The sequence below is a fragment of the Palaemon carinicauda genome, chromosome 9, assembly GCF_036898095.1.
Source record: "Palaemon carinicauda isolate YSFRI2023 chromosome 9, ASM3689809v2, whole genome shotgun sequence".
In the NCBI taxonomy this organism is placed as follows: domain Eukaryota; kingdom Metazoa; phylum Arthropoda; class Malacostraca; order Decapoda; family Palaemonidae; genus Palaemon; species Palaemon carinicauda.
Window position 1 is genome coordinate 114,727,907 of NC_090733.1, and position 72,089 is coordinate 114,799,995.

Here is a 72,089-nt window from a genome sequence, read left to right on the forward strand (position 1 = left end):
TCATCAGTTTTGGCAACCTATTGTGGTAATCAGATTGGACTACTTAAACTCTTCTTTTATATGCATTGCCCTACCTATAAATGCAGCCAGATCCTGCTAGGATTTTTCAGCGTCCTAAACTTGTTACACATACTGTTCAGGTTTAGGTTCTGGGGTGAGGGCGTGAGGCATCGTAGCCTTTCCAACGGCGCCTCCAAAGTTTATCTTATACTGTTTTGTCTTTTCCTCCACATCAGGTTTAATACTTCTTTTTTCTTTTATACATTTATTTCACCAAATAAAAATAATCTGACTATTTTATTCTGTTATCATTGTTAACTAAAAAAAATGCTAGCAAATTTTCATTTTTATACCAATATCAGATTCCAAGCTTTATACTGATAATTTATTTGTTCATTGCTTTTCTTTATTTAAAAATCTTATAATGAGATTTACAATGAAATATGTTACATATACTGTTATCACTGTTAACTAAAACGAGTATATTTCAGGACATGAATAGATAAACATTTATACTGACCATCCCTTAGAATTATTTCCTGCAATCTTATTGGTCAGTTTCGTAATCCTTCCCCACGATTGGTCGAAATGTATAAGTCACATGCACCCATGAAAGTTTTCGTACGAACTTCTTCAGTTGTACTACGATAATTTGTCCATAGTATAAAAACATGGCCAAATTGAGATGTTTAGAGCTCGATTTAAGTAAAGAGCGATTCAACGATGCCGGTCACCCAACCGTAACCTCAGACGAGCAGGTATATTTTAATCTTATTAACAAATTGGGGTAGTAGTCTTGGCCTAACCATAATGCAGGCGTTTTAGAGGCTAGGGTTTACATTATTTCAGGAGAGATTAAACCTAATTCTGGGACAATCATGTCTAATAGATTTGGTGTACGTGTTGCTTTTAGCCTTTTGATGCAGTATCTGTAAAACTTGATTTTTAGGAGGGTTAGTCTCGTAAGTGGTTCTGAAGAAATCATGAATTTTCATCAGAAACCCTATTTTTTTTATGCACCGCAAGACCCAGTCCTGCAACAGTAACAGACCACATTATTCAAAAGCCAATGTAGGTTAAAATGGAAACTGGGTAAAATTAGTTTCGGCCAAGCTCTGGTATCCAATTTGGTATTTGTTCACAAGAGCACGCTCTCCATTTACACCCAAATTATGCAGTCCTGCAGCTCTCTTCTTCGTGTATAGTAATTAGAAGGTACTTTGAATGCTTGGAAAGCCAAAAATGGCAAAATATGTTGAAGGGGGGAGGGGTGAAATCTGGGAGTGACAAGGTAATAACAAAATGTTTAAAAGTAATATATGAAGATAAAATGGAATTTATGATAAATAATATTTGATGAGTATATAAAATGAGGTGATTTTATAAGGTATCGTATAATAAAACGAGTAATACTGGGGTCAAACGTAATATGTATACAAGGGTGTTACCTAACTAATCAAGTAATAGACTTGAACAGAGCTGGTGGAGAGACGAATTGTTACATTTCACGATTAGAGAAGAAGAAATCCTATTGGTGGAGGAAAAGTCTCAGCGCAGGGAGGCGGGGTTTTTGCGCAGAAGGTCGAAACCTGCTATGTACAAACGCACAAATGGGAGCGACTACAACTGGAAAGTAGAATGAGAAAAATTAAATGAAAAACACTGCTAATGTTAGCATGTTACGCTAACATTTGATCTACATCACACGTTGGCAGCTCTGGTTACTGTATATTTTCATGAGACATAGCCTTTGCAACGGCACCTCCAAAGTTTATTCTGTTATATTTTTTGTCTTTTCCTCCATTTATTGTACATCCAAGAAGGTAATGTATAGAGAAGAAAAGGCTTGTTTTACGTTTATATATCGTTTTCCCCACCCAAAACCCCGAGTTCCCACTGGGGGTCCCCCATTATCGTAGGATATAGATATACAGTATATATACAGTTATTTCTGAAACTTCATTTGCGACGGGAACGAGTGTCATTTTCAAAGAGAGCGTAATTTTTTTCTATAAGAAAAAATAGTTTTTTTCCTAGGTTACAGTAAAATAAAACCATTATAAAAAATCTAGCTCAGTTTCCTTGCTAAACGACCTGGAACTGACATGTCAGCATAGTCAACCAAACAGAATTCGTGATGCCAGTATACATAAACAGAAGTTCGTGATGCCAGCATACATAAACAGAAGTTCGTGATGCCAGCGTACATTTGATATACTGTACTGTATATTCAAAATATATTAGATTAAACATTGAGGGATTACTCAAAAGTGTCACTATTTGTAAATTGCATATTTTATGGACACTTTTGAGTAATTAATCCATTTTTAATGTATATATTTAGAATATACAGTATATCAAATGTATGCTGGCATCACGAACTTCTGTTTATGTACGCTGGTATCACGAGTTCTGTTTGGTTGCCTATGTTGACGATGTTAGCTCTAGCCCGTTTAGTGAGGAAACCAAGCTAGATTTTTCATAACCCCTCTCCCCTTGCTCAACATATCTTGCCATTTTTTGTTTTCCTAGCATTTAAAGAACCTCCTAATTACTGTGCAAGATGAGGAGAGCTGCAGGATTGTATTAATTTGGGAGTAAATGGAGAGCGTGGTCCTGTAAACAAATACCTCCAATTTGAAAATTTATTTTTCCAGCTTAAATAGTGTGTTTTCAACGAATTTGACCTTTATTTCTGCCGTAAATAATCAAATTAAATACAGGTCCCCCGGAATATCCACAATAATCGGGTTCCACATTGGGAAATCAGGGTTTCGGGATGATAAATACCGAAAATGGGTAAAATAAGAGAAGCTGTCAAGGGTGTCTAACCTAAACATACCAGTCATTGTATTAAAAAAAAAAAGACTTACTGAAATCAAAATCAAGTAATAGTAATGAAACAATCGTACTACTGGAGCTTTTGTTTGCAAGACTTCCGAATGCATAGAAAAAGTAATTTTACATCCCATTGTCTGTGGAGTCGAGTCATTTGTAGTAGTCTGCATCATATAACAAACACCTTGTTACTTAAGTAAGCTAACGATTTATTGGTTTTTGCTCTACTGTATGCTCGCTTTGCTTGTTTTTAAACATTATCTCATTGCTCCTATATTTTGGCAAGCAGACTATGTTTCGCTTTGTGCTTTAGCCCCATGGGCTAGTAGTTTGGTGTAATAATACCGCTACGGCACTTATTCTGGGACACTTTAACACTTTTTGGTAGCACTGAATGTTCATGCAGAAACCTATTCACTTGTCATGGAGTTCCATTGTACTGTAATGTCCATGAAACCATCCAATAACCTCAAAATATGTGAAGTAACAACTGCTGCACACTTGAACAAGGAATCCATGGTAGTCAACTGACACACTATTTTTAGAATGATGTATGAATTCCAAAATCACAGTTAATTGGAAAATCCTGAAACAAAGCAACCAATCAGGTTTCATAATTTTTATTGTACCCATAATTCATAACCAAAAACAAAGGACGATCAGGCATTTTTTACCAAAGATGCACTGACATAAAATACCATCAGGAGAAAAACTAACAGGGACAATGGCAGTGTAAATTCATCAGCAAATATTTCTGTAACCCTTAATTTTCCGGAAGATTCAAGTAATTTTATTTTTTATTTTGTTTTTATTTTTTATTTTTTTTTGTTTTTACAAATCTTGAAAATATATAAGTAAAAAAATAATAGATACCCGAATTTGGCCGAAACTGTAATAATACCCAAAAGTGTTCTCCAGTATCATTGGGTTGCTCTGAAATGTCTAGATATACGACAAGTCGTGTAAGCTTATTAATTGCATGCATGATTGCACTCACTTGCATCATACATATATATATAACATCTATACACATTATTGTATATAGCATCATTCCACTTAGAATAAACTAGATTTGTTTCAACACGAATGCAAATCCTCATTTTTCAATATTAATCTTACCCGATAATCATGTAGCTGTCAACTCCGTTGCCCGACAGAATTCTACGGACGGGATACGCCAGCGATCGCTATACAAGAGGGGGGTGTACTCACCAGCGCCACCTGTGGCCAGGTACTGCAGTACTTCTTGTTGACACCACCTCAATTTTTTCCTCTGTCGTGCTTCCGGCAAGACCTACATGGATACGCTTATAATTTTGGAGTCTTTGTTCACGGTTTTGGTGAAGTATTGCTCTGAGATTTCAGCTTTCGCTATACAGGAAGCTTTTCCCTTAGCTTAGATAGCTTTTGGATTAATTTTGATTTATGGTTTAACGATCTTTAGCTTTAATTTGGAATCCCCCTTGACTGTTCTCTGTTTCAAGATGTCCGACCATTCTCAAGCTCCTCCCCAAAGACGATGTAGGACTTGTATTAGGCGGCTTCCGAAGGCCTCGGTTGATCCTCACACCGTTTGTTCCGACTGTAGGGGAAAATCCTGTCAGTTGGAAGATCGATGTGAGGAATGTGCCGGACTTTCGGAACTTGATTTTATTCGATTCCTCAAATATACCACTAAGTTAGAGAGAGAGAGAGTTAGGAGGAGTTCGGCTCGCTCTTTACTTTATTCCTCCCCCCATGATCCTCAACCTTTTCCTCCCCCTGTAGTGGCTACCCCCGAACCTACTATTAGTGCTCAGCCTGATATGTCAGATGTTTTACGTGCCATTCAGGCTTTAGGTGATAAAGTGGAGTCGGTAGTGAGTGACCACAAGTTCCTTTTGGCAGACGTCAAGGAACTTAAAGTGAAAAGTGCAGTGGGAAGTGGTAGTGCCAGTGCTGTGCCTAGTGCTAGTGTCAGTGTCAGTGTTGCGCGTGATTGATTGATTGATTGAAAGTTTTCTGGCATCCTGACATCTAAGGTCATTGACGCCGATACCATTTACTGTATATGAAAATTAAAAGCAAATTCAATTAAAACCATAAAAATTAAGAAGTCATTACAATGGTTAAATAGTTTTCAGAAGACCTGCTTCTGAAATAAATCTAAAAATTCCGCTCGCATAGTAAGACACATCATGTCCAAGAATCTTGGCAAGGATAAACCTGCCATCCTCACCTCGAGCCTCAAACAGATATCTATTTCTTAAGTTAGTAAAATTAGGGCATTCGGTCAACAAATGCCTCACTGTTAAAGGTACTAAGCAGTCCTCGCAATACGGTTGGTGTTGGCCCTTCAGCAAAAACTCGTGTGTCAACCGTGTGTGACCAATACGGAGACGACAAAGAGTCTTCTCCCATTTTCGGGGAATCATGTTATACCTCCAAGGTGATATGATATTTGTTACTTCCCTCATTTTATTGCCATCTTGACTATCCCAGTGCTGTTGCCATTTATCACATACCAATTTCTTGATGTAAGGTAGGAAATCGTTACATGGAATGGGATACCTCCTTGGTAGCAATTCGGATGCCGCATTCTTCGCCAGTAAATCTGCCTTCTCATTCCCAGACACACCTACATGTGCTGGAACCCAACAAAATCGAACAGTTATACCTTTCCGTCCAATAATAAAAAGCCATTCTAAAATCTTTAAAACTAGAGGGTTAAGAGAATTAAAAACTTCTAAAGCCTGAAGAACACTCCTTGCATCACTAAAAATTGTAAAATTACCCTCCTTTTCCAAAGCTATTTTCTCAATAGCGGTTAATATGCCATACAGTTCGGCAGTAAATATGGAAGCTGTTAGAGGAAGTGCACCTCTACAGTTAAAATCATTACTATGTACTCCAAATCCAACGCCAGCATCAGATTTGGAGCCATCAGTATATATAAAAGTCGATCCTCTATGTTCTTCAACATGTTCCATAAAAAGAGACCTGGATTCTAAGTCAGTCAAATTCTTTTTAACTCCAATAAAGTATCTACAAAAAGATATGTCAGGTAATTTCCATGGAGGCGTTGATGATACCTTGAATGGAAGCACCTTATTTCTAATTATATCCAGATTGTTTAATAATTGGTTAACCCGAAACCCAAAAGGTTGAGGAGATTTTGGGTGCAACTCAAAGTAGGTTGAGTGCCTTACAAGGCTTGCAGTTTGAAAGGCTGAAGAATTGGGGAGTCTTTGCAATCTAAACCAATACCGAATAATAGAGGACATTCGGTAAAGGTCCAGAGGCAACTCCCCAGCATCAACAAGGAGACTTGTGATAGGGGAGGTTCTAAAGGCTCCTGTGGACAATCTAATGCTAGCATGATGTATTGAATCTAGTATTTTTAACCGGCTTGGGGTTGCTGAGGAGTATATTTCGCATCCATAACTAATTTTGGAAAATATCAAGGCCTTGTATAATTTTAAAATTGTATTGCGGTCTGCCCCCCATGATGTATGGGACAGGACTTTTAAAAGATTCATAGCTTCAACACATTTAGCTTTTAATGTTTTTAAGTGAGAAACCCATGTAAGCCTACAATCAAATATCAACCCTAAAAATTTTGCTTCACTTGCACATGGGATCCGTTGACCTTTGATGTATATATCCGGGTCTGCATGTACTCCCCGTATACGACAGAAATGGACAATTGTAGTTTTACTTGTTGAGAACTTAAATCCATTCATATCGGCCCAATGGATAATTTTATCAATAGAGAGTTGGATTTTTCTCTCAACCATTGCCATTCTGGCTCCAGCAAATGATATGGAGAGATCATCCACAAATAATGTTGCAAGAACATCCCGGGGAATGACTGAGGATATCCCATTAATTGCTAGTGCAAAAAGGGTTACACTCAGCACACTCCCCTGAGGAACTCCTTCTTCCTGGCATTTACTCTGTGATAGAGCTTCCCCAACTCTCACTTGGAAAACTCTATGTGAAAGAAATGACTGGATGAATAGTGGTAGCTCACCTCTCAATCCGCACTCATGGATTCTTTTAAGTATACCGTATCTCCATGTGGTATCATATGCCTTTTCAAGATAAAAAAAAACTGTCACATGGTGCTGTTTGGAAGCAAAGGCTTCACAAATGGAGGACTCAAGTTGTATCAGCACATCAGTCGTTGAGTGCATTTTCCTGAATCCACATTGAATGGGTGATAAAATATTCTTCTTTTCAAGGTACCAAATCAGTCTTGCATTGACCATCTTCTCCATGATTTTACATAAACAAGATGTCAATGCAATAGGTCGGTAGTTTGCTGCTAAAAACTTGTCCTTACCGGGTTTTAAAAAGGCTAAAATAATTGCTAGTTCCCAAACACTTGGATAACTAGTATCATGCCATATTCTATTAAAAATGCTTAAAATAAATAACTTTGTATTAAAAGGTACATGTTTAATCATTGCATATGGAATTCCATCGGGTCCAGGGGCTGTATCGTTACAAGTAGCAAGAGCAGAATCAAATTCTCTTTCAGTAAAAGGAGAATTGTATGACTCTTGCTTTCTTGTTGCGAAGTTTAAAACTTTCTTTTCTTCATTGCTCCTATACTGGTGACCAGGAGCTGCTTGACACTTGCGCGATACATTTGAGAAATGGTCAGCCAGGGCATTGCTAACTTCGGTTGCTCCAGTCATATACTGGCCATTTATCTTTAACACTGGTGGTGGGTTTGGGGTGAATTTTCCTGCTATCTTTTTGACTTTCCTCCACACAGATGATGTTGGTGTTCTACTGTTGATGGAGGAAACAAAGGACATCCAAGACTGGCGCCTAGCTTCTTTCATGGCACGGCGGAACTGTGCTCTACATTTCTTGTATATGACTAAATTCTCCTCATTACGGTGCATGCGCAATCGAGTTAAAGACTTTCTTGTGGCTCTGTGCAGGGCAGTTAGTTCTGACGACCACCAGGGGACTGGTCGTCGTCTGAATATCCCAGTTGTTTTGGGAATGGAATTCACTCCTGCTGTGTGAAGAGTTCCATTAAGTAAGTCTATGGCATCATCAACTCTTTCAAACTGTTCTGCATTTCCTTCAATTTCACTTAACTCCCGAAATCTATTCCAGTCCGCCTTATCAAGATTCCATCGAGGTGATCTTTGTAAAGGTGGACCATTGTTGGTGTTTATAATGATTGGTGCATGATCACTAGTATGCCAATCATCTAATGTTCTCCAATTAAAATCGAGAAGACAGTTAGAGCTTGCAACCAATAAGTCAATGCAGGACAAGGTACCTGTCTGTACATGAAAATGTGTGGGCTCTCCTGTATTGAGGAGTCCGACATCTTCATTCTCCAAAATTGACGATATAATATTACCCCTTGCATTTGCTAAAACATCACCCCATAAAGGATGTCTACTATTAAGGTCTCCTAGTAAGAGAAAGGGTTGTGGGAGTTGTTTAATCACCTCTACTATATTATCATATGAGATGTTATCATTTGGAGGCAAGTAAAGAGAACAGATTGTGTATTTTCTCCCTATATCAATCTGTACAGCCACTGCCTGCAGAGGGGTACAGATAGACAAAGATATTTGGGGAACATCTCGACGAACGTATATAAGACTTCCCCCATGGCTCCCTGCTCGTTGATCATATGGTGTCCTATAGCTAACATACTCTCGAGGACAAGGAGTATTAGCATCGAGCTTGCTTTCTTGTAGACATACTGTTATAGGGGAGTGCTCACGTATGAGGAGCTTAAGTTGTTCATATTTCGCCCTTAAACCCTGGCAATTCCATTGCAGAATGGTGGAAAAAACTATGTTTTATTTTTTGGAAGACACCTTAGATGAAGTCTTCCCATTGGCAATATTTGATCTAACAATGTTTCCCGGAGGTAACTCTAGAGAGGATCTTGATATAGTGGGTTTTGTGTTTCTCTTTTTCTTTGTGTCCTTTTGATCTAATTGTTGAGGAGAATGGTGGACCTCAACTTGAATTTCTGATTGGTTCAATTTACCTTCTAGTTGTTCAGAAACATCAGCAGACAAGATATCATATTTATTGGAAGTCGTGACTTTAATGTTTCTTATGGTAGGAGGAGAGAGGGAGGGAGGTCTCTCTCTTTTTCGATTAAAAGGTTGTGATCTGTCAGGTTTTTGCGACTTCCCCACTACGGGTTCACCAGGTAAATTGGTTTCGAGTGCAACCTCCATCAGATCAGGCAAGGAAACGGCCTGTGAGAGGTTTGTACTATTGTTTAAAATCGGAGTAGTTGGCTTTTGAATAATTTTCTGATCTTTAAGTGTCCGTTTTGATTTTTCCACAATTTCTGGATATAGATTTTCGATGGGACTTTCAACCTCTTTAACTACTTTCATTTGTTTCTTTATCTTAGAAGTAGAGATATAATTTTCGTCTGTGTGGTTTGACAAGTTTTTCTTCAGAACCATTGAAAAAGGTTCCCCTGGTCTTATTTGCTTTTCAAGAGCTCTTTTACGAGCCTCTTTAAAAGTAACCCTTTCCATGGTCCTAATGGCCTGGATTTCTTTTTCAAAAATAAACTTTACACAGCTTTTAGATGTAGCTGGGTGTGCTTCCCCACAATGTATGCAATTAGGGTTTTCTATGCATACTCCATGACTACTTTTTCCACAGTTGGCACAAACAGCTGGCTTATTGTTTAGTTTTTCTTTACATTTCTGGCTTAAATGGCCATACATTTGGCAATGATAACATCGCAATGGTGACGGGATATATGGTTTTACCTTCAAAGATAGCCATCCAGCTTTTATAACATTTGGTAATCGGCATTGATCAAATGTTATAATCAGAGTAGCAAGAGGGATACGTTGTTCTCCAACTCTCTTTCTCATTCTGACTACTTTAACTACTCCTTGACTTCTCAGTTCATCCTCTATTTCTTTCTCCTCTATATCCAACAATTCTGGAGCATATATCACACCTCTACTCTGGTTGAAAGTAGGGTGTGAAACGCATTTTACGCTATGACCATTCAATGTTGTAAGTGTTTTTAACCTTTCACCTTGTAATGGGGAGAGTGTCTCTATCAAGAGACTTCCATTTCCCTGGGGTAAAATTTTTGGCTGCCCTCCACATAAGGTAACTATTTCTCTATTAGCTTTAAAAACATTTATACGCTCATTTCTTCCGTTTTCAAATTCCAAGATAAAAAATTTTTCATAATTCACTACTTCATAGTGACCAGGTAATACTTCTACTTTTCTATATCTTTCTGTACTGTCATAATTTTTCACTCTCTCTCTCTTCTTCTCTAGCATTTTATTATTCACATGACGTGAATAAGGTTCTAACGTTACAATGTTAGAACCCGAGTTGGAGCTGTCTGTGCCAAGGTCCATGTTTGTATTTTCCAGGTCGTCAACAGAGGTGTTGGGTTTTTTTGAAAAAGCAAGCCGGGTTATCCACCTCGTGTTGCGCGTGAGGATACTTCTGTGCGTGCCAGTCGTCCTCCCAGTCCGGGACCTCTTGCAAGCTCCCAAGCCCAGGGGAGAAGCAATGTCGAAGGGCAAAAGGGTTCGGCAGGCCTTGATCGGCGCACAGTAGTATCCTCAGTGGTTGCGGGCGTATCTTATAGAGATCGTCACTTCCACTCTCAGACGATTGAGCCCTTTAGATCCTCGTCTGCAGAAGACTTTTCGGGGAGAAAACGCTGGACTCAGGCCTCAAGACCTCTTAAGCGTAAAGTCCAGACCGCGCGAGTCCAACAGCCAGGGTGTAGCCATTGGGCTAGCTCGGACTCGCCGCAGTCATCAGGTGACTGCACGCCTCCTAAGAGAGGTAAGGCGCAGCCTCAACAGACCTCAACTTCTGTTGATCCTAAGATGGCTATGCTGCAGACTATGCAGTCGCAGCTTGCGGTGTTGATGCGGGAGTTTCAGGCAGAGAAGGTTAATACACCTCCTCCTGCGAACGCTCCTCCTCCTCTGCGCAGTACAATCTGCCAGACGTATGAGGTTGAGGTTCCTCAAGCTACCTCCATGCGTGAGCTGCCGCGTTGGGAGTTGCCAGATACCAGCGCTGTGCAGCAACCTCCACTTTCCTTGAGGCAGGAGCCTCTTACCACGCAGCAACCTCCTCAACAATGGGGGCAGGAGCCTTATGCCTTACAACCTCCTCTACCCTTGAGGCAGGAGTATCTTGCATTACAACCACCCTCGAGGCAGCAACCTCTTGAGGTACGACAACCTCTACCATCCTTGAGGCAGCCACCTCAACTCTCGCAGCAACCACCTCCACTTTCCTCGAGGCGAGAACCTCAACTCTCGAGGCAAGCACCTCAAGAACCTCAACTCGTGAGTCAAGAGCCTCTCTCTGCGCAGCCACCTCAACCCTTGAGGCAAGCGCAACTCTTGAGGCAGGAACCTCATGCTATGAGTCAGCCACCTCAACGCATGCATCTGCCACTTTCTCCTCAGCTTGAGCCTCTTCCCATTCAACTTGAACCGCAGTCTATGCAGCATGAGCCTCATGCTTTACTACAGTCGCCTCTCACCACGCTTGCTCCTCAGACCTCCGCAGAACCTCCTTCATCCCAGCCTCAGGACTTTGTCATTACTAGCCCTCATCCTCTTCAACAGAGACTTGAGGATGAATCCGCAAGTGCGCATGCACCCGCTCTTCAGGATTCAGCCATTCAGCAGACCGCTTTAACTTTACCTCTCGCTTCTCAACCCTCAGGTGATGAGGTTTCTGAGGATGAAGCTGCTCACCTGGATGATCCTTCATCTGACGTGGAGGAACCCAAGTCATTGCCACCCTCCATCGACTTTCGCAAGGTTCTGGCTCTGTTCAGAGAACTTTACCCGGATCACTTTGTTTCTGCTACCCCTCGCTCTCCTCCATCCGAGTTCTCTCTAGGCATGCAACCTGTTAAGTCTGCCTACACTAAGCTCGTCTTCGCTAGATCTTCTAAGAGAGCTTTGAGAATGTTAGGGGATTGGTTGCAGTCCAAGCAGCAACTGGGAAAGACGTCTTTTATGTTTCCACCTCCTAAGCTGACGTCTAAGGCGGGCGTCTGGTATGCCACAGGAGAGGAACCAGGCTTGGGGGTCCCTGCCTCTGCCCAGGCTGACTTCTCAAGTTTGGTTGACTCTCCACGAAGGTCGGCTATGAGACGCTCTAAGGTCTGCTGGACCTTTTCTGACCTAGACCACTTCTTGAAGGGAGTCTTTCGCGCCTTTGAGATTTTTAATTTTCTCGACTGGTGCCTGGGGGCCTTGAGCAAGAAGACTGCCCCATCTGACAAAGACTCGGCCATGCTGATCATGTCCTGTATGGACAAAGCAATTCGCGATGGTTCCGGCGAACTGGCCTCTATGTTTGTATCGGGAGTCCTCAAGAAAAGGGAACAGCTTTGCTCCTTCCTTTCCACTGGTATCACCTCTTGCCAAAGGTCACAGTTACTTTTTGCTCCTCTTTCTAAGTTCCTGTTTCCTGAGGATCTTATCAAGGAATTGTCTGCGGCTCTCATTCAGAAGGACACGCATGATCTTGTGGCCTCTTCAGCACGGAAGGCTAAGGTTGCTCCTTCAGTTCCTAGAACTTACCGCACCCCAGTGGCTGATACTCCTGCTACTAGATTTATTCCGCCCTTTCGTGGCAGAGCCCCCAACCGAGGAGGTACCCGCCCAGACGGTCACAGGGGCAGGTCCAAGAAAGGTATCAAGTCTTCGAAAGGCAAACACTGACTCTCCTCCTCTCCAGACAGCTGTAGGAGCCAGACTCAAGATCTTCTGGCAAGCTTGGGAAAGAAGAGGTGCAGACGCCCAGTCTGTCAAGTGGCTAAGGGAGGGTTACAAGATACCATTCTGCCGCAATCCCCCTCTGACCACTTCTCCCATCAACCTCTCTCCCAACTACAAGGAAAAGGACAAGAGGCTAGCGTTACATCAAGAGGTGTCGCTCCTGTTACAGAAGGAGGCAGTGGTGATAGTCCGGGATCATCAATCCCCGGGCTTCTACAACCGTCTCTTTCTGGTGGCCAAGAAGACAGGAGGTTGGAGACCGGTGCTGGACGTCAGTGCGCTCAATGCTTATGTCACCAAGCAGACGTTCACTATGGAGACGACGAAGTCGGTCCTAGCAGCGGTCAGGCAGGAGGACTGGATGGTCTCGTTGGATCTGAAAGACGCTTACTTTCACGTCCCCATTCATCCAGACTCCCAACCTTTTCTGAGATTCGTTTTTGGAAAGGTTGTGTACCAATTCCAAGCCCTGTGTTTTGGCCTAAGCACGGCACCTATGGTGTTTACGCGACTGATGAGGAATCTTGCGAAATTCCTCCACTTGGCGGACATCAGAGCCTCCCTTTATTTAGACGACTGGCTGTTAAGAGCCCCCACAAGTCGTCGCTGTCTGGAGAGTCTCAATTGGACTTTGGACTTGACCAAGGAACTAGGTCTTTTGGTCAACTTAGAAAAGTCCCAGCTTATTCCTTCCCAAACCATCGTTTACCTGGGAATGGAGATTCGGAGTCAAGCTTTTCGGGCTTTTCCGTCGGCCCCAAGAATCAACCAAGCCCTAGAGTGCATTCTGAGCATGCTGAAGAGGAACAGATGCTCGGTGAGACAGTGGATGAGTCTAACAGGGACCCTGTCATCGTTAGCCCTGTTCACCGAGTTAGGGAGACTCCACCTCCGCCCCCTTCAATTCCATCTAGCAGCTCACTGGGACAAGAATATGACGCTCGAAGCGGTCTCTATTCCTGTTACCAAAGAGATGAAGACTACTCTCATGTGGTGGAAGAGCAACATCCTTCTCAAGGAGGGTCTCTCGTTAGCTGTTCAGACCCCCAATCTTCATCTCTATTCGGACGCATCAGACTCGGGCTGGGGCGCGACCTTGGACGGACAGGAATGCTCGGGGACATGGAACAAGGAACAGGAAACGCTTCACATCAATTGCAAGGAGTTGTTGGCAGTACATCTGGCCTTAATGAACTTCAAGTCCCTCCTGCTAAACAAGGTGGTGGAGGTGAACTCCGACAACACCACAGCCTTGGCATACATCTCCAAGCAGGGAGGGACTCATTCGAGGAGGCTATACGAGATCGCAAGGGACCTCCTCATTTGGTCAAGAAGTCTAAACCTCAAGCTGGTAACGAGATTCATTCAGGGCAATATGAATGTCTCGGCAGATCGCCTCAGCAGGAAGGGTCAAGTCATCCCCACAGAATGGACCCTTCACAAGGACGTGTGCAACAGACTTTGGACCTTGTGGGGTCAACCAACGATAGATCTGTTCGCCACCTCCATGACCAAGAGGCTCCCATTGTACTGTTCCCCAATTCCAGACCCGGCAGCAGTTCACGTGGATGCTTTTCTGCTGGATTGGTCCCATCTCGATCTTTATGCATTCCCGCCGTTCAAGATCATCAACAGAGTTATTCAGAAGTTCGTCTCCCACGAAGGGACACGGCTGACGTTGGTTGCTCCCCTTTGGCCTGCAAGAGAATGGTTCACAGAGGTACTGCAATGGCTGGTCGACGTTCCCAGGACTCTCCCTCTAAGAGTGGACCTTCTACGTCAACCTCACGTAAAGAAGGTACACCCAAGCCTCCACGCTCTTCGTCTGACTGCCTTCAGACTATCGAAAGACTCTAGAGCTAGAGGCTTTTCGAAGGAGGCAGCCAGAGCGATTGCCAGAGCAAGGAGGATTTCCACTCGTAGAGTCTATCAATCCAAGTGGGAAGTCTTCCGAAGCTGGTGCAGAGCCAATGCAGTTTCCTCTACCAATACCTCTGTAACCCAAGTTGCTGACTTCCTGTTACATCTTAGGAATGTTAGATCTCTTTCGGCTCCTACGATCAAAGGGTACAGAAGTATGTTGGCATCAGTTTTCCGCCACAGAGGCTTGGATCTTTCTTCCAACAGGGATCTACAAGACATCCTTAAGTCTTTCGAGACCTCTAAAGAACGTCGCTTGTCCACTCCAGGCTGGAATCTAGACGTAGTCTTAAGGTTCCTGATGTCTTCTAGATTTGAACCTCTCCAGTCAGCCTCTTTCAAAGACCTTACTCTCAAAACTCTTTTCCTCGTCTGCCTTGCAACAGCCAAAAGAGTTAGTGAGGTTCACGCCTTCAGCAGGAACATAGGATTCACATCCGAAACAGCAACATGTTCCTTACAGCTCGGGTTTTTGGCAAAAAATGAACTTCCTTCACGTCCTTGGCCTAGATCGTTCGAAATTCCTAGCCTCTCCAACATGGTGGGTAACGAGCTAGAGAGAGTTCTTTGCCCTGTCAGAGCTCTAAAGTATTATCTTAAAAGGTCAAAACCTATACGAGGACAATCAGAAGCCTTATGGTGTGCCATCAAGAAACCTTCGATGCCTATGTCCAAAAACGCAGTTTCGTATTACATAAGGCTTCTGATTAGAGAAGCTCATTCTCACATGAAGGATGAAGACCTTGCTTTGCTGAAGGTAAGGACCCACGAAGTGAGAGCTGTAGCTACTTCGATGGCCTTCAAACAGAACCGTTCTCTGCAGAGTATTATGGATGCAACCTATTGGAGGAGCAAGTCAGTGTTTGCATCTTTTTATCTCAAAGATGTCCAGTCTCTTTACGAGAACTGCTACACCCTGGGACCATTCGTAGCAGCGAGTGCAGTAGTAGGTGAGGGCTCAGCCACTACATTCCCTTAATCCCATAACCTTTTTTAACCTTTCTCTTGAATGCTTTTATTGTTGTTTTTGGGTTGTTACGGTAGGCTAAGAAGCCTTCCGCATCCTAGTTGATTTGGCGGGTGGTCAATTCGTTCTTGAGAAGCGCCTAGGTTAGAGGTTGTGTAGAGGTCCTTTAGTATGGGTTGCAGCCCTTTATACTTCAGCACCTTAGAGTTGTTCAGCCTCCTAAGAGGAACGCTGCGCTCAGTAAGGAAGACGAACTTTTTAAAGGCAGAGTAATGGTTCAAGTCGACTTCCTTACCAGGTACTTATAATTTCATTGTTATTTTGAATAACTGATAATATGAAATACGGGATACTTAGCTTCTTGATATACATGTACACTGGTTTTCACCCACCTCCCTGGGTGTGAATCAGCTACATGATTATCGGGTAAGATTAATATTGAAAAATGTTATTTTCATTAGTAAAATAAATTTTTGAATATACTTACCCGATAATCATGATTTAATTGACCCACCCTTCCTCCCCATAGAGAACCAGTGGACCGAGGAAAAATTGAGGTGGTGTCAACAAGAAGTACTGCAGTACCTGGCCACAGGTGGCGCTGGTGAGTACACCCCCCTCTTGTATAGCGATCGCTGGCGTATCCCGTCCGTAGAATTCTGTCGGGCAACGGAGTTGACAGCTACATGATTATCGGGTAAGTATATTCAAAAATTTATTTTACTAATGAAAATAACATTTTAAGGGTCATGATTTCAGTGTAGCTGGAACTCTGTTGTTAAAATTTATAACAAGGTGTCAGTAGGTACTGGCTGGTAGTGAGGAACCCCTGACCCTTTCCAACACACTTGAGTAGCCACTTTGATTTTAGCTGAAGAGCAGTACAGACATACTTTTTGATAAACAAAGGTTTGCTGCTTTTTCTAATTCTTCTTTTACTCTTTTCAGTTTGACTTGTTCTTGTGATGGAAAATTCATATGTAGGCTTGCAGGGTTGCCCGTGTAAATCTGGCTTCAGTTGCATCAGGTTTCTGAGCCAGCAGGACGTGGATCTCCATTCTTAGTGGCCTTTATGTGGGTGCTATGACGGTTCACAATCTCCCTGTGACAAGTACAGTTTGTGGCTGCTTTCACAGTGGTCTCAGTACGGCAGGGGGAGGAAAAATAAGGCAGAGAGGGACGATTCTTTGGTGTCTTGAGTTTTTCCACAATCCATAGAAGGCTTCTTCATTCTGTTTCTTGGCCTCTGGTGCTTGAACTGCTGTGCTTTCGTGACATTCCTCTAGAGTCATCTGGGGGAAAATCAAAGGAAGGTAATTCCAATCTGCCCTCGGGGCAAGCTTCAGGTGAGGCAGTTTTATCATCTTGCCCCCAGAAAAGGTGATACTGTATTCCTACCCTTGTCCTCAAAGTGAGTCCTCTGCTGTATTATCTGACTATGTTTTTAGGGACCTGGACCTAAAGCTCTTGATGAAATTCTGTCTGTAGAGAAGCTGCTGAAGGCCTTAGCAGATGCTAGGACCCTAGGACTTCAGCTGCTGTGCCTTCCTCATCTGCCACCCCACCTGCATAGGGAGAAGGATAGAATCATCGATCTTCCACTTCTGTGGTGTCATTGCTGCCAGCTGAGAAATCCTGGACATTGATCTCTGGGAAGGATAAGTAACAACCTTGCTTTCCTCCTCCCCCCAGTTCTGTATAGTACCTTGGACCTTGTCCTCTGTTGCTGAGCCTTCAGATGCTGCCTGACCTCCAAAGACGAAGAAGACCATCTGTACCAAGTCTTACCAGATTTCTTCCAACCCTCCTTCATGTGAGCATGACAAGGGTGGCGCAACAACTCTCACCAACCTACGAGATGAAGTAGTTAAAGTATCTGGCACTTCTGCTCTTGTTGCAGTACAGTATACTTCATTCTCTTCCTTTATCTGACAGTGAGATACCAAGGTTAACTCAATGCAGAGGATAAGACCTTCTTAATGAGACCTACAACATGATTAGAGACTTTAAGGTCAGCAAGATCCATGCGCACCATCACCTCTACGCATATGAAGGTTCTCCTCGTGCACGATTATCCTCATGGGTACGATCCCCAGGTGATAGTTCTTTGTGCTTACTGTAACCTTCCTCATCTACTTTCATCAAGGTCTTTTCTCTCATCTGAAAGTTTGATAACTTTGGGGAGTAAAGTAGAGCACCATACATTGTTCAGTCTCCTAAAGAGCCCCTGGTTCTTCAAATGGAACGCCAGGTACGCATTCAATGTAGGAAGGCTAAGTTTTCCTTTAGACCGCAGCTGGGAGCGCTAGCTGGTTCTTCCTCTTTTGTACTACCTTTCAGACTTGGTCCAAAAAGGGAAGCAAGGGGAAAAAGAATGGAGTAGGATGCTGAGGTAAGCAGTATTCCTCTTCAAGTTATTATGAGTTGAGTGTGATAGCAGAAGGGGCAGTAGCCCTGGCTAGTTAAGATCCTTGAAGATGGGTACATGCCACCCTTTAAAGGGTCATCACCTTCCTTTTTCTCATCTACTGTTCCTGTTTTGGACTTATCTTCCAGGTTCTTTAAAATTCCATCCTTGTCAGACAATGGAGAAACAATTTTGGAGAGTCAAGTGCTAGAAGTTGCAAATGACACCTCTTTAGGATTTTTAAGTTGGCTGTACCTGGTAGAGGAATTTACTGGCATCTGGAGACTGGTGATTTTAATAAAATATTGTTGCTTGGCTTAATGGCTTTCTGCAAGCAAGTGTATTGAATGAAGGCAGCTATGGTACTTATATAATGGCAAAAAGGCAAACTTTTCAGTTGTCAGAAATCAGCAAGGAGATTGGCCAGAAATTATTGCAATCAGAAATTTTATAATAATTCCTTTGGATATTGGTTTTTAAAAGGAAAAGTGTATCAAAGTGACTGGGTATGGATCAAATGACCCAGGTTTTGATTCTAATACAGTACTGGGCAAAAATCCAATTTGGATCTTAATTCAATAAATCAGTCGATCAAAAATTCAATTCAGATCTTTCCTTCCTAACCCTAAATTTCCAATGAAGTGCCTCAACTTACCCTTGTTGGTAAACTTGGACAACAGTTAAAGTATTCAAATAATTATGGTTTCCAGTGATTATTAAAAATGGTTAAGATGGTGTGTCATATAGAAATCTTTTACAATTAGTAAAGGTCCATAGTAATTATCTATGAAATGAAATGGCTTGAAGAAAGAGGCTGTATTGAAAGAAAATCCATATTCAAGATAGGACAAAAGTTATGGCGTATGAACAGGTTTACTCGCATCTTTCCATATCTGAATAAGTAATCATGTTGATGGTTTTTTAGAGTGTGTATCGTACTTAGAGTTCTTTAGGTGGTTCATTGAAATATGGTAACAAATAATTTTTGGTGGTTCTGAAACTAACAATGAGGAAACAACCTAACCAGGAATCTTAGAATATCATGACCAGAGTGACTGACAAGGTCTTCTGGTAAAAAGTAATGAGAGAGAGTCTTATCTTAAAGTACAAATTGTATTATATTTGCTGTATAGTACAGGTTAAATAACATTTATTTGTGAAAAGTATAAAATATTTCGTAGGGAAGGATTTTAAATTTCACTCCAGCACAGCTCTTGTTTTCTCATAAATTTAAACTATTTTCAGATAAAAGTGGAATGCTCTATTGCTGCATTATACAACTGGGTTAAAACTACAAATGATACTACCAAAGGTCCTATTTTACACCGAGATCGACATGTGGCTTACTTAAAGAAAGGCTTGGCCAATCTTCCAGAAGGATGCACAGTAAGTTTAATTATCATAAATACTTTTTTGTATCAGAACTGGATTCTGTAAAATACGAAAATTTGCAAAATTATGTATTCATTTGTTAGTGGGGACAAAATTATATAATAATTTGTTTGGTGTGAGGCTTTTGATTTTAGATTTGGGATTATGTAATTAATGGTCTTTATGGTACTTTTGTGTTACAGAATTTGCAAGTTCTTGATCTTTATTTTATGATTGTAAGGCCTTTAGTTCAGCCATTCCTCATACTGTATTTGCTTTAGAATCAACATGTATACAATTTGATGCATATTGAAATTTTTATTGTTTACTAAGCTAAGTCAGGTGCTTGACAGTTTTATGTGACCATTAGCAACTTTCTGTTTTGAAAATCTGTGGTAACTCAATTTTCTATTTCTAGGTTTTAGATGCTAGTCGACCTTGGTTTGTATATTGGGCTATCCATGCATTGGAACTCTTAGATGTGAGACTGGATGAGGAAGAGGCCAAAAAGGTTATAGATTTTTTGCGCCATTGCCAAAGTCCTAATGGTGGCTTCGGTGGTGGTCCTGGGCAATATCCTCATTTGGCTCCAACATATGCTGCAGTTAATGCCTTAGTTATTATAGGTACAAAGGAAGCTTATGATGCAATTAACAGGTGATTGAATATAGTTTCATATTATAGCTGTGACTGCTCAGATCATGCATGATAGGACTGCTTGAGTATTGTCTGTGGTTCAGCTTAGGTTAAAATAAGAGTAGAAGAGTAATTCTTGTGCCAATCATCTGTAATTTAGGTTACTTTTATAGTGGTGCATGACTAAGTTGTTATTTTTACTCTCCTAGTAGAGTACAGTATTGTAATAAAGGCAATATTTATGCCTTAGAAATGGTGCTATGAGGAGCATTTCATGGAGTGACACAGGTCGAGTCCAGAAAAGAGATTATGATAACTGGTAAATAAAATTAATCAAAGCTATTGGATTGTTAAAAGTGGTTCTGTTTTTGCTAAAGGTGCTTAGAATTAACAGATGTTTCATATATAAAGTTCATTTAGATGGAAAATTTCATGTTCAAACTACGTGTAATAGAGTGATACTTCCTATGATCCCAGGGGAAACTCATATTGTTGAACTTTAATTCTTTCAATGTGTCATAGACAAAAGTCTGCGAGTCTTGGAACAGTTGAGATCATGAATGTTGACATATATTGTATGTGATTGATGGGTTTTGGAGAAAAGTATCTAGTTATGTCACAACAAATCAATATCTGATGATCTTTGTAGGGAAAAATTGCAAGAGTTCTTATGGAGTATGCGGACTCCAGAAGCAGCTTTCCGTATGCATGAAGGAGGAGAAATTGACATCCGTGGCGTATACTGTGCTGTGTCTGTAGCACGCCTGACAAATATTTGTACTAGCCAGCTTTTTGAAAATACTCCTCACTGGATTATGAGGTAAGGGCTTAAAGATGTATTTAGAAATGCTGGTAACCATTCATTTAGCTTGTGTAATTTCTCTGCTACAAGTGTATGGGCTCCTCATTCATCACTATAGAACTTATCTTTTGTAAGAGTATGGGCTTGTCATTCATTGCTGTAGAATTATAAAAAGGAAAAAAATAATAATCTCATATACCACTTTACTTGCTGTTGAATTGAAACTATTTCAGGTGTCAGTCATATGAAGGGGGCTTCAGTGGTGCCCCTGGAATGGAAGCTCATGGTGGCTATACTTTTTGTGGATTAGCAGCTCTAACACTTCTGAATTCCCACCATCTGTGCCATACTCCAGCTCTTTTGGTAAGTTTTATAGTTATTATTACATTGTAAATTCAACATTTGAAAGGATACTATATTTGGGTTTATGTACTCGAGAATATAGCACATTTGATTATAACAGTACAGTATTAACCCACGAAGGACGACCCGTCCATATAATGGATGCATTAATTGCCATCAACATGCGAGCGTCTACATTGTAGATGCATTTTTTCATCCTTTCTCCCTCATACGTATGACTTTAACTCCGCCTTCTATTGAAGTCACAGGCTACTTTAACCAATCAGTGATCGTTTACAAAGCAAAGTTGCCAGAAATCTTATACTTTGAGGTTATAGGAGTGTACTAAGCATGCACTGTTGGCAGTGGGGGTAGATGCTGTTTGGCTTATCGATCGAGATTTTGTTATCTGGTGGCACGATAAAAGATAACTTTTATTAAGCAAAATTAAGAGTTAATTTGTTTTATAATGGCTAATATTGATTATCTTTATGATTCAGAAACAAGTGCTGATGATTTGGACAGCCATAGTGAGCATGATAGTGATGATTATATTACTGATAGCGATGTTTATGACGACGATCTTGACATTGAACTTGTTGCCTCATCCTGGGCACGTGTTTATCTGCCTGAAGGTATTGACTGTGGGAGTGATTTTGTTTTTACCCAAAGAAATGTAGGTTCTTTTGGGATTCCTAACTGTAATTCACAGCCTATTGAATACTTTTCTTTATTTATAACCGATGATATTATAGATATTCTTGTTCGTGAGACTAACATATATGCCAACAGATTTTTAGCTAGTAAGGAAGAGTGGATTAGAGAACATCCACGATTCAAATACAGAAGCTGGAAACCAGTGACTCATGAAAGACCGAAAAAGTTTTTAGCTCTTAGTTTGCTCATGGGATTGATCAAAGTGCAGGATATAAAAGATTTATGGAGTACGTTTTGTTCAACTAGAATTCGTTTTTTTTGAGAAACCATGCCACGAGATGAATATCTTCTAATTAGTCGATTTCTTCATTTGAATGATAATACCTTGAATAAGCCCAGAGGTGACCCACAGTATGACCCATGGTTTCGAGTATGCCCTCTTTTAGATTCCTGCAATAAGTTATTCAAGGATCATTACAATCTTCAGCAGACTATTTCCCTTGGTGAAAGTATGATTGGTATGCGTAATATGTGTGCATTTACAGTATACAATATATGCCCAATAAACGGCACTGTAGATATGGGATAAAAAAGTTTGAACTTTGTGAAGCTTCCACTGAATGTGTTTATCATAATAGATTTATATTCAGGGCATGATTTTATGCTACTGGAAGTCAGCAAGGCTTTACTCATACAGTAGTAATGAATATAATGGAGAAAAGCAAGGTTCTCAATAAAGGTTATCACCTGATTACCGACAACTTTTATACAAAGATTCCTCTAGCAGAAGCCCTACTAACACAAAAGACAATACTCACAGGAACAATAAAGATTAATTCTAGATTTTTGCCTCAAATTTTGGTCAGGCAGAATCTCAGCACAGGTGACACTGCCTTTGTAAAAAAAGGAAAGTTACTTACCTGTGGTTTAAAAATGAAAGCAACTCGAAAGCCAGTTTACCTTTTGACAACATATGCTCATGCTGAAAATGTCACATTGCAGACAAGACATGGAGAAAAAATCAAGCCTAAGTCTTAAATGACTATAATGTTGGTATGGGAGGTGTTGACCTTTTGGATAAAAAACTTTATCATTATGCTGTACAAAGGTCAACCAGGAGATACTGGAAGAAAATTTATAGTAATCTTATAGATGTATCAGTTCTAAATGCTTATATTATCTATCAGCAAAATACTGATAGTCTATCCAAGAGAGATGATTTTCTTTGTGACATTATTGAATGTCTGTCGATCCCAGATGCTGCATCTTACCCTCTCATTCCACAGTCGCCAGGTCGTAGTCTTATTCCCGTCAGTTCACCTGGTTCATGCCATGTTTATGCTAGGTTAGATGGTTGCAAGCAAAGATTATGTGCAGGTTGTCCCAAGCGCTCGAAGCACTGGCGTCCTGGATGCAATGCTGGCATTCATGAGCAATGCTGGCCAAAGCTGCAACATTACTTCAGGGTGAAAGGTCGTCCTAAGAGGAAACATGAGGACGATGATGACCATGAAGATTGTCAGTAAATTCAACTCAATAATTGAGGCTACTTTTGTGAACTCACTTGATAATTATGTATGCTGTAATATTTTTGTAAATCCGCATTACCAAATAGTGAAAAATTGTCACTTGATATGTTGATATATAATTTTTTTTACCACGTATTACTGGATAGAATATTCTGTTTTTTTAAGGACATTTTCAAAATTACATTCTTTACAAAATTAGTACTGTTATAACAAATAGGAATAATAAGTTTTGTAATAATCCAGCTTCAAAGTGACTTTGATTTTTTTGCAACTGTGGTTTCTAAAGACATTTTTTTATATCCAAAGTAATTAAATATGTATTAAACAATAAATGCTTTAATCAAAAAGCTCATCTTCTTGCGGTTTCAATGATACCAAATACTTATATATTAGAGTGAAAAATAATATATTTACAGTTTTTTTCTTTTTTCTATAAATATCAAATAGTTTTTTCTTTTTTCTATAAATATCAATAAACAGTCGTCATCCTTTGGCGGCGCCGCCATTCGTCCTTTGTGGGTTAAGCATATACAGAGGGTAACATGAATATAAAAGAAGAAAGTAGAATTTGAAGTACCATATGGGGAGTGAGCAAGATACTTGCATAAGTCCTAAGTTACAGTAAAAAGTTTTGAAAGATAAAATGAAGTAGCCCAAAGCTGCAAGTGATTGATATGCAATCTATTATGGAACTTATTAAAAATCTGACCTTTACAGAGATGGGCGGTTAATCGTCAGATGGCCTTTGAAGGAGGCTTCCAAGGACGCACCAACAAATTAGTAGATGGTTGTTATTCCTTCTGGCAGGGAGGTCTGTTCCCCATCCTTCATTCAATACTTGCAGAGGAAGGTACTGTATGAAAGTTTATATTTTTAGTTCTGTTTCACCCATAAAAAATCCATATATTTTTAGTTCTGTTTCACCCATAAAAAATCCAAATAATTTTTTTACTGTCTCCTTTTGTAGAATATTTAGTAAATTTTTCTTCTGGCTTTCTCACATGGACTTTCAACTTTTTATTGTAAGATTGGTCTGGGCTCTTTTTTTTCATATTACTTTGTATGCAAAAACATGAGATATTGTTTTTACAATCATAGTAAAGAAATGATTAGTTTTTACAATTACAGTATAGTAAAGAAATTAGAACAACTTGCGTCCCATTGCCCGTACATATCTTGAAAATGAAACGCACACATGCAGCACATGATTTGATGAAGCTACTCTACATCTTGTGCCAATGTTAAAGAAAGTATTAGATCTTACCATTAATTTTACTTCATAATACATTACCTAGTGATGTGTCACTCTCACAGCAACATTAGTTTTTATTAAATTGTTAACAACCATTTTGTATGCATTTGGGGAATACTTGATACAATACTGTAGTGTAGAACATGCCAAGTTGCTAAAGGCCAGCCATAGTACTTTTAGTTGTGTTTTAAATGAATTGTCTTTTATAACTTTACTAAGCATTATGTTTTAGGAAATTTACTTTACGCAAGGTTTTCACGGATATTTTGTACCACTTCTATTTTCAAAACTACGTCCTGTGATGTACGAGTTGGGAAACACACAATGCTCAATGCTTCAGGTGTATCAGAGGAAATTAGAGTGCAGTATGTGTAGATAGTTAAGTGTATAGGAAAATAATTCTAATGTGTGAAAGAATATATAATTATTGTCATACAATACTGTACTTCATTTAAACCAGTATCACATTTCTATACTTCTAATATAATGAAAGATTCTGAGAACCTACAGACTGAGCAGTCTCAAAAATAATCAGTTGGTAACATTGATGAGCAGGATTCTTAAATCTGTTTCTGTGTGAAGATGCTGCTGCTATGGCGGTCACTTGCAACATATTTTGCACCTCTACCCTCAGCATAATGAAGATATGATTTGTAAACAGCAATCAGAGAGGGCATGAATGAGCCTCATATATGGTCAGGATTGTATTGACAGTTGTGCTGAAACATACTGACATTCGTACTATAGTGTGGTTTGGACACTGTGGACCTGAATCCAGCATGTTTCTGCAGTACTTATTTTAAATATTTAACTTAGCCGGTGAATATATAGCTGCAACTCTGTTGCTCGACAGACAAAAAAAACTGTACAAAAAACTCGCCAGCGATCGCTATACAGGTTGCGGGTGTGCCCATCAGCGCCAACTGTCGGCCAGATACCATACTCCATGTAAACAAAGACTCAATTTTCTCTCTGTCGACAAGACGTACTTTACTCGCTGTTGAAACCTGGAGTTTTTCCCATCATCTTTGGTGAAGTACTATATTCTGGTTTTGAGCTTGCGCTGTGCAGGGTTTTTCTTCAAATAAATCCTTGAACTCTTTTTTGTATCGGATTCATTGTTGATGACTTAGATCGTTTTTTGGAATTTTCCCTTGACCAATTCAAAATGGCTGACCTTTCACAAGTTCCCAAGTTTAGAAAATGCAATGCTAGGGACTGTTCTAGGCGTCTTCCGAAGGCTTCTCTCGACCCTCACACTGTTTGTTCCAATTGTCGGGGTAAAACCTGTCAATTGGAAGATCGGTGTGAGGAATGCGTGGGCCTTTCGGAATTCGATTTTATCGAATTTGAGAAGTAGACACGCAGGCTAGAGAGAGATAGAATTAGGAGAAGTTCTTCTAGGTCGATAGATTTTTCCTCTCCTCATGCCCCACAACCTATTCCTTCCCCTGTAGTGGTTGTTCCTAACCCCCCTCCTGGCACTCAGGAACCATCGATGGCTGACATGATGCGTGCTATCCATGCCCTGGGGGAGAGAGTTGAGTCCCTTGCAAGTGACCGCAATCAACTCTTGGCGGATGTTAAGGAGCTAAAGTGCCAAAGTGCCGCGGGAAGTGATAAAGTGCCTAGTGAAAGTGTTGTGAACAGTGTTGCGCTTGAGGGTTCGTCTGTTCGTGCCTGTCGTCCTCCTAGTCCGGGACCTCTTGCAAGCTCCCAAGCCCAGGGAAGAAGCAATGTCGTACGACGCATGGGTTCGAGAGGCCTTGATCAGCGAACAGACGTTCCCTCCATGGTATCAGGCGTATCTCCCCAAGATCGCCCCTACCTACGTAAGACGAGAGAGCCCGTTTTTACCTCGTCGTCTGAAGGTGTTTCTCGTAAGAAACTTTGGACCAAGGTCTCACGACCTTTAAAGCGTAAGTCGGTCCCTTCAGGACAAGTCCAACGTCCCGGTTGTAGCCACTGGGTCAGTTCGGACTCGTTGCCGTCATCTGATAACTGCTCACCGCCTAAGAGAGGCAAAGCGGTACCGCTTCAGTCGCTAACCCCGTCTGTTGCCGCACCTGCTCCCGTAGACCCTAAATGGGCTTTGCTGCAAGACATGCAGTCCAAGCTTACGTCCTTGATGCAGGACTTTCATGCGGAGAAGGTTGCTGCTGAACCTTCTGGCCAACAACCTTCCAAGCGATCGGTTGTGCGTCCTGTTGACGCTGAGGTCTCCTTCTCGCGTCTACCAGTTGAGGTGGTTCCTCCACCGATGCGACCCAGTGTGGGTTGCCAGCCGCACGTTGACGTTAAGCGACGCTCGGAGGTGGTTGTTGACGTTCAGGACGTTCAACAACCATCAGAGGTGACTTGTTTTGACGTGGTGCGTCAACCTCCGCAACCCGGTGTGGTTTCGACTGCACAACCCAGACGGTCTAGACAGTCTCGGGTGGACGCTGTGCGTCCTCGCGCTCCCATGGTTGTTGACAGTTCACAGACTGTGCAGCAGTTCCATGACGTTGCGTCCGGCTCCGTCACGCATGCACCAGTGCGACCGGACTCAGCGAACCAGACGTTGCCCACTCCGTTGCCGTTTCCTCATCAGTTTTCGGATGAGGAACTATCTGATGAGGATGTTGCTGAACAACAAGACGATCAACAGTCAGAACTGGCCATTTTATTTCTGTGGCTCCTCGTTCTCCGCCGTCAGAGTTTGTATTAGGCATGCCTTCTACCGCACCTGCCTTTACTAAACTCGTCCTCTCACGCTCATCCAAGAGAGCTTTGCGGCTGTTAGGAGACTGGTTAGAGTCCAAGAAGAGTTTAGTGAAGACAGCATTTGCCTTTCCCCCATCTAAACTCTCTTCTAGATCGAGCGTCTGGTATGCCACGGGAGAAGTTCTCGGCTTGGGAGTTCCTGCCTCTGCCCAGGGCGACTTCTCAAGTCTTGTAGACTCTCCCCGCCGCCTTGCCATGAGACGCTCGAAGATTTGTTGGTCACCATCGGACCTGGACCACCTTCTTAAAGGGATCTTTAGGGCTTTCGAAGTCTTTAACTTTTTAGACTGGTGCTTAGGAGCCCTGAGCAGGAAAATCTCTTCGACAGATAAGGATATTTCTTTGCTCATTATGTCCTGCATGGACAAGGCCGTCCGTGATGGGTCCAATGAGCTAGCTGCCTCATTCATGTCCGGAGTCCTGAAAAAGCGAGAGTCTCTCTGTTCGTTCCTGTCTGCTGGAGTTACACCATGCCAGAGATCTGAACTTCTCTTTGCTCCCCTTTCCAAGTGCCTGTTTCCTGAAGTCTTGGTAAAGGAAATTGCCGCTTCGTTAGTTCAGAAGGACACCCACGATCTTGTTGCGTCCTCAGCTCGCAAAGCTCCCCCTTTGCCTACATTATCTGCTAGACCGAGGATAGACACTCCAGCGTCTCGCTTTATTCCGCCCTTTCGTGGCAGAGCCTCCAGCAGAGGAGGTGCTCGTGCCGAAGGGAAACGAGGGAAGAGGAAAGGACCCAAGTCCTCCAAGGGCAGAGTCTGACTGCCCGCAACTTCAGACAGCAGTGGGGGCCAGACTCAAGAACTTCTGGCAAGCCTGGGAGAGGAGAGGCGCAGATTCACAATCTGTAAAGTTACTCAGAGAGGGGTACAAAATCCCTTTTGTACGCAAACCTCCTCTAGCAACGTCTCCCATCGATCTCTCTCCCAGGTACAGAGAGGAAGAAAAGAGACAAGCCCTGAAACTGGAAGTGTCTCTTTTGCTAGAGAAGGGAGCGGTGGTCAAAGTCTCGGACCTTCGATCACCGGGATTTTACAACCGTCTCTTCCTAGTTTCAAAGAAGACAGGAGGGTGGAGACCGGTGCTAGACGTCAGTGCTCTGAATGTGTTTGTCACAAAGACGAAGTTCTCCATGGAGACCACAAAGTCAGTCTTAGCAGCGGTCAGAAGGGAAGACTGGATGGTCTCGCTAGACCTAAGGGACGCCTACTTCCACGTCCCCATTCACTCAGACTCCCAACCTTTTCTGAGATTCGTCTTCGAAAATGTGGTCTACCAGTTTCGGGCCCTGTGCTTTGGCCTAAGCACAGCTCCTCTCGTGTTTACGAGGCTGATGAGGAATGTGGCCAAATTCCTCCACTTATCGGACATCCGAGCCTCCCTTTATTTGGACGACTGGCTTCTCAGAGCCTCTTCCAGTCGTCGCTGTCTGAAGGATCTCAAGTGGACTCTAGATCTGACCAAGGAATTGGGACTCCTAGTCGATTTGGAAAAGTCGCAGCTGGTCCCATCCCAAACTATTCTGTATTTAGGGATGGAGATTCACAGTCTAGCTTTTCGGGCTTTTCCGTCGGCCCCCAGAATAGATCAAGCCCTGTTATTCATCCAGAAGATGCTGAAGAAGGAACGCTGCTCAGTCAGGCTGTGGATGAGTCTGGTAGGGACGCTGTCATCCCTGGAACAATTTGTGTCACTAGGAAGACTACACCTCCGTCCTCTTCAATACCATCTAGCTTTTCACTGGAAAAAGGACAAGACGCTAGAAGCGGTCTCGATCCCGATTTCCGAAAAGATAAAGTCTTGTCTGACTTGGTGGAAGGACAATATCAACCTAAGAGAGGGTCTTCCCCTGGCTGTTCAGACTCCCAACCACGTTCTCTTCTCGGACGCATCGGACTTGGGCTGGGGCGTGACACTGGACGATCGGGAATGCTCAGGTCTGTGGAACTCGAGTCAAAGGAGCATGCATATCAACTGCAAGGAGCTGTTGGCAGTACATCTGGCCTTGAAAAGCTTCGAGTATCTCCTTCGAGGCAAAGTGGTGGAAGTAAACTCAGACAACACCACGGCCTTGGCGTACATCTCCAAACAAGGAGGTACCCACTCACTGACGTTGTACGAGATCGCAAGGGACCTGCTCATCTGGTCAAAAGGTCAAGACATCTCCCTAGTAACGAGGTTCATCCAAGGCAACTTGAACGTCATAGCAGATTGTCTCAGTCGGAAAGGGCAAGTAATTCCAACAGAATGGACCCTCCACAAGGATGCGTGCAAGAGACTTTGGGCCACTTGGGGCCAACCAACCATAGATCTCTTTGCAACCTCGCTGACCAAGAGGCTTCCAATCTATTGCTCCCCAGTCCCGGACCCAGCAGCAATACATATAGATGCCTTCCTCCTAGATTGGTCACATCTGGATCTCTACGCATTCCCACCGTTCAAGATTGTCAACAAGGTACTGCAGAAGTTCGCCTCTCACGAAGGGACAAGGTTGACGTTAGTTGCTCCCCTCTGGCCCGCGAGAGAATGATTCACCGAGGTACTTCGATGGCTAGTAGACGTTCCCAGAAGTCTTCCTCTAAGGGTAGACCTTCTACGTCAGCCACACGTAAAGAAGGTACTGTACACCAAAGCCTCCACGCTCTTCGTCTGACTGCCTTCAGACTATCGAAAGACTCTCGAGAGCTAGAGGCTTTTCGAAGGAGGCAGCCAGTGCGATTGCTAGAGCAAGGAGAGCGTCTACCATTAGAGTCTACCAATCGAAGTGGGAAGTCTTCCGAGACTGGTGCAAGTCAGTTTCTGTATCCTCGACCAGTACCTCTGTAGCTCAAATAGCTGATTTTCTCTTATACCTGAGAAAAGGACGATCCCTTTCAGCTCCCACTATCAAGGGCTACAGAAGCATGTTGGCATCGGTCTTCCGGCATAGAGGCTTAGATCTTTCCAACAATAAAGATCTGCAAGACCTCCTTAAGTCTTTTGAGACCACCAAGGAGCGTCGTTTGGCTACCCCTGGATGGAATTTAGACGTGGTACTAAGATTCCTCATGTCAGACAGGTTTGAGCCGTTACAATCAGCCTCCCTGAAAGATCTCACTCTTAAGACTCTTTTCCTGGTATGCTTAGCCTCGGCTAAAAGAGTCAGTGAGATTCATGCCTTCAGCAAGAACATCGGATTTTCGTCGGAAAAAGCCACTTGTTCGCTGCAACTTGGTTTTCTAGCCAAAAATGAGCTGCCTTCTCGGCCTTGGCCTAAATCTTTCGATATTCCCAGCTTATCGGAGATCGTAGGCAATGAACTAGAAAGAGTCTTATGCCCTGTTAGAGCTCTTAAGTTCTATTTAAAGCGTACCAAACCTTTACGAGGCCAATCTGAAGCTTTATGGTGTTCAGTTAAGAAACCATCTTTGCCTATGTCAAAGAATGCTTTGTCATACTTTATCAGATTGTTAATACGAGAAGCTCATTCACATCTGAGTGAGGAAGACCGAACTTTGCTTAAGGTGAAGACGCACGAAGTTAGAGCTGTAGCAACTTCCGTGGCCTTTAAGCAAAATAGATCTCTGCGAAGTATAATGGACGTAACCTATTGGAGAAGCAAGTCAGTGTTCGCGTCATTTTACTTGAAAGATGTCCAGTCTCTTTACGAGAACTGCTACACACTGGGACCATTCGTAGCAGCGAGTGCAGTAGTGGGTGAGGGCTCAACCACTACAATTCCCTAATTCCATATCCTTTTAATCTGTCTCTTGAAATGTTTTTAATGTTGTTTTTTATGGGTTGTCCGGAAGGCTAAGAAGCCTTTCGCATCCTGGTTGATTTGGCGGGTGGTCAAAGTCATTTCTTGAGAGCGCCCAGATTAGGGGTTTGATGAGGTCCTGTTGTATGGGTTGCAGCCCTTGATACTTCAGCTCCTAGGGGTTTGTCAGCATCCTAAGAGGATCGCGAGGCTCCGTAAGGAAGACGTACTTATAAGGCAGAGTAATCGTCTAAGTCGACTTCTTTACCAGGTACCTATTTATTTTGTTTTTGTTATTTTGATAACTTCTAAAATGAAATAAAAACTCTTAGCTCATAAGATGTAAACATATTTAACTGGTCTCTACCCACCACCCTGGGTGTGAATCAGCTATATATTCACCGGCTAAGTTAAATATTTAAAAATGATATTTTAATTATAAAATAAATTTTTTAATATACTTACCCGGTGAATATATAAATTAAATGACCCTCCCTTCCTCCCCAATAGAGACGCAGTGGGATGAGAAGAAAATTGAGTCTTTGTTTACATGGAGTATGGTATCTGGCCGACAGTGGGCGCTGGTGGGCACACCCGCAACCTGTATAGCGATCGCTGGCGAGTTTTTTGTACAGTTTTTTTTGTCTGTCGAGCAACAGAGTTGCAGCTATATATTCACCGGGTAAGTATATTCAAAAATTTATTTTATAATTAAAATATAATTTTTTTTACTTTATTCACTATCTATATACATACAAACACTTGAATAAATTCACCTATGATAATTCACAGTTTTACCTTTGATAACACTTTAAACTGACCACCATGCTAATTTTACAGATCCACATTTACACATATTGTATACACAGTCAAGATATAATGAAAAAAAGAATACAACTTAATACTTACCTAAATCAATCCTCATGTAAGAATCCTTATTTTCACTGGTTATTATGACCCCATACATGAACAATTTATATCTCAATGGGCACTTCTCTGATGAAGGTCTGTGCAAATATTAAATTCATCACTGTCTCCTTCTCTACATGTTGTAATACCCAGCAGAATTACTGCAAACCACATTCATATGACTAATATTTAAAAGATAGTCACCAAGGTCTACACATATTGCACCATTTTTTTCTTCTGACTAACATAAGCATGCAATAACAAAATGTCAACAGTCCACCATCAATTTCTTTTAGTCACCCTTCCAATCAGCACTGGGGTCACAAAAGCTAGGAAGTGGAAGAGAAGTCACCCACAACATTGGATCAGCTCAACATTCCTGAAAAAGAAGACATCTGTGGAAAACAAGCAAATGGGAGGCAAATAATAACAACTAGAGGATTAAATGTGAAACAATGAGCTTAAGTAAACAATACTGTACATTAGGGTTAGCACATCACAGAAGACCTACTGTCCAGAACATTTGTAGACCCAAAAGCAGTTGCTGTCTAATAACACTGATGTAATGAAATAGTAATCACAGACTCACTCCCTGTATCAAAATGTGCTTGTAAAGGAGCCCAAAATTGGATCTTGACTAATGTAATTCCTGTAAGATTGGGATTTCCACATCCGCAAAAGCCAGTTAATGGATTTGTACTAAGAAACGTTCCTTATTGTTAAAACACGTTTCTCAAATGTATTAACAATTAAAGGTAGAGATGGGTCTTATTTGACTTTACTGAACACTTCCTAATGGATAATATGTGACAAGTTAGTTTCATGGCCTAAATTGGAATGAATAAAGTCAACCATACAATGTACACACATACTGTATAAGTTTTGTATTACATTTGGAATGTTTCCATACATCTGCCTCAAGGAATAAGAATCAAAACAAGGTTTAGTAAAAGGCTTCATACAATAGCGTTGGAAGATAGGAAACATAGCTCAAGAGTAACAAGAAGAAATCAGTGTAACTGAGGGAAAAATGGATGTTTTAAAATAATCCTCAGTACCATCAGCAGTGCACCTCACTAGGCTCTACTGCCAGTTCTAAAAGAGTCAAGCTTGACTCATTGGGATGGGTAATATCTTCCATAATATCTTCCATTTTAATAATAAACTAGGCTACACTATAGGTTGTGTTGCCTACAAGGATGGGAAAGGGAGATACAGTACCATGATTACAGTGGCTGCAAGTTTTTTTTTTTTATATATATTTCAAAGTAAGCGGTCCCTGGATTGTAGAACTTCAGTATGAAAATCATTATTGGTGCTTTTTATCATTCATTTGTTGAAGTGTTATTAGAAGAAATTTTCTGTATTTATGAGCTGATATACTATATTTTTGACGATCAGTTTCAGCAAGTAGATTTGGTGAAAATGTAAACATTAGAAGGTACGAGTGTGAAACACCGAAGTTTATTTTTACTTAAATTCAAATCCACCAAACAATATTTGTGTGTAGAATAATTTGATACTTTTGGTGTTAGAATAAAACCATTAAACATTTTCAGTCTGGTAGATTAACATTTGCATTATTGAAATGTACAGTATGTAAATCTATTTAAAAACCTCCCATATATACAAATATTTTGCAAAAGTACTGTACCGTATGAATTTCAGTTTGATGTAAATAAAAATTATTCGCATAAAACAATCGGCTACCCAGTAGTTGAAGATACAGTATCAAGTTGATTCAGTGATACTGTACTAGGTTGCAAATCTTTGGTAGCCATGTGCAATAGAATAACAATAATTTTACAATCTAAATGCATAATTATTCTCTCTTTTACATGGCATTGTGTACTTTGTCACAAAAAACCACATCCAGCATCAGTAGTTAATCATGATAAAAGTTTCAGTGTATGTAAAGTATTTTGTAACAATAATGCTGTCACATGTGTTTGTGATGTAATAGAGGTTAAAAGGGGTTATAATTTTGTCTTTCTTCTTTCCATGCATTTTTCATTGTTTATCATAAACTAGAGTGAATGAAACCCCAAAAATGGTGTTTTATTATGTTCTGTATACCAGATGTCCACTAATACTTAGGGAAAAGCTTTTAAAGAAAAGTTTGATTTTACCTAGGATAGATATTTTAGTATCAGCTGTTGGGCTTTGCTAGTGCTCAGTTGGTAGGTATCAGGTCCTCATGGAAGCTTTTATACATCTAATACATCTAATCATATTAGTTTTTGGGCTTTAGAGGTAAATCATACTATACTGGGTTGATGTATTACATGTCTTTACCCATATCCCATGTAATTTCTGCTGTTGAAAGTGCATAATCCTTAAGATGAATGAATTTTATGTCAGAAACAGTTTGTTGTGGGAAATAATCCTTGTGAAAGATGAGGAGCCATACTGTTGAATTATTGGCTGTTGCTATCATGGAAATTTTGCCGTCTCCATTTTTCATGGGGTTAAAAGTGGAAAATGGTCTTCAAGAATGAATTTTGATGTAAAATCAGGGGTTTATGATAAACTGTATGGAAGAGAAAGTTTACCCTGTACTCATGTTCATCAATGGTTGTTTAGTAGTCATTAGATTACTATAGGAACTTGAAAACTCAAAGATTTCTAAATTTGCATTCCAGATGCAGCAAGTTTAAGCTGTGATAGATGGATGTTTCAGCAAGAAGCACTTCAGGAATATTTACTTCTGTGTTGTCAGCATCCGAGGGGAGGCTTGATTGATAAACCTGGCAAGTATGTAGTGTTATCATGTTGCTAATATTCAGTATACAGTAATTATGAATACAATAGCTATGGTATTTAATGTAATATTGGGTGCATTTTATTCAAATATAATAGGGTAAAATAACTTCCACCACCTGCCATCTTTTAAATTACCATTTGTTGCAATTATGATACAGTACTGAGATTTTGTTTTGTATCTTCCTTTTTATTACATGTTAACTTTAGTTATGAGTAATAAGAAGCGAATACAGTATACAGTAGTACCTTGGAGATAGATCCTAATTCATTCCAAAACTGAACTGGGAGAGAGCTACATGTGAACTGGCTCAGTCGGCTTTGTTTCTGTTATACAGGTTGTTTAAAATTGTTTGACCTTCAACATTTGTTCGAGTTTTGGCAAGTTCGATCTTCGAGGCATTACTTTATACCCCAAACCTGAAGTTTCCAATTCTTGAAATCTAGTTGAAAAACCTTTTTGATCAGATATTTTTTACACATTTTTAAGCATTAAGCTATTTCAATGTTCAGTGGTTTATAGATTAATGTATAATCATTGGAAAGTACAGTAGTTAAGAACAATATTTTTTCATAAGTGATAATTTTACATAGTTTAGAGAACCATGTAAAGTAAAGTACAGTATATAAAATTTTTATTTTCATTATTGTCATTGTTTTTAAGCATTAATGTGTAGTAGTATAACAAGGCCTTTAAGTTATGTGACTCACCTGGGGGAGGAGCTCTTTAAAGTCAAACGTGAAAACTGATGAAAGGGAAATTTAAAGAAGTTAGACCCTTTTGGCATAAAACAACAAAAGATTAGATGTAGAATATGGAAAACAGAAAGCTGCCTCAGTTGTATTGCTTTCTAGCTGTTATATTTAATTTATTCCATTTTGTCTCACCCCACTTAGCAGTCATACAATAACTTTGCTTCAATTTTTTCCTTTCATTTGGGAAAAAAAGCCTTTGGGTAAATGCAGTTTATTGGTCTTGATAACTCTCTTTATTAAAGTAATAATAACAATAAACATATTTTCTAATGGTATCCTTTCATTTTCCATACAGTATAGTTATATTGAAATTACTTATTTTATGTTGTGTATCTACTACCATTATTATCATCTTTACAGATCTCCAGACTTCTACCACACATGTTACACTCTGAGTGGCATGTCTGTAGCTCAGCATTTTTCAAGTGGATCAGTAAACAATAAATGTTTAGTTGGGAAGGCCACCAATGAATTGGTAAGTACAAGTAATGTGATTTGTTCTGGAGTCCCTAGTGAATGTGGATAAACATGTCACAGTTTGACACAAGTTTCCCTGGCACACCTTTTTCTGAGGAAGGTAGCCTGTCACACCCTTACTGTACGGCCAGTTCCTGTGTGTAGCCCCGACAACCACTTCTGCCATATCTTCCGACACTATCTGCTTGGTATCAGCTTTGCTCGATTCAACGTAAAATCGAAGTTGGGTGTATGAATATTACATACATACATATACCAAAGGCACTTCCCCCAATTTTGGGGGGTAGCCGACAACAACAAGAAACAAAACAAAAAAGGGGACCTCTACTCTCTACGTTCCTCCAGCCTAACCAGGGACCCAGCCGAGTTCAGCTGGTACTGCTAGGGTGCCACAGCCCAACCTCCCACATTTCCACCACAGATGAAGCTTCATACTGCTGAGTCCCCTACTGCTGCTACCTCCGCGGTCATCTAAGGCACCGGAGGAAGCAGCAGGGCCTACCGGAACTGCGTTACAATCGCTCGCCATTCATTCCTATTTCTAGCACGCTCTCTTGCCTCTCTCACATCTATCCTCGTATCACCCAGAGCTTTCTTCACACCATCCATCCACCCAAACCTTGGCCTTCCTCTTGTACTTCTCCCATCAACTCTTGCATTCATCACCTTCTTCAGCAGACAGCCATTTTCCATTCTCTCAACATGGCCAAACCACCTCAACACATTCATATCCACTCTAGCTGCTAACTCATTTCTTACACCCGTTCTCACCCTCACCACTTCGTTCCTAACCCTATCTACTCGAGATACACCAGCCATACCCCTCAGACACTTCATCTCAAACACATTCAATTTCTGTCTCTCCATCACTTTCATTCCCCACAACTCCGATCCATACATCACAGTTGGTACAATCACTTTCTCATATAGAACTCTCTTTACATTCATGCCCAACCCTCTATTTTTTACTACTCCCTTAACTGCCCCCAACACTTTGCAACCTTCATTGACTCTCTGACGTACATCTGCTTCCACTCCACCATTTGCTGCAACAACAGACCCCAAGTACTTAAACTGATCCACCTCCTCAAGTAACTCTCCATTCAACATGACATTCAACCTTGCACCACCTTCCCTTCTCGTACATCTCATAACCTTACTCTTACCCACATTAACTCTCAACTTCCTTCTCTCACACACCCTTCCAAATTCTGTCACTAGTCGGTCAAGCTTCTCTTCTGTGTCTGCTACCAGTACAGTATCATCCGCAAACAACAACTGATTTACCTCCCATTCATGATCATTCTCGCCTACCAGTTTTAATCCTCGTTCAAGCACTCGAGCATTCACCTCTCTCACCACTCCATCAACATACAAGTTAAACAACCACGGAGACATCACACATCCCTGTCTCAGCCCCACTCTCACCGGAAACCAATCGCTCACTTCATTTCCTATTCTAACACATGCTTTACTACCTTTGTAGAAACTTTTCACTGCTTGCAACAACCTTCCACCAACTCCATATAACCTCATCACATTCCACATTGCTTCCCTATCAACTCTATCATATGCTTTCTCCAGATCCATAAACGCAACATACACCTCCTTACCTTTTGCTAAATATTTCTCGCATATCTGCCTAACTGTAAAAATCTGATTCATACAACCCCTACCTCTTCTAAACCACCCTGTACTCCAAGATTACATTCTCTGTTTTATCCTTAATCCTATTAATCAGTACTCTACCATACACTTTTCCAACTACACTCAACAAACTAATACCTCTTGAATTACAACACTCATGCACATCTCCCTTACCCTTATATAGTGGTACAATATATGCACAGACCCACTCTACTGGTACCATTGACAACACAAAACACACATTAAACAATCTCACCAACCATTCAAGTACAGTCACACCCCCTTCCTTCAACATCTCAGCTTTCACACCATCCATACCAGATGCTTTTCCTACTCTCGTTTCATCTAGTGCTCTCCTCACTTCCTCTATTGTAATCTCTCTCTCATTCTCATCTCCCATCACTGGCACCTCAACACCTGGAACAGCAATTATATCTGCCTCCCTATCATCCTCAACATTCAGCAAACTTTCAAAATATTCCCCCCACCTTTTCCTTGCCTCCTCTCCTTTTAACAACCTTCCATTTCCATCTTTCACTGTCTCTTCAATTCTTGCGCCGGCCTTCCTTACTCTTTTCACTTCTTTCCAAAACTTCTTATTCTCTTCATATGACTGACCTAGTCCCTGACCCCACCTCAGGTCAGCTGCCCTCTTTGCCTCACGTACCTTGCGCTTTACTTCCACCTTTTGCTCTCTATATTTTTCATACTTCTCTATGAATATTAAACCTGTGAATATGAAGTAACTATTGTCATGTATATATTAAAAGGTACTGTAAGTGTTTAGTGTAATTCGTTAAGCTTCCTTAAATATATTCCTATCTAGGTTAAAGAATTCGCCAACACTGTTACCAAGCTCATTCCATGAAGCAGTACTCAGCAAGTCATTCAGTTCTCATTATAGACTGATATTAACAGGAACAGTAATTATTAATTATATGAGTATATTAAATTTACCAGAAGCATCTCTATTTCATGCCATAATAATTATATTATCTATCGGCTACAATAAGCAACGAATACAGTTAGAAAAAGGTTCGATAACTCCTCTTCAACACCACGTACTTCTGTAGCAATCTTTTTACTATTTTAATTTGTTTTTTTATGTATTTAGCTTGAATATTTTTAAGGAAGCTTTACAATTTATATGTAAACAATTATCTTATATATGTGACAGTAGCTGCTTCATATTCATAGGTATATTATTCATACTTCCAACTTAGATTTTAAACTGAATCTAAGCAAGCTCAAGCTCATAACCTATCAGATAGTATTGGGAGAGATGGCAGAGGTGGTGGGCTGGGCTACACACTGGAACTTGGCGTGCAGTAATGATGTAACAGGATGCAGTTCTCCGGGGGATGTGTACCAGGGAGACCTGTTTCCAACTATACAAGTCATATTTGTTGATAGATGATGCTTTTTAGAGTAAGTTATTCGATTGCAGTCTATCTTAATTCTGTACTCTTACAGAATGTCAGGTATTTTTCTATATTCAAAAGTGAGCACAGGAATATATGTTGAGAGGACCAGTTTACAGTATAGACAAGCACTTTGCTAAAAGGTTATTACTGTACTAGTACCTTTCAAAAACAAAGATAGTTAATTGAACTTAGTGGTAAGCTGTTACACCTTCCAACAAAAACTCGTCTGGTACCTAACCCTGTACAGGCAAGTTGGTCATTAAACATATATGGTGACAGTATAGGGCTTGTCAAACTTTATTCCTAAATGATAGGTAAAAGATAGAGGAGTGAAATTGTGATGGTGTTGAAAAGTCATGTTTGAAGACAGTCACATGGAATTGATGGAGAGTATAACATAAAAAGTCAGCTGGAGGCTTCAAGAAATGCTGTAGAGAACCTAAGTAATTGTTGGCTATTTACCACTCAAAGTAAACTTTAAACAGTACCTTTCTATAGGTTTATGCTTATTTATTACAATTTAAGCTTGTCTGTAAGAACTATCAAAACAAGGCATGGTCTTTAGATAAACCTATGTACATGAGGTTTGTTACAAATACTATAAATGGCTGCCAATTTTTGGGTAGTTTTATGCCAAAATTCTTTTTATTAAAGAACATAGTGTATTTGAAATACATATGGATTATCAGTGAAGGACGTACAGTGGTGAGAATTTCGAATGGCTGCCATCTTTAGATGAAAAGACCTCCAGGTGGGTGAGCTATTGGTCTTGTTATAGACTACATTTGATGTAAAGAAGTCTTGGAACCCCTATCTTTGCCATTGTACAATTTACAGAAGTAGAAGAGTTTTACCATATGAATTTTGAAAGTTAGCATTTTCTCTTAAAATGAAAGCAGTCAAAGAATCTTCATGTTCTGCCAAGTTTTCAGATGACATTAAACTAGAACTAAAGCTGTGAGCATGGAATTGGCAATGGCATGATAACAAGTAGAATTTAACTGTAGTTTACTATCTGATTTTATTTTTATTGTGATCAAAATGAACCTCATAGTATACTGGTTTTATGCAAAGCAATTATTAAATGCTTATCCTTTGTTTCCTCCTTGGCTCTGAAAAGAAATTTAGCAAAGTTAAATTGCAAGTAAGCAGAGGACATTTGATGATAGTGTTTCTATCATTTGTACAGTATTAGCCTTCCTCAGATATTTTCAAGTTTTTCTCAACAGGTTGAACCATGTAATTGGGCATTACCCATAATGTGCTTTGTATGCAGGAAAGTAAGTATAACCAGTATCAAAAGTTCTTTGAAGCATCCTTTGGGAGTCTTGATACTTTACTTTCTGTCTTTTACTGTTCATCACTTTAAATGTCTTTTCCAAGTTTTCACACTCCAGTAAGAACAAAGGCTTCAAGCTAATCAGGAGTCTGTAAAGGAAACTCAAAGGTCTATTTGAAAGCAGTTGAAAACTATGAGAAATCAAAATACTTTTTTCTTGTTACAGTATTTTTTTCCTTTTTAACAGGTTGAGGTGCACCCCTTGTACAATGTTGGACTGGATGCAGCTATAAGTGCCAGTCAGCATTTCAACAGCTTACCAGTACCTCAGGCAATTAAAGTGGAAGAGGAATCGCCAGCCCAAAGTTGAGGAACATCATTTTTTAGCTACTGTTTATGAAATACATTAATGTTGAAACCTTACCACCATCAATTCTGTATGACATGTAAGGGAGTTTCAGTTACATTAATAGTAATATGATGTATTGCTAATTGTTGGTATCTGGAGAACAATACTACTATGCTGTAGTTTTCAGCATTTGTACTATCAGAAAATTTTATTTTGAAATCGGAGGGTCTTGACACTATTTGATATACAGTATTCGCAAGAAAAGTTTCTTCAAGCCCTACGAAGAATCTTTCAAACAACTGACAAGTTTATTTATTTATTAATTTTTTTTTTAGGGGGGGCAAAATTCATAATTACTAAGGAGTGAATTGTAGCCATTCCTTGAGTGAGTTTGATCTCTTTTACATCATTTTTTTTGGCTGACTTCAAGGTCATAGTATGGTACATATGTAAATACAAATCGTGACAATTTTATAAATTGCCAGTTGTTAGGAATCACAGTTTTTATCTTGTTAATATCAAGCTAAGTTGTTCTAAACAAAGACCAGGATACCCAGAGTTTCCATTTTTGTACAGTGTTGTTTACATATTGATCGATACCGCTGTAAATGATCAGGGAGGGTATCTGCGTGTTTCTAATTGTGAATGCAGTGGAGCGAGACACTAAGTATGGAATGGTAACATTATTCTGCATTTGATTTTAGTCAACAAAATTTCTTTTGATGGAAAAACCAAAGATGTACAGAATTGGATTTCAGTAGGATCCTAAGAATATTTCTTCTTGGTTACATTCGATTAGTACATTCGAGTTTTGTTCAAAGTAATTAACCGGTATTTTTTATGATTGGTTTTATGCATTGTAAGTAAAAGATATTGTAGTAATCACTAAAGTATTAGTATTCTTAGTGGGATTAGGTTAATGCTGTAGTATTCAGTAACAAAGAAATTATTGATCTGTACCCCATTTAGAAAGAATTTTAGTTTAAGGAAATTATTTATAAATTCTGCAGCATCATTGTAGTAAGAAGAGCTGAGACACTTGAGTTAAGATGATTAAGAGGTAGTCAAAATTGAGTTATTGAAAGAAAGAATTTAAATTATTTTCATGTCCACACACTGGTTTTTTATAGTACAGTATTAATCTGGTGGTTTGAGATATTGAAAGCAGAGTTAGAACTTGGATTGAAGGAAATTAGAGTTGAAAAATAGATTGCAAGCAGAGTTGAGAGGATCCTTTAATGTTTAATGTAAATCAAATATCATTGCATTCTAATAATACGAAAGTGTAAATTTATTTTTAGCAGATTTTTGATCGATGAATAGCTTCAGGAATGGGCTAATTAGAGCTAGAATCATATGAAGGCAGCTTAGAAATATGTTTGGCTTTAATGAAAGCTAAGTAGTAGAAGAGTACACGTTGCGAGTCCCCTTATCAAGAGCTATTTGAAAATCTTTGCTTGAGCTTTTTTTTTTTTTTTTTTTGATTTAGAATAAGAATAACCTTTTATGTCATTGTGAATATGTAGCTTATTTATAGTACTTGAAACTATGAAAAGAATATAATTTCATTTATAGTTATGATACAGTAAAAGAAAATTGTGATTATATCATCATATGATTCTTGTTTAGTTTCACCAGTAAGGTAACTTACAAAATCATATGGTTTCTCTTATGAATTTTGGTTCCTGTTCCTCGTTTGCCAATTCTGATTTAGGAAGAATTACCTTCGCTAGTTCTTGTTAAATGTATTATGTCCGTCCTTTTTTTCTCAATATGTATTGGTTGTTTATAAAGCTGCTCTATGTTCTTACATGCTTTTCATGAGACCCATAAGTAATATAATTCATAAATAAGATTTTTTCAGATTAATTCTCACTATGAAATATAATAATTACCATAGTTCCTAGACATAGGCTTAACTGATAAAACTGGCATTAGGTAAAAAGCCAGGTTTACTTGACTGGTATTGATGTGATTTACTATTATGACCTAAAGCGTTGTTTATGATAATTTCATTATTAAAGATACTGCAGTAAATTAGATGTTTGGAAGGAAACATGACACAAAGTTCATCATGCTATAGGAAAAAGAAGCCTTATCTCTCAAAACGCTTATGAAATTAACACTTTCATGAAGTTTGAATTTTACAAATGTATTTTGGTCATTTGATAAGTGTGAATTCTAAGAGTTTTGTCTCAGAAGATTAGTGGATTGACATCTTCGTCTGTTTTCAAGTTTTAAAATCCATAAAATGACTAACCTTTCCTTTTTATAATCATACATACTGTATTAAAGTAAATTAAAATTTTCACTTACTTTTTAGGGTGATATATGATTATAACATTAGTATATTGGCAGACAAAGCTAATATAGCTTTTTAATATTTACCAACATAACAGAGTATGTGTTTAGTTCTTGAATCATCAGCATGTATTACCAGTTCTGAAAGCTGCTGGTAATATCAATATCTTTTAAATATGACAGTAGTATTATGAGTTGATGGCTATTGGTGATACATATATTGGCAATGTTGGTACTGGTTATGCAAGAGGCTATTAATATACTTTGTTTCAGTAGTTTCTTTTAGTTAAAACTAAAGGCTGACTTGAATTTGACCTTGCATTGACTCTAGTCAAAATTACTTCTTTCTGGTTAGGCTCCAAAGTTAGAACGTGTTGTACTTTAGTTCATAGCAAGATCATTTTATTTCCATGAACCTTCCCTAGGTGTTTTTTTTACTTCTCTCGAGAAGCTAAGTTTTATTAAAACTAAAAAATTTCCTGTTTCCTTTTCTTTAAATAAGCTTATGCCTCCTACCTCTAGTAAAGTAATGAGACAATATAGCAGTTGAGACAATCTTGTGGTTAATGGCATCAACTGATGGCTTTGGCAAGCCATACTGTTTTTGTCTTCATTCTCTGCATTGCCGTGAGCTTGTCAACAAGCCCTAACTCCAGATTGTTCAGATTTAGGTTTATTAGTGCTCTTAGATATCTTGGCTTATTTAAAAAGTCAAATGATTTTTGTTAACTAATCTATTTAGAAGAAATGTTTTAATTCTTACATTCTACCTTGTTTCGAGTACAGTTCACCACAATATTCATTGATTTCTTCCTTATTTTGGTTCCTGATTTAGATGCAAGTAAGATTGATAAGGTAACTGCTTAAGTTGGTACCAGGGCACAAAGCAATGCTTAAAGGCCTTACCACACAAGGGGCAAATGCAAGGCGGGCGCTCTGATTTGCCCGTAATTCTCTCGCTTGCTTTGGACCCTTTGCTTATTCACTTAATTCTGTACTGATTAATGCAAATAACATGTAAAAAATGCAAACACTACGGCCGATGCTCGGAAATAACTTTACGCGACAGAGATCCGATGGGAAAGAGCGAGCGATGCTATCTTCGTGAGCAGCCTCTCGCACACTCGGCCACCTAGCGGCTGCATAGGGACCTTCTTGTATCCTTGCATCTCAAATTTGTCTCGTATCTCGGGGCAAAAATGTGCTCAAAATTTTCCTTTTATCTCAAATTTCTCTCATGTTGGGACATTAGTATGTCGAGGTATTACTGTTGTAATTTTTTTCAGAATTGCCAACCAGACTAGAAGATCTTATCTGAGAACACTATGATGGTTCTTCACTGCAAATTCCAGTAGCAGCAAGACTTTCAAACTTTTAACATGGTTAGGAGAGCCTTTCTCCTGATCCGTGGGTGCTAGCTGTAGTCAAAGAAGGTTACTGGATTACTCGAGCCTCGGAGTACCTCGTACATAACCATGTACGAGGTACTAATTCCATTTCAATTTACCTAGCAAGTACAACAAAGGAACAGATTTTGAAACTAGAAATTGGGAAACTTCGGGAAAAAGATGTGATAGAAGAGGTCTTGAACCCTGCTCTGGTATTTTACAACAGGCTATTCTTAGTCCCCAAAACATGAGGTATTGGAGATCAGTTCCAAAGTCTCAAACAATAAGTTTACAGTCTTTACAAAATCTTCAATGGAAATCCCCTTGACAGTTTTGGGGCAATATAGACATTTTTTTTTTTTCAATATAGCTCTCAGATACATATTTTTTAATTTGCTATTCATCTCCAACTTGAGGAAATACCCATTTTGTTAACTGTGTCAAAGGTTTGCCAAATTAAATGCCTGTGTTTTGATCTCGATGGCCCCTCATGTGTTCACCAGGATGATGACTTCCATTTAAAAATGATTAATGATTTTGGGGGTAAGAGTTCTTTTTTACCTGGACATTCTACTATTATTGACCAATTCGTTAGTTAGGATTTGGATTTAAGTGTGGTTGCTCAGGTTCATCATCAAGTACGGGGTGTTCGATGTCGAACGGCCGTGGCCCTCTGCACAAAACATCTCCATTCATTCCGGTCTTGAGCCTTCCTTTCCAACTCCACCATCGTTAGCCCGCACATCTCCTTGATATCGTCACTCAATAAAGTTTTAGGCTTTCCTCTCGTTCTTGTATCATAGACTGATCCAATTAGTAGCGTTCTTTCCAGAGTATTGTGTTTCCGAACCTGGTGTCCAATAAAAGTTAGTTTTCTTTCATCCAAAATATCAAGTAATCTTTTTTCGATATTGATCTTTTGTAGAACTTCCACGTTAGTCTTTTTCTCAATCCAGCTTATCCTAAGGACTCTTCTTTAACACCATAGTTCAGGTTACTACTGTATAATGGTTGGTGATCTGGTGATCTTAGTCATTTTGAAGAAGTTTCTTTTGGTTCCAACTTTGAAGATTCTATATTTGGGAACGATAATAGCAACAGTTTGCTTCCATGTTTTCCGTCTGAAAAGAAGATTGTCATTTCTTCTTTTGTTGACAAAGTTCAGAAGGCTGAAGTCTATGTGGATGAGACTTCTGGGATCATGACTTACTTAAAAAAAATTACTGTAGTTTTGATGGGACACCTTTAGATGAGGGTTTTCCAATATCATTTGGTCTACAGTATATAGGAACAAAATAGTCAAACTTGCAATCTCATTTCCAGTGATGAACCAATTTCAATTGCAGAGTTTTGGCAATTGTAGGCAGTTATCCTAGGGAGTTTCCTTGGAAGGGAAAATCACAGAACTTTCTCCATACACAGAAGCTTCACAGGGAAAATGGAAAGCAACTCTAGATCTTTTGTATTTGTCAGGGGAACGATTGTCACTGGCATCAACTATTCTTATTGACTGTTGAGAGATAAAAGGATTATTCAAGGCATTTGAGGACCACGAACCACTGGTGGTACGGTAAACTGTGGCTGTTTTCAGACATACGGCAGCGTTGGCCTACATCTGGAACCAAGTGGGAACAGGGTCACAATCCGTGTACTGAATAATGAAGGTGCTACTGACTTGGAAAAATTTGAGAGGAATAAATCTTCGTATTTAGTTCCTTCTTGGAAAATCGTACATCTTAAAAGATCAGTTAAGCAGAAAAATTCAGATTCTTCCAAACAAATTGTCTTTATATTTGTAATTGTGTCAAGAAAATTGAAAATGGCTGGGTCGACCGAACGTAGATATGTTTGCCACATCACTGAACAAAAAGGCGTTTTGTTCACCAATACCGAATCCATTAGCATAGAAAGTCGATGTCCTGTTATAAGACTGGCCGAATGTGAATCTGTTCGCATTTCCACTGTTCATCATAACTGAACAGGTAAACCAAGCTCAGAATTTCTACAAACAGAAGGATGATGTTGATAGGCCAGTTTTAATTACAAAGTGAATGGTTCACAGATCTTTTGACTGTTATCTTTGTCTGAGAAGGTTGCCGATCTGAATCAATCTTCTCAAACAACCAATTTTGGAGGTTATTCATCCAAACTCATATATGCTGCATCTCACTGCATGGACACTATCCACCGTATTCTCAGAAGCAAAAGGTTTTCGTGACCCTCTAGATTGTCCATCAGAGATTCCAAAATACAGTCGATCAATAATTTATCAAATGACAATGGAATGTTTTGATTGTTGCAAATACACTATAAAAATGTATCTGACAGGAACTAATATGGATAATATTGATCAATTTTTACATTTAATTTTTTATAAATAAAGATAAAAATAAAAGGTTTTCAGTCATTAAGGGGTACTGTATAGATCTACGCTTACTCGACCATCTGGGATTAGATCTATCTATTTCAGGTATTAGAGAAGATGTGTTTAAAGCTTTTAGTATTGAGAAACTTTCAGTAGTAAGGCCTAAATTTTGGAATTTGGATGTAGAATATCAATATTTAAAAGGTTCAAATTTTGAACCCTCTGAAAATCTTCCGATTAAGGATCTCACCGCTAAAACACTTTTTCTGTTGGTGTTATCTTCAGTTAAATGCATAAATGAACGACAAGTATCTTCTAAGGTGGGCTTTAGGTAAACTAAGGTGATATAATCTCTTGCCTACTTCCAGAGTCTATTTTGCCTGCTTTCAGAGAACAAAATTATTTTAAGATTCAAAGAATTTGCCTCGATTCTTTCAAATTCTCTCTTTAGAAAAGGTTGTGATTATTACATCAGAAAATAGATTTCTTTGTCTGGTAAGAGCCATTCAGTAATATTTGGACAAAACTTTAGGCCATTAAAGGTAGTGTTCCTAATTTGTTTTGTAGGATTAGAATTTCAAAATGTCCTCTGACCAAAGATGTAATGTCATTTTTTGTTAAGTTTAGGCATGGAGGTTCACAGAATTGGATCCAAGTTTAATAAAATCCTTGAAGGTTAGGGTTCATGATGTTGGAATGCAGCTTCAAAGCTACACCTCTTAATTTTTGAAGAAATCTTTCTTTTGAAAGGATTTTGGCTGGAGTTCAATTGTATACCAAGTCCGTTGTCAGTAAACATTGCCTTAAGAGAATCCTAGATTGCTTATGAAGATAGCTGGTTATATAATGGTTGTGGGTGATGTGGTCTAATAAAATTATTGAGTTTAATTAAATTGTATTTCCCTTAATTTAAAGAATTTTAGATTTAGTTATATGATGGTGTGGTTATAGTGGATAAAATGGTATTTAGGGAAACAATGTCGAGTCCTGTGTTTCAAAATGATTTTTGAGGTTTGTTACTGATAAGCTAGATAACAAGGAAGTTGATTATTTTTATTTTCAAAACTATAAATGATGTCAAGAAGATAAAGAATAATTTTGACTTCAAGACTGAAAATAAGGACATTATAGCTTACCCAAGCCATTGGTTACTGCCATTAACTGCTAGATTGTCATTACTTTACTAGAGGCATAAGTTGGAAAAGGAAAGAAAATGAGAAATTTTCCAATTATAGGGATAAATGCAAAAAAATAAAGCTTCCAGAGGGAAGCGAAATTGAAATAAGGCTAGCATAGAATTAATTATGATATTAAGATTCCATTGATCATGTTACTGAATAACATTTTAAGAAGGGAGTACGTATTTGCAAAGTTTGCAATTGATAGCTGTACATGACAGTAAAATTCTAGTTCTCTTTTCTGATACTACAATCTCAAAAAATCATTTGCACAACTTTTCCTTTTTTCAACCACTTGGCACCATAGCAGGCTTTCTTGGAAAACCCAGTCACTGTAGAAAATGTTTTAAACCAAACTCATTAATCTTGTTTCTTTCTTATCATTTCAGTCAGCAGAGTCCCTAGAGTTCTGTACTGTGCTCATATTTTCAAAAGAAAGGCTTGTCTAATCATTTCTTCACGATTAAATTAGTCTTGTCTGATATTTAAAATTTTTGACTCATCTTAAACACTTATCAACGCCCATCATAAAACGTGAATAGCCAGTAATGTAATCCTTCCTCACTCGCAGTTAGTCATCCTCTCTCAGGAATTTTGGAGAATCTATTACCATTGCTCATGGCATTTCAAACTTTTGGTTGGGGGCATCATAAAGTTGCTAAATTATGGTTATATTTATTTATAAATATTTTTCAAGTTTTGTATCAGACTAAAAGGGTGTACCGCTTACACCGTGCCTTACATGATATCCTATATTTGATAACAAATGGTCTTTTTCAACTTCGCATTATCCTCGGCTATGTTTTCTGTTTTGTACTTGCATGTTTTCTCTTTTCTTTCTTTACTTAACGATCTAATTTTTTAATTTTTACCTTGTTCTATTCTCAGGTCATTACACTACTTTATGATAATAAAAATTGTATTTGAGGGCTTTATTTCTGTTGTAATGAACACTAGTTGACGTACCCATATCTGTCCACATTCCATTGACTAGATGACTCACTCATTAGTTTTCTAATTATACTTCTCCGTGAATCCTATCATTTCCTTCTCAGTTTAGTTTTGAAAATTATTTTCACTTAATATTTGTTAACTCTTTGAAAATCTTGCTGAATTATTGGGATTTTTTTCAGTCTATACTGTATAATTCTTCTGTAACTATCATTGTATCTTCTCATGCCAATGTCGAACCCACTGAAGGGCAATGTCGTTTGCTTCTCTGAGGTCTTGATCCAAGCAATGAGGGGCCAGTGAGTATCCTCATAGGATGTGTTCCATTGTTTGTGGTTGGTGATTAATTCGAATTTGTGGCAGGTATCTCCAGTCTTGCACACTTTTATCCTTGCTCTGTTTAGGGTTACCCATTCCCTGGCGAGAGCTGTTCCGCTGGGCATGCCTTTGTTTGGATGGCCATTGGTCACTTTCCACCACCTCAGCCTGTGAGCAGCTGCCCATGTTGGTTCTAGTCCATCCACTATTGCAAAGCTTTTGTGGGATTTCAAGCTTTGCCTTGCTTTCTGATGATTTTGGAGTGACTGTCAAGGGTCATTACTGTAATTTGCTTCTTCTTGTCAGCTTTTGGTAGCATTTCTTGTTGGATGTGGGGTGGTGGAATACCGGCTATTTTATATAAAGAAGGTAGGGGTGTTGGTTTTAGGGTACCAGTAATAATCTAACAGAACTTATTTAGCTCTGGGTCTACCTTATGAGCATGGCATGATCTTTTCACACTGGTGCACAGTATTCTGCAGTAGAGCAACAAAGTGCTAGGGCTGTTTGTCTCAGAGTCTGTTCCCCTGCTGGTGTTGGAGAGTTTGCTAAGGAAGTTGTTCCTAGTTGCTACTTTATGTATGCTTTTATTTGTTTGCTCTTGAAAGGAGAGCGTCCTGTCAAGGGTGACACCTAAGTAGACTGGGTAGGGGTGATTTTCCAGTTCTTTGTCACCCCATTTGATTTTTAGCTTTCTGTTTGCCTGATGATTGTTCAGGTGGAAGGCACGCATCTGTGTTTTGTTTGGATTGGCATTGACGTGGCAATTTTTGTAGTAGATGGAGAGGGTAGTCAGGTCGCTTGACAGTCTTTCTTAGATTAATGGAGATTTGTACAATATCTAGATGGGGTGGTGAAAATTTATTTGCTTATATGTTTAAAAAAACTTTCTTTCCTTTATCCATATCTCATAGGACTTCAAACTTTACATTCTAGAGTACTCAGGAATTTTTAAATTGAATTCATCTTACTTAACATCCCTTTGGCTTATAAGAAGTTTATCAGTCATGGCCAAGTTTGCCTCTTTAGAAGCCAAGTATGCTGTTGTGGTGCTATATGTAGCTCTCTAAGATTTATCTTAGACTTTGGTGCTCTTTTTGGTTAACCATTCTAAACCCAGGAGACTGCATGGCCTATTCTTGTTTGTTGAACTGAGGGTTTCATATAACCAATGACATAGCTCTTACTCCCAGCTTAGATTAATTTTACACCTCTGGTGAGAGGTTACTGTTACTGCTTAATCCATGGATTTCACTCTGGAAATTGGTTCTTGATAGCTACTTGATTGTTGGTCACTATTTCTCATGCGCATTATATAAACGAGGCTTTTTCTCGCAGATTAATCACATAGTGATTAATCCTTTAAAATGTAACTGTGCTTTCCTTTGTTTTGTGAATCATTTAAGCAGCTTCTTAATTTGGTCAAGTGGCTGAAGTAAGTTTTGTCTAATGTCTCTTTTTCATGAAATAATTGTCGAAACTTATAATACTTTTTATGAGGAAAATATCACAAGGGAGTCAGAAGAATGTCCAGTATAAAATGAATAATGTACTTATAATTAAAAAAATATTCAAAGCTTAAACAGTAATTTAAATATTTGAAATATTTCTAAAGGATCTTAAATGCATTCAGGAATAGGGCATGCCTAGGTAATTTTTACTCTTAATAGCACAATGGAGCTTGTTCGAATGTGAATGTGAACTGATATCAGAAAAAGTAAATTGCTTCCACTAAATCTTGAACGTAAGTAAAGTACTGTGCACTATTTTTAACAGCTTAATTGATATTAATAGGTTACAGTAAAGGAAAACTACACAAGTATGGTTTATAACTAGTAAAGTGTGAAAATTAATGTTTATAGCATAACCATTTCTTGTCCGCAGCAATTGATAATGATGCATTTCTTGGTTATATTTTTTAACAGCTAAGAGGAATTTATTCTTGCAAGTTTAAGCAACCAAAGAAATGGGTTTCATATTTGCTTAATCGATGAGCCAAAAAATTTAAAAGAATATAGTATTTTCTGTTACTAAATAGTCCTTGTGCTACAACTACTTTTTGTCTTATCATGCATAACAAATATGGAAGTGAAAGGTATGCAGAAAAAAAGCTGCTGTTCTGTAAAGGGAACCTGGTCTTACCAGCAAAATTAAAGCAAAATGGCAAAGAAAAAAAAAGAAAACAACTGGATAGGAGAGAAGAGCACTGAAAATCTGTAAATGCAAACCCAACGTTATAGTAATTGGAAGAACTAAAGGACAAAGTCCTGTTGGAAAAGTGGCTTTATACTGTGGAGAAGAGGTATGGAAAATTTATTGTACGGTGTATATTGTATGTAAGTGGTGATGTTACAAAAGATTATCAAGGATTGCAAAATAGAAATGTAACAAATGTAGAGTGTGATTTGACATGGCCAAAATTTATGGAGGCAAGTTGTGAAGACTGATCTAATAAAAAAAGAGGTAAACGTTTGGGTAGAAGGCCAGGTATTGTAATTGGTAAAATATTTCTCTTTGGGAACCAAAGCAATTGTGAAGTTGGGGACTACAGGTCATTATGCCAAAAAGTAGACAGTCTTGATGAAGTGAAGAAATTGCCATTGTAAACAATTGCCGCAACAGTAAACAGCAAAATACTGTATGTTGAAGAGATCTATTTCTGAATGTGGGAAAGACATTGATAGGTTTACAAGTTTACAAAGAAAATTAAGATATAGTAGAGAATTTATCCCAGAATGCCGAACTATGTGGTTGAAATTTACAATAAAAATTATATTGAAATTGAAATATACATTATGAGAGATGTGATTAAACATAAACAGACTGAGACATAAGACTGAGTGTTTAGACGTGATGCTTATTTGAAATTAAATTCTTTTGACCTGATATCAAAGGTCACTCATGAGAAGGGAAGCATAACAGGAGGATAGTACACAACACAGTGAAGTATCAGGACAAAGACCAGGGGAATGGGCTTGGATAAAATCCCGGGGGTCGATAGTAATTTTGTCAGAGTGCCAAAGATAAAAATGAGTGCAGAAGGCACTCTGTTCTAAACCAGTAAAGGGAGAACAAAATGTAAAAGAAGAATGTGACCCAAATCTTCAACACTTACGACTATGCATTTAGTCCCACACACTACCTGTATTTTTTTTTTACTTATCTCCTACCTCTCTTGACATGAATGACCTTCCCAGATCCAGCACAAGGCCATATTACTTATTCTCAAAATATAATACAGCTTGTACACTTGATCACAGCAACCAAGAAATTGCCCTTAAGAACGTGGATGCATGAGGAATTTTCAAAGTACTGTACATTACAGTGGTTGTAAAATCTATTTTGCCTTTGCAAAATTATTTTAAAATCAAACACAGCTAGCAATGTGAAATCCAAGACTTTTGCAGTGATCTGCATAAACTGCCATATCATCATTAGCCACCAAAGGTGTTTATTTATACATTAAATCAAACGAACTTTAATATATGATATATGTTACAGTAATTTAAAGTGAGACTGGAATTTGCTATAAAAAATGCATGAGTACTGACTAATTTAACATTTTTCTCTATGACTAATGGGCTAGGGCATAATAAACTTCCATATCGATTAATTAAAATCTGAACACCATTTCATTGTCGAAAGTCAATGGTTTAGTTTTGTGAGGCCGATTGTGGGTTATCGGCCATGGATTGATTGCATTCGCTTTTGCCAGCTTTTCTGTTTTTTGTATGTCGTAATCATTAGCCAGCTTATTGAACCAGTCAAGAGCTTCCAAAACATATGTGCCTAAGTTCCAGATGATGTTATACAACAGCCCTTTTTTTTCCAAAAGAGAAGTTCAATCCATTTCAAAATTAAGTGTAATTTCATCTATTTTGATACTGTAGTTGATGTTTAATACACACTGTTCAGTATATAGCTGCTGTTATTCACGTGAAAGTAAAAAATATCACAAATAAAAACCCAGATCCTTGGCGTACACAGATCATCCATGTACCACCTGCCAGAATAGAGGAGCAATGAGATTATGTTCAATTGCAAATGAAGTGAGTCGCTGTGGAGCAAAGACCATTTGAGGGATGTGAAATAAATTAAAAGTAATTATGAAACCTTAATTTTATGCCACTTATAGGAACCATATATTTTTCCAACTGGTTATCATGTATTTATTATGCATTTCTGACCATTCGAATTGCTACAAATATTTTTTTTTTTTTTTGGCATTTCCCCATCCCCCATAATTGATATTATATAGGAAGGTTAGGAAATCTCATGAGCTGGCGATTTGCCCCAATATTCATGGTCAAAAATGGATAAAACACAAGATAAGTAAAGATAATATATGGTTCATGTATTTGGCTATAAATTAGAGTATATATTTACCAAAGATTCTTGAAGTAAAGGTTTAATTAAAAACCACTTCTAACTGGGACTAAACAATTTTCATTACATTCTGTACTGCTAAGATGTTAGACCTCAGAACTTCAAATTCAACTTTGTATCCAGAACAAGATTGATTTTGATTTCCAAGTTGAATCCCGTATGACTTGATAGAAATGGATTTGAATATTTTCTCTTTAATGTTGCCCCCATATTAAACCCCAGATTTAGTCATAAAATGTCAAATTCTGGAATTTGAGGGAGGTAATAAAAATTTTATCAGATAAATTTACCCATAAATATTCCCTGTTTCCCAGTCCAGCTTTTCTCATCTTCTGACAACTTCTGGTTGTCAGTAATAATTTAATTTTGTTGCAGATCAAACTGTTCTTGTATCAGCATGAGCTCTTATATAAATTTTCATTCTTTATCATTTTACATGTGAAACACTTGTTGCTTTGGTCTTCCTTATTAGGTACAGTAGTTTGAATGATAAATTAATTACTCTTACATAGAATTCTAAGATTTGATTTTACTTTGTTATGGCTTACCCACGATATGTCCTGCCTCCTTTAGTATATGCTATTGCAAGCTGCCATTTTTATTTCTTTAGATTTATTATTTGTTTATTCTGAAGATTTTTAAAAAGATATGTACTTCCCATTTAGAGCACTATTTTCTGCTTAAAATATCCTCAGTGTTATTTCTTTAAAGTTTGAGCTATACAATATGAGAAAGCATTGTTGAAGGAGTAAAAACAGGTTTTGTTGAAGTTGTAAGAACAGGTTAAGCTGCTACTGGATTTACATTTCGCTTTTCTATGAGTGGTTGCCTGGCTCCTGTGGAAAAGCTCTTCAGTTCTGTCAGTAGTACAAAAATGTTTAGCTCTTATATCTGTCTATTTTAGTTCTTATTCATCATGTACAGTAGTTTAATAGAAATGAAGGAGGACAGTACAACACTTTACTAAGGTCAGCCAAATGACGCATTCAGAATATGATATATTGAAACTTTAGTTTGATGACAGAGTGTAATGTAAAAGAAATTGTAAAATTTTGATAGGGCAGAATTTTTTATCTGCTTTGGAATTCATATAAAATGTCATGGATGTTATGCATTTTCTTTGGCTTGATGGCATACATACTATGAAGAAGCTGAGTGCATCTAAATTCACTAATGTTATTAGCTCTTTTAATAACTAGAATGGCCTAACTTACAATACAGTACTTGTATTGTAGTATCATTGAACATAAAATGAGACATTTTTTGAAACATGGAAAGGAACAAGCACATAATGAGAAAGGATGATGTGTCATTCTATAGTGAGAGACATGTTAACCTTGAACTTTTTTTTCACTCTCTTTCAGTCTCTTCCAGCCCTTCAAATTGCATCCTGACAGCAAACATAGAAACACTTGATCGGATACCTTGACGATTCAACTGGGTAGTGAAAGCTTTTGGGTTTAGTGCACAAATGCATGTTTTAAACATTTGTGTGAGGATAGGAATGATTATATCTATATGGATGTAAAGAAGGGAATTGAGAGCTACAAATGAATGACTGACATGTGTGTAGGAGCTGGCTGGATAGGCAATGTTTATGTTCATGACATTTTGTGTCAAAGTTTATCAAGTCTTTGTGTAACTGACTGGCAATAATAATGACTGCTGGGCCCGAGAAAACCTACTTATCACCCTGTGTTCTCAAGAGCACTGTACTATGATATTTAATGTTTTTGTTGCCAGGCTAAATCAGTTTATTTTATCAGTGCTAAGAACTATTCTTGAATATAATGACTGCCTTTTTTGTATCTCCAATTAATGTTTTAGTATATACACTGTACAATAATTCAATGAAAATATTTTAGTATATCTATACACTGAAGATTACTGGAATCAACCTAGTTTCTACTTCCACTGAACAATAATCTTCCACTTTTGATAGTTATTGTTTTGTTGAGAAGGGCAGATGCTTTTGTAAATACAATATACTGTATATACTGTACAATTCATGGTGTTGTGAAAGAGTAAAGTTCTTATTATTTATAATGAGATATGGATTTGTTTGTTGAAAATTTGAGTAATGAGCAATGAACTCCTTATAAACGCAGCCTGTAGTACAGGTACGTATTATGTTGTCAGTACCCATAAAAGTACAGAAAGAGCCAAGTTCCTTATTGAATAAGTTAATTCTGTATAGGGATGTGAGCATTATAAATAGTGATTTCTGATACTTAATGCCATAAGGGTAATAAGAATATGAGGCATATAAGGACAGATATCAAAATTACAAAAGTATAATATTTAGATAAGGATTGAATTAACAAAAAAAGAAAAAAATTACCTTGTACAGTAATGCAAAGCTTAGGCTTCTTATACAAGGTTTTGAATCTTGTTTCAGTTTCATAGAAACTTTATTACTTACAATAAATCTTAGGTCTATCTTGCTGTAATGATGGTATTTTTCTTTGTGCATTTATTAGAAAATTATCAATACATTGTCTAAACTGTACATAAGTAAATTTTCGTACAATTGTTTTGTGTTGTACATTTTATCTTTTTAAATATTTAACTTAGCCGGTGAATATATAGCTGCAACTCTGTTGCTCGACAGACAAAAAACTGTACAAAAAAAACTCGCCAGCGATCGCTATACAGGTTGCGGGTGTGCCCATCAGCACCAACTGTCGGCCAGATACCAAACTCCATGTAAACAAAGACTCAATTTTCTCTCTGTCGACGTGTCGACAAGACGTACTTTACTCGCTGTTGCTAACTGGAGTTTTTCACATCATCTTTGGTGAAGTACTATATTCTGGTTTTGAGCTTTCGCTGTGCAGGGTTTTTCTTCAAATAAATCCTTGAACTCTTTTTTGTATCGGATTCATTGTTGATGACTTAGATCGTTTTTTGGAATTTTCCCTTGACCAATTCAAAATGGCTGACCTTTCACAAGTTCCCAAGTTTAGAAAATGCAATGCTAGGGACTGTTCTAGGCGTCTTCCGAAGGCTTCTCTCGACCCTCACACTGTTTGTTCCAATTGTCGGGGTAAAACCTGTCAATTGGAAGATCGGTGTGAGGAATGCGTGGGCCTTTCGGAATTCGATTTTATCGAATTTGAAAAGTACACACGCAGGCTAGAGAGAGATAGAATTAGGAGAAGTTCTTCTAGGTCTATTGATGTTTCCTCTCCTCATGCCCCACAACCTATTCCTTCCCCTGTAGTGGTTGTTCCTAACCCCCATCCTAGCACTGAGGAACCATCGATGGCTGACATGATGCGTGCTATCCATGCCCTGGGGGAGAGAGTTGAGTCCCTTGCAAGTGACCGCAATCAACTCATGGCGGATGTTAAGGAGCTAAAGTGCCAAAGTGCCGGGGGAAGTGATAAAGTGCCAAGTGAAAGTGTTGTGAACAGTGTTGCGCTTGAGGGTTCGTCTGTTCGTGCCTGTCGTCCTCCTAGTCCGGGACCTCTTGCAAGCTCCCAAGTCCAGGGGAGAAGCAATGTCGCACGACGCATGGGTTCGAGAGGCTTTGATCAGCGAACAGACGTTCCCTCCATGGTATCAGGCGTATCTCCCTAAGATCGCCCTTACCTACGTAAGACGAGAGAGCCCGTTTTTACCTCGTCGTCTGAAGGTGTTTCTCGTAAGAAACTTTGGACCAAGGTCTCACGACCTTTAAAGCGTAAATCGGTCCCTTCAGGACAAGTCCAACGTCCCGGTTGTAGCCACTGGGTCAGTTCGGACTCGTTGCCGTCATCTGATGACTGCTAACCGCCTAAGAGAGGCAAAGCGGTACCGCTTCAGTCACTAACCCCGTCTGTCGCCGCACCTGCTCCCGTAGACCCTAAATGGGCTTTGCTGCAAGACATGCAGTCCAAGCTTACGTCTTTGATGCAGGACTTTCATGCGGAGAAGGTTGCTACCGTACCTTCTGGCCAACAACCTTCCAAGCGATCGGTTGTGCGTCCTGATGACGCTGAGGTAACCTTCTCGCGTCTACCAGTTGAGGTGGTTCCTCCACCGATGCGATCCAGTGTGGGTTGCCAGCCGCACGTTGACGTTAAGCGACGCACGGAGGTGGTTGTTGACGTTCAAGACGTTCAACAACCATCAGAGGTGACTTGTTTTGACGCGGTGCATCAACCTCCGCAACCCGGTGTGGTTTCCACTGCTCAACCCAGACGGTCTAGACAGTCTCGGGTGGACGCTGTGCGTCCTCGCGCTCCCATGGTTGTTGACAGTTCACAGACTGTGCAGCAGTTCCATGACGTTGCGTCCGGCTCCGTCACGCATGCACCAGTGCGACTGGACTCAGCGAACCAGACGTTGCCCACTCCGTTGCCGTTTCCTCATCAGTTTTCGGATGAGGAACTTTCTGATGAGGATGTTGCTGAACAACAAGACGATCAACAGTCAGAACTGGACGAGCCTAAGTCAACTCAACCATCTTTGGACTTTAGAAAAGTCTTGGCTGTATTCAAAGAGTTGTTTCCTGACCAGTTTATTTCTGTGGCTCCTCGTTCTCCGCCGTCAGAGTTTGTATTAGGCATGCCTTCTACCGCACCTGCCTTTACTAGACTCGTCCTCGCACGCTCATCTAAGAGAGCTTTGCGGCTGATAGGAGACTGGTTAGAGTCCAAGAAGAGTTTAGGGAAGACAGCATTTGCCTTTTCCCCATCTAAACTCTCTTCTAGATCGAGCGTCTGGTATGCCACGGGAGAAGTTCTCGGCTTGGGAGTTCCTGCCTCTGCCCAGGGCGACTTCTCAAGTCTTGTAGACTCTCCCCGCCGCCTTGCCATGAGACGCTCGAAGATTTGTTGGTCACCATCGGACCTGGACCACCTTATGAAAGGGATCTTTAGGGCCTTTGAAGTCTTTAACTTTTTAGACTGGTGCTTAGGAGCCCTGAGCAGGAAAATCTCTTCGACAGATAAAGATATTTCTTTGCTCATTATGTCCTGCATGGACAAGGCCGTCCGTGATGGGTCCAATGAGCTAGCTGCCTCATTCACGTCCGGAGTCCTGAAAAAGCGAGAGAGTCTCTGCTCGTTCCTGTCTGCTGGAGTTACACCATGCCAGAGATCTGAACTTCTCTTTGCTCCCCTTTCCAAGTGCCTGTTTCCAGAAGTCTTGGTAAAGGAAATTGCTGCTTCGTTAGTGCAGAAGGACACTCACGACCTAGTTGCGTCCTCAGCTCGCAAAGCTCCCCCTTTGCCTTCATCTTCCGCTAGACCGAGGATAGACACTCCAGCGTCTCGCTTTATTCCGCCCTTTCGTGGCAGAGCCTCCAGCAGAGGAGGTGCTCGTGCCGAAGGGAAGCGAGGGAAGAGGAAAGGATCCAAGTCCTCTAAGGGCAGAGTCTGACTGCCCGCAACTTCAGACAGCAGTGGGAGCCAGACTCAAGAACTTCTGGCAAGCCTGGGAGAGGAGAGGCGCAGATTCACAATCTGTGAAGTTACTCAGAGAGGGGTACAAAATCCCTTTTGTACGCAAACCCCCTCTAGCAACGTCTCCCATCGATCTCTCTCCCAGGTACAGAGAGGAAGAAAAGAGACAAGCCCTGAAACTGGAAGTGTCTCTTTTGCTAGAGAAGGGAGCGGTGGTCAAAGTCTCGGACCTTCAATCACCGGGATTTTACAACCGCCTCTTCCTAGTTTCAAAGAAGACAGGAGGGTGGAGACCGGTGCTAGACGTGAAGTTCTCCATGGAGACCACAAAGTCAGTCTTAGCAGCGGTCAGAAGGGAAGACTGGATGGTCTCGCTAGACCTAAGGGACGCCTACTTCCACGTCCCCATTCACTCAGACTCCCAACCTTTTCTGAGATTCGTTTTCGAAAATGTGGTCTACCAGTTTCGGGCCCTGTGCTTTGGCCTAAGCACAGCTCCTCTCGTGTTTACGAGGCTGATGAGGAATGTGGCCAAATTCCTCCACTTATCGGACATCCGAGCCTCCCTTTATTTGGACGACTGGCTTCTCAGAGCCTCTTCCAGTCGTCGCTGTCTGAAGGATCTCAAGTGGACTCTAGATCTGACCAAGGAATTGGGACTCCTAGTCAATTTGGAAAAGTCGCAACTGGTCCCATCCCAAACTATTGTGTATTTAGGGATGGAGATTCACAGTCTAGCTTTTCGGGCTTTTCCGTCGGCCCCCAGAATAGATCAAGCCCTGTTATTCATCCAGAACATGCTGAAGAAGGAACGCTGCTCAGTCAGGCTGTGGATGAGTCTGGTAGGGACGCTGTCATCCCTGGAACAATTTGTGTCACTAGGAAGACTACACCTCCGTCCTCTTCAATACCATCTAGCTTTTCACTGGAAAAAGGACAAGACGCTAGAAGCGGTCTCGATCCCGATTTCCGAAAAGATAAAGTCTTGTCTGACTTGGTGGAAGGACAATATCAACCTAAGAGAGAGGGTCTTCCCCTGGCTGTTCAGACTCCCAACCACGTTCTCTTCTCGGACGCATCGGACGTGGGCTGGGGCGCGACACTAGACGGTCGGGAATGCTCAGGACTGTGGAACTCGAGTCAGAGGAGCATGCATATCAACTGCAAGGAGCTGTTGGCAGTACATCTGGCCTTGAAAAGCTTCAAGTCTCTCCTTCGAGGCAAAGTGGTGGAAGTAAACTCAGACAACACCACGGCCTTGGCGTACATCTCCAAACAAGGAGGTACCCACTCACTGACGTTGTAGGAGATCGCAAGGGACCTGCTCATCTGGTCAATAGGTCAAGACATCTCCCTAGTAACGAGGTTCATCCAAGGCAACTTGAATGTCATAGCAGATTGTCTCAGTCGGAAAGGGCAAGTAATTCCAACAGAATGGACCCTCCACAAGGATGTGTGCAAGAGACTTTGGGCCACTTGGGGCCAACCAACCATAGATCTCTTTGCAACCTCGCTGACCAAGAGGCTTCCAATCTATTGCTCCCCAGTCCCGGACCCAGCAGCAATACATATAGATGCCTTCCTCCTAGATTGGTCACATCTAGATCTCTACGCATTCCCACCGTTCAAGATTGTCAACAAGGTACTGCAGAAGTTCGCCTCTCACGAAGGGACAAGGTTGACGTTAGTTGCTCCCCTCTGGCCCGCGAGAGAATGGTTCACCGAGGTACTTCGATGGCTAGTAGACGTTCCCAGAAGTCTTCCTCTAAGGGTAGACCTTCTACGTCAGCCTCACGTAAAGAAGGTACACCAAAGCCTCCTCGCTCTTCGTCTGACTGCCTTCAGACTATCGAAAGACTCTCGAGAGCTAGAGGCTTTTCGAAGGAGGCAGCCAGTGCGATTGCTAGAGCAAGGAGAGCGTCCACCATTAGAGTCTACCAGTCGAAGTGGGAAGTCTTCCGAGACTGGTGCAAGTCAGTTTCTGTATCCTCGACCAGTACCTCTGTAGCTCAAATAGCTGATTTTCTCTTATACCTGAGAAAAGGACGATCCCTTTCAGCTCCCACTATCAAGGGCTACAGAAGCATGTTGGCATCGGTCTTCCGGCATAGAGGCTTAGATCTTTCCAACAATAAAGATCTTCAAGACCTCCTTAAGTCTTTTGAGACCACCAAGAAGCGTCGTTTGGCTACCCCTGGATGGAATTTAGACGTGGTGCTAAGATTCCTCATGTCAGACAGGTTTGAGCCGTTAAAATCAGCCTCCCTGAAAGATCTCACTCTAAAGACTTTTCCTGGTATGCTTAGCCTCGGCTAAAAGAGTCAGTGAGATTCATGCCTTCAGCAAGAACATCGGATTTTTGTCAGAAAAAGCCACCTGTTCGCTGCAACTTGGTTTTTTAGCCAAAAATGAGCTGCCTTCTCGGCCTTGGCCTAAATCTTTCGATATTCCCAGCTTATCGGAGATCATAGGCAATGAACTAGAAAGAGTCTTATGCCCTGTTAGAGCTCTTAAGTTCTATTTAAAGCGTACCAAACCTTTACGAGGCCAATCTGAACCTTTATGGTGTTCAGTTAAGAAACCATCTTTGCCTATGTCAAAGAATGCTTTATCATACTTTATCATATTGTTAATACGAGAAGCTCATTCACATCTGAGTGAGGAAGACCGAGCTTTGCTTAAGGTGAAGACGCACGAAGTTAGAGCTGTAGCAACTTCCGTGGCCTTTAAGCAAAATAGATCTCTGCGAAGTATAATGGACGCAACCTATTGGAGAAGCAAGTCAGTGTTCGCGTCTTTTTATCTAAAGGATGTCCAGTCTCTTTACGAGAACTGCTACACACTGGGACCATTCGTAGCAGCGAGTGCAGTAGTGGGTGAGGGCTCAACCACTACAATTCCCTAATTCCATATCCTTTTAATCTGTCTCTTGAAATGTTTTTAATGTTGTTTTTTATGGGTTGTCCGGAAGGCTAAGAAGCCTTTCGCATCCTGGTTGATTTGGCGGGTGGTCAAAGTCATTTCTTGAGAGCGCCCAGATTAGGGGTTTGATGAGGTCCTGTTGTATGGGTTGCAGCCCTTGATACTTCAGCTCCTAGGGGTCTATCAGCATCCTAAGAGGATCGCGAGGCTCCGTAAGGAAGACGTACTTATAAGGCAGAGTAATCGTTCAAGTCGACTTCCTTACCAGGTACCTATTTATTTTGTTTTTGTTATTTTGATAACTTCTAAAATGAAATAAAAACTCTTAGCTCATAAAATGTAAACATATTTTACTGGTCTCTACCCACCATCCTGGGTGTGAATCAGCTATATATTCACCGGCTAAGTTAAATATTTAGAAATGATATTTTAATTATAAAATAAATTTTTGAATATACTTACCCGGTGAATATATAAATTAAATGACCCTCCCTTCCTCCCCAATAGAGACGCAGTGGGACGAGGAGAAAATCGAGTCTTTGTTTACATGGAGTTTGGTATGTGGCCGACAGTTGGCGCTGATGGGCACACCCGCAACCTGTATAGCGATCGCTGGCGAGTTTTTTTTGTACAGTTTTTTGTCTGTCGAGCAACAGAGTTGCAGCTATATATTCACCGGGTAAGTATATTCAAAAATTTATTTTATAATTAAAATATCATATTACTGTACTGTACTTGGTTGTATGTTTGAATGTAGATTTTGGGATGATTTCTACCTTATACTGTAGTATGTTATTGTATTGTCATTTCTGCTTCTACTTGCTGACTTGAAAGAATAACTTGGACAACAGTACAACTGTCATTTTTCCAGGGCAGTGATTGTGTATTTTGCAGATATTCACAGTTCCTCTGGAGTGGAGTAATGAGTGAAAAGAAGTGTTACTGGCTTGATATAGAGTAAAAAAAATAAAATAAAAGTAGAGTAAAACAAAAGAGCCTTTCATCCCACTATCTTTTGCTACTGTGGGTAGCATAACACATCTCGTCGTATTCCGTCATATCCCATTGCTTGAATAGTAGTGCCTTTGTATTGTTATATTGGGCAAAGACTCAAGGATATTAGGACATATTCCATAATCAACTTTGTTAAGCCAGGAGGAGAAAAAATAATAGGTCGAAAACTAGTTAATCCAATGATAACACTCATATTGTGGGCAGTTAAGATACTTTTGTACATTTGCTTGTGTTGTTTTTCAGATTTACTTTGGCGCTCACCCACTCACTCTTTCTCTCTCTTTTCATGCATGGTAGACTTTTTATACAAGGTTTACATATCGAGTAATTTACGTTGAGGGGTTTATAATAAAATAATTTTTCTAATAGCCTGTACTTCTCGTATTGCAGTACCAATGCCTCACATATTTGATAACGCTAATAAGCAGTCTTTACGACAATGGGGACTTCACATGATTTAGCAGAACTGCTTGGGCTAATTAGATTTGTTTGTTCTCAGTACTTTTGGTTGGACTTCCAAATTAAAAGTGAAGGTGAAGCAGAGGTATCAAATTGTATAAACGTAGCCTTAATTCTAATTTTTCCTGTTCAAATAGGTATTCTATGAGAATTTTTCTTAGCCTATATATATCTAAGAAGAATGGAAGATGTCATTGGCATGCTTTCCTTTACTTCATGTTGCAAAAAGTTTTGCATAATAGAATTGCAAGAATTAGCTTGTAGATATTTGTTTAATCTTGCATTTTTTCTGTTTCTTCATGATGTAATAAAATAAGACAATACTAATGAAGATATTACTTTTAATTGCCTTCCTTTACTAGGCCACTCAAAAACTAAAAGTTTTTTTGTTTGTTTATGCGACTTTTCATCATAACATTACACTGTCCCTCGTATATCGAGTAGTGCCATCAGTGCACCACATGTGGTGTACTGTAGAATGAAAAAATTATTCTCTTATCTCCTCATGTTTAATTGCCATTGACTGACAGAAGACAAAGATATAAAGGTAAATATTTATAATTAAGGATAATCGTTATTAAACCTAAATCTGGTAAACTCATTCAAAACCAATACTGTAGATTGCAGTACTGTATTGGTATCTTTTTTTTTTTTTTTATCACCAGTATAACTGTATCTACCCCTGTTGTTTTGTCTCAAGGGTTTTAAATATGAAACTGCATAGTTTGACAGTGGGTTCAAGTTTACTATACAGTATATAATCAGGATACAAACTATTGTTGTGAATTATGAAAAGTCATAAATTTCTGTAATGCATAGACACATTTTAGTACTTATGGTAGGCACAAGAATTTAAGAATTTGGAAATTTGTTGTATTTTTCCTAACTATACAAACCTGAGTCCTTTTCATAGGAGAATGATAATAGCAAGGGTGGAAAAGGGGTGTTAAAATTTCATAACATGGTGTATGTAGTTGGCCAGTAGTTACCAGCTGAGAGGGGGGTAGCCCTGCCCCCTGCGCATTCACTTAAATGGAAACCTGGAATCAGGAATTGATGGATTCTGGTTTTTTGGTAACAAACTCAGGGACGAAGAACAAGATCTGCCTCCAGCCCCTGGAATGGGAAACATTATAGGAGAGACTACGCAGCTCAGTAACATGTTTAACACAGACTGAAGCGAGCAAAACGATCGTGTTAGGGGTGAGGTTCCTGTCTGAGGCTGACCTCAACAGTTTATAAGGTGCTCCCTTCAGCAAGGTAGTTAGTACCTTGACAGTATACCAGGTTGGTGATATCACCTCAACTGGAGAACAGGTTTCTTCAAAACTACTTCTGAACATAGAAAGTTTCATTGAAGATGAAACATTAACTCCTTTCAGCCTAAAGACTTGGCTCAAGGCTGAGTGATAGACTTTCACTGCTGATACTGAGCAGAGTTTTTCCTTAAAGATGTAAAGTAAAAACATGACATTCGGAGATAATTTGTATTTTTCCTAACCATACAAACCTTAGCTATTTACATTGGGTTTACTTTCGGCGTAGCTGAAATTGACAAGTCAATAGATTTTAACGAGGGTTAACTACCCCCCCGCGCTAGTTAGCGGGGGTAGGGGAAGGGGTAGCTTGCTAACCCTCCCCCCCCACACACACCGGTGATTTGCTTCACTTCACTTAGAGGTAGGACTTGACTTGGGGGACAGGGCTGGCGGGCAAATATGTGTAAATAGCTAAGGTTTGTATGGTTAGGAAAAATACAAATTATCTCCGAATTTGTCATTTGTTCCGTAACCGAAATACAAACCACGCTATTTACATTGGGTGACTTACCTCTTAGGAAGGGTGGAAAGTCCCCAGCCTTACTGACTTTGGGTTTTTCCCCGGGGACTCCGACTCCAAGTGAGTAGCACTCGAGAAAAGGAGTCCCTGCACCCCACAAGTTCCTCGCTTCGCAAGGAACGTGTGGCCTACATAAGTTGTGTGTGGAGGAAAGAGCGTGACTCGTCCTATGAAGTTGACCTTGAGACCTTTAGATAGGAATCCAGGATAGGACGTTCCCAATACCACCTTGTCAGGGTATGGGGGACGCGACAGTATTAAGCTTAATACTAGGAGCACAAGGAAGCATGGTTTACCTGCAGAGGTTGAGGTCAGCTTTGCGGAGACCAGGAAGCTGCTTCCCCAAGAGAGGGGAGGATGAAGAAAGAAGTAAGGGCCAGACATACTCTTTCATTCACGCAGACTAAAACCGGGTAACAACGCCCTCAACCTACTGCTACTTGTCCATAAAGGAGCCTGAGGCTAGACCAGCTGTTGTGCAGCCACCACAGGGCCAATAGAAAAAGTATCGAGGCTCTTGTGGGTCACGTCCTGCAGGTAGTGGGCTGTGAAGGTCGTCTGACGCTTCCAGACCCCAGCTTCAAGTACCTGCGTCACAGAGAAGTTTCTCTTGAAGGCCAGGGACATAACGATGCCCCTGACGTCGTGTGCCCTAGGGCGACGTGACGGAGGAGGGTCCGGATTCAAGGCGTGATGGATAACCCTTCGAATCCAAGCCGAGATGGTGTTCTTGGTGACCCTCCTCTTCGTCCTGCCTGTGCTAACAAACAATGCTTGCACCTGAGGACGAACTGCAGCTGTTCTCTTCAAGTAACACCTCAGACTCCTCACTGGACATAATAGCAGCTGGTCTGGGTCGCTTGTTACAGAACGGAGACTCGTGACCCTGAAAGAGTCGAACCGTGGGTCCGGCACTCTAGGGTTCTGAGTCTTGTCAACAAACTCAGGGACGAACCTGAACGTTACCTCCCCCCATCCCCTTGAATGGGCGACGTCGTACGAGAGACCATGAAGTTCACTAACTCGTTTGGCAGAGGCCAAAGCGAGCAGGAAAGCCGTCTTCCAAGATAGGTGGCGATCAGAGACCTGGCGTAATGTTTCGAAGGGAGGTCTCTTAAGAGCCCTGAGAACCCGAACCACGATCCAAGGAGGAGGTCTCACTTCCGACTGAGGGCAGGTAAGCTCATACCTACGTATGAGTAGAGAGAGTTCCAGCGAGGAAGAAATGTCCACTCCTTTCAGCCTAAAAGCCAAGCTTAAGGCTGAGCGATAACCTTTCACCGCTGAGACCGAAAGGCGCATTTCCTCCCGCAAATAAACGAGAAACTCCGCTATTGCTGGAATAGTGGCATCGAGTGGAGAGATACCCCTCCCACGACACCAACCACAGGAGACTCTCCACTTCGCCTGGTAGACTCCCTCAGAGGACTTTCGCAGTTGCCGAGACATTCTCTCTGCAACCTGTTGCGAAAAGCCTCTCTCCGTGAGGAGACGCTGGACAGTCTCCAGGCGTGAAGCCGAAGCGAGGCTACGGCTTTGTTGAAGATGTTGCAATGTGGTTGTCTGAGTAGCTCGTGTCGTGGGGGAAGTTCTCTCGGGAGCTCCGTCAGGAGCTGCAGAAGGTCTGGGAACCATTCCGCGTGATGCCATAGCGGAGCTATCAGAGTCATCGACAAGTTGACCGATAGTCTGGTCCTGTTGAGCACCCTTCTCATCAGACAGAACGGTGGGAAGGCGTACACGTCGATGTTGTCCCACCGTTGTTGGAAAGCATCTTGCCAGAGTGCCTTGGGGTCTGGGACTAGGGAGCAGTACAGGGGCAGTTTGAAATTCAAAGCTGTCGTGAACAGATCCACGGTCGGGGAACCCCACAAATTCAGGACACTGTTGGCTATCTGAGGATCCTAAGACCACTCGGTACTCACTATCTGCGAAGCCCTGCTCAGACTGTCGGCGAGCACATTCCTCTTGCCAGGAATGAAGCGAGCTGATAGTGTTATCGAGTGGACTTCGGACCACCTCAGAATCTCTACTGCAAGATGGGATAGCTGCTGCGAAAAAGTACCTCCCTGCTTGTTGATATAAGTCACTACCGTGGTGTTGTCGCTCATCACCACCACGGAGTGACCCGCCAGGGTCCGTTGGAACTGTTGAAGAGCCAGGAAAACGGCCTTCATTTCTAGCAGGTTGATGTGCAGGTACTTTTCTGATTCTGACCAAAGGCCTGAGGACCTCTGGTTCAGAATGTGCGCCCCCCACCCTTCTTTTGACGCATCCGAAAACAGTGTCAATTCCGGGGGGAGGACGAGAAGATCCACTCCCTTTCGCAGGTTCTCGTCGACCAGCCACCACCGCAGGTCCGCCTGTTCCGAAGGTCCTATCGGGACCAGGAAGTCCGGGGAATCGGATCCTTGATTCCACCGGGACTTGAGCCGCCACTGCAGGGATCTCATCCTGAGACGGCCGTTTGGAACCAGACGAGCCAGGGAGGACAGGTGACCTAAGAGACGCAACCACGATTGGGCAGGAAGCTCTTCTCGCCTGAGGAAGGGTTCCGCCACCCTCCTCAGCCTTGCTATCCTGTCGTCTGATGGAAAGGCTTTGTGGAGATTGGTGTCTAACAACATGCCTAGATAAACCAGTCGTTGGGACGGCTGCAGAGAGGACTTCTCGAGATTTACCACGATCCCCAGATCCTGGCAAAGTCCCAGAAGCTTGTCTTGGTGTCGAAGAAGGGTCGACTCCGAGTCTGCTAGGATCAGCCAGTCGTCCAGATAACGGAGGAGACAGATGCCGTTCCTGTGCGCCCATGACGAAATCAGGGTAAACACTCTGGTGAACACCTGAGGTGCTGTGGAGCGACTGAAGCACAGCACCTTGAACTGGTAGGTCTTGCTGTCTAGGCTGAATCTCAAGTACTTCCTGGAAGACGGATGGATTGGGATCTGGAAGTACGCGTCCTTCAGATCCAGTGTGCACATGAAGTCTTGTGGTCTCACCGCAAGTATGACCGTGTCCGCTGTCTCCATGCTGAACCGAGTTTGCTTGACAAACTTGTTCAGAGCTGAGAGGTCGATGACGGGTCTCCAGCCTCCAGACGCCTTCTTTACAAGAAAGAGTCGACTGAAGAAGCCTGGGGAGCCGTCGATGACTTCCAGGAGAGCATCCTTCTTGAGCAGGGTCTCGACTTCCGCCCGAAGGGCTACCCCCTTTACCGATCCCATGTCATAGGAGCTCAACGACACTGGATTCGCTGTCAGGGGAGGTTGAGATGTCGTGAATGGGCCGCGATACCCTTGGCCGATCACGGAGACCGTCCAAGCATCGGCCCCATGTTGCTGCCACCTGTGCACTCAACTTTGAAGGCATCCCCCCACAGGTGGACACGGGGGGGGACTGCCACTCCTAGCGTTTGCGGCCGCGGCCGCTCCCTCTAGGAGTCTTGCCTCCCCTGGAGGACTTACCGCCCCTCTTGTCCTTGGCAGGAAAGGGCTGGGGCTTAGACACCACTTTCTTAGCTGCCGGCGCCTGCTCCAGTGTCCTGCGAGGCTGCTGCTGATGTTGCTGCGGAGCTGGAGGCTTGTAGGGCCGAGATGCAAGGGCCCTTTGGAGGAGGGAGTCCTGGCTAGACTTCCTCCACCTCTCAGCTGTTCGTTCCATGTCTTGGGGCTCAAACAAATTCCCCCCAAGGAGGGAGGCGTGTCTGAGCCTGCAGAGATCCACGGCGGGGACCTTCGGATGGATCTTCTCGGTCACCGCATCACGACACTTCAGCACCGAGTTGGCCCACAGGTTGGTAACCTGATGTGCCAGGAACTCGATGGAGCGAGTTCCCGAGAGGAGGAAGGTCTCCAGGGCCTTCCTATTGCTCTCCTTAGACAAGTCCTCGGAGCGCAATAGGATGCCCAGAGAACCTAGCCAGACATCCAGCCACGAAGTGGCCTGCATGGCACACTTCGCGACCTTCTCATGGCTTAGGATCTCCGACGCCGAGAACGTCACCTGCCGGGCGGAGAGCTTCTCAAGAGGAACTCCCCTAGTAAGCTCTTTACCGAATGGTGGAGGGTTAGAGCGAGGCTAGACTCCCCCATGATCTCAAAATACCTCCTCTGCTGGAGACGAGGAGGTGGGAGGATTTTGTTCCCGGCAGAGGAACGACTGGAGGAAGCGAGTACTGCGAGCTGAGCGTTGGCCCTGGCTCTGGCACTCTTCAGCCCCTGGGACCAGGGCAGAGCCGCGCTGGCCTTTAGGGGCTTCTGAGTTCCATAAACCTGATCCAGGACCGTGTCCTTGCCTTCACGGGGGGCGATCACAGGGTCCATGAACCCGTTGAGCTGTCTCATCAGGCCCAAGACCTGCCAGAAGGCATGCTCAGACTCTTGCTGCTCTCCTCCCTGCGGACTGGCAGCTAAGTCTCCTGTCCCCAGAAGCTCTTCCTGGGGAGACACGTGGACGTTCTCCCTGGGTCTGGCTGGTTCCTGACGAAGACTTCGGCAACGTCTTGGAGTCCTTGGGTTTCCTCCTGGGCGGGATACAAGACTCCAGCAATGAGGTCTGGTAGGCACCTTCCGCGCAAGACGATTCTCCTCCACGAGGAGGTGACTCCCCCCTTGGTGCCGAGGGGGAGACCGCCGCCTCACTGGACTCTCCCGAGGACGGAAAAGCCTCGTCTACGGGAGAAGGAGAAAACGACTGCGAAGGGGACGGGGCCTTCCTGACGGACCTCTTAGGAACCAACTTCTCCCTGGGAGAAGTCACCACGAAGTCCACTCCTCTCCTTCTCTTCAGCGGGAGCAAGGCTGTTGCTGGCTTGTGTCCTAGATCGGCGAGTGCCGGCTTCATAGCCTTCACTAACGCCCGCATCAGAGGACCAAACCAGGACTGCCGAGACACGGACACAGAGTCCGAAATTCCCGCTGGAGGGAAGGGGATCGGGCGATCCTTCGGAGTGGACACCACTGGACCTGCCTGCAAAAAAGAAGGGGAAGAAAGTTGCCTTGACCTCTCCGAAGGTTCTTCCTTGTCTTGCAAAAGAGACCTGCGCTTAGGTGGAGGCGATCCCGACTGCGACCTGGCGACACGCGTCCCTGCTGCTGCCGCGAGCTGCGGAACCTGACGCGAACGGGGGTCGTGCTGACGCTCGCGTGAGGGTGATATAAAAGAGTTGCGCGGGAGGGGCTGTTGGAGCGCGAGGGGCTGTTGGAGTGCGGGCGCGCAATCGCGCGGAGACAAATGAGCGGGGGGCGATCGTGCGCGGGCGAACGTGCGAGCGGGCGCGTAGGTGAGTGAGCGAGCGGGCGAGTGAGCCCGTTGGCGAGTGAACGCGCTGGCGCGTGGGCGAACGAGAACGCCCAGGAGACCGCTGAGGGCCAGGGGACCGATAGTGTCCTGGAGACCTGTGACGCGTGGGCAAGCGATGGCGAGTCGGCGATCGATGGCGCGTTGGCGAACGCTGGCGCGCAGGCGAACGCTGGCGCGCAGGCGAACGCTGGCGCGCAGGCGAGCGATGGCGCGTTGACGCGTGGTGGCGTGTTGGCGAGCGATGGCGCATAGAACACGCAGGCGAGCGACCGCGCGTGGGCGAGCTGATCGCAGGGGACCTATGTTTCTTCGAATCTGCTGGGTGCTGACGCGTAGGAGACCGCTTGCGCGCAGGCGATGGATCACGAGGGGGATCTGGAGATCGCCGGCGCTCAGGGAAACGCTGACGCGCTGGTGATCGTTGACGCGCAGGAGATCGCTGACGAGCAGGAGAACGTTGACGCGTCGTAGATCGCTGTCGCGCTGGAGAACGCTGACGAACAGGGAGACGGCGCGTAGAAGACTGTGCAGGAGCTATCGGCGCGATGCGCAAAGGCGAACGCTCGCGAGTGGGCTCAGGAATAGGAGGCGCGTGGGCGCGTAGGCGCGTAGGCGTGCAGGAACTCTAGATGTACGCGCAGGAGACCGCGCGCGTTGCTGCGCAGGAGTTCTAGGGCGCGTGGGCGAGCGTGGGCGCACAGGGCGCGTGTCAGGAACTGGAAGCGCAGGTGCACGTTGACGAGCAGGAGATCTAGTGCGCTCAGGAGACCGTTGGCGCGCTGGGCGCGCAGCAGGAACAGGAGGATGTTCGTTGTCCTTAGGAGAGCGCTGGCGAGCAGTAGGGCGTTGATCATCAGAAGAGCGCTGGCGATCAGGAGAGCGCTGACGAGCAGGAGAGCGTTGGTGTGCTACTATGCGTGAACGCGCAGAAGAGCGCGCAGGGGAACCCTGACGCGCAAGGGGTGGGCGACATCCCTTTGCCCTGAAGGGACCGGTGCCCGTCGGCTGACGAGATCAGAAGACTGCTGGCCATCTGCACAGGAAGTAGAAGGTCTGGAAGGTGTGGGAGAACGTGAATGATCCCCGGAGAGGTCTAAGGACGTGGCTGCTACAGACTGCTTCCGGCGAGGAGAGTCCCCATCGGAGGACGGAGGAGGAGAAGACTCGAAAAGGCGCCTCTTGACACCCTTATAGGGAGACGGGAGGCCCTTGCGGCGAAGCGGATGATGAGCCTTTCTGCGAAGGCGGCCACGAGGGAGGTCGTCAGGATCATCAGTCCTCCGAAGAGGAGTCTCAGTCAGAGTGCTCCCCCGAGGGGGAGACTTAGCCGCAGGACAGCCTGTAGTACCCCCTTCCCCCTCCGAAGGATGTACAGAAGGGGGAGGAGAGCCTTCAGTAACGTCATCAACATCAGGAGCCGCAGAGGTTTGACCAGACTCATCGGAAGCCTCTGCCACCACAACGTCGACAATAGACAGAGGATCTACTTCTGCTATCACCGGCGACTGCTTGACAGCGGCCCCTAACTGAATAAGGTCAAACAGGGCTTCCTTGGAGGGCAGGCCCTTAAGCCCCAAGGAAGCCCAAAGCTGAAAAAGATCATCATTATACACAGGATTAACATTATCAAAATCCTCCCCCGGAGGAGGAGGGGGAGCCGCCCCGCTA

General features: G+C 41.5%; 1 protein-coding gene across 3 annotated transcripts; it reads left to right on the forward strand.

Moving 5' to 3' along the window:
- The first annotated feature begins 576 nt into the window (after window positions 1–576).
- LOC137647062 (protein farnesyltransferase subunit beta-like) lies at window positions 577–55,521 on the forward strand. 3 transcript variants are annotated; one of them, XR_011045521.1, is made up of 10 exons: window positions 579–758; window positions 19,160–19,300; window positions 19,704–19,942; window positions 20,571–20,741; window positions 20,957–21,086; window positions 23,969–24,101; window positions 34,560–34,671; window positions 35,794–35,908; window positions 40,508–40,706; window positions 54,861–55,521. XR_011045521.1 is itself a non-coding variant. In XM_068380225.1 (9 exons), exons 1-9 carry the CDS (start codon window positions 672–674, stop codon window positions 40,628–40,630), a joined length of 1,251 nt encoding a protein of 416 aa, XP_068236326.1. In that variant the 5' UTR covers window positions 579–671; the 3' UTR covers window positions 40,631–41,405. The 3 variants fall into 3 exon arrangements, 2 of the variants coding, with proteins under 2 accessions (XP_068236327.1, XP_068236326.1); XM_068380225.1 differs by lacking the exon at window positions 54,861–55,521 and having other exon boundaries at window positions 40,508–41,405; XM_068380226.1 differs by lacking the exons at window positions 34,560–34,671; window positions 35,794–35,908; window positions 40,508–40,706; window positions 54,861–55,521 and adding an exon at window positions 32,214–32,481 and having other exon boundaries at window positions 577–758.
- The last annotated feature ends 16,568 nt before the right edge of the window (window positions 55,522–72,089 follow it).

Excerpts from the sequence above, each read along its gene's own strand:
- LOC137647062 (XM_068380225.1), top strand. The coding sequence starts at position 672 with ATGGCCAAATTGAGATGTTTAGAGCTCGATTTAAGTAAAGAGCGATTC. Across the intron at positions 19,943-20,570 it reads GCTTATGATGCAATTAACAG|GGAAAAATTGCAAGAGTTCT; the intron begins GTGATTGAATAT and ends TGATCTTTGTAG. Across the intron at positions 35,909-40,507 it reads GGAAGGCCACCAATGAATTG|GTTGAGGTGCACCCCTTGTA; the intron begins GTAAGTACAAGT and ends CCTTTTTAACAG.